The sequence below is a fragment of the Aythya fuligula genome, chromosome Z (assembly GCF_009819795.1).
Source record: "Aythya fuligula isolate bAytFul2 chromosome Z, bAytFul2.pri, whole genome shotgun sequence".
Lineage (NCBI taxonomy): Eukaryota > Metazoa > Chordata > Aves > Anseriformes > Anatidae > Aythya > Aythya fuligula.
In genome coordinates this window covers 33,940,187-34,012,275 of record NC_045593.1, presented here as the reverse complement: position 1 = coordinate 34,012,275, position 72,089 = coordinate 33,940,187, and the positions used below count along the sequence as shown (strand labels likewise).

General features: G+C 37.3%; 1 protein-coding gene across 1 annotated transcript; it reads right to left on the bottom strand.

The window, feature by feature from the left end:
- Positions 1-28,835: 28,835 nt before the first annotated feature.
- On the bottom strand, positions 28,836-50,804 carry LURAP1L (leucine rich adaptor protein 1 like). Its single transcript, XM_032205953.1, has 2 exons — positions 50,571-50,804; positions 28,836-29,427 (listed from the first exon to the last, which is right to left on the bottom strand). Exons 1-2 carry the CDS (start codon positions 50,802-50,804, stop codon positions 29,053-29,055), a joined length of 609 nt encoding a protein of 202 aa, XP_032061844.1. The 3' UTR covers positions 28,836-29,052.
- Positions 50,805-72,089: the final 21,285 nt, after the last annotated feature.

Sequence of the window (72,089 nt, the reverse complement as noted above, 5' to 3'; positions counted from 1 at the left end):
AAGAACAGGCAGTTGGAAATTTAGGTAAATACACAGCAAAGTATGCCTCTGTGCAGTAGTCACAGCAGTTAAGAGAACTGGATGTCATCCTTTGTCGTAGCCTAAAATAAATTAATTATGCCAGTATCAATTATAATTTGCTATGTGAGTGGGGTTTGATTTCACAGGTAGTAGTTTTAGCTTGTAAACATTCTGTAAATATCTCTACATCATAATCTCTTTGTATGCATTCTTAACAATAAAATCAGAGGAATCTTAATAGAAGAGGTGAATACAGACCATATATTAAAGCTGATTCTTTTTTTTTTTTTTTTTTTCTTTCTTCTTTTCATGCTAAAAATCCTTGTATTAGACCAAGATAGTCAAGAGTGCTAATATTGAGCAAGTGTGCTTTGACTTAGTGGATCTGTGGATGAGAAAGCACTCCAGATGATTGGAAAAATTTTCGCAGATAATAGATACATATTTTAATCACAAAAATATCTCTGGTTCACCAGGACATACAGCCTCCACATTTATTTTAATTTCTACAAAGAGAATGCATAAAAAGTGTAAAACATCTGTACTAAGCAGCATTAAAACGAATTGGTTTTGTGAAGATCAAGTTTTCTTCAAAGATATTTATAGAACTGAGAAACTATGAAGTTTATTCAGACCTTGCCTCTACCCAGACATTTGTTTCTGTTTGTCCTTTCACTACTTGCTTACATGGAGGCAAAGCATTTCATCCACCTCAGTGCTCTTTCAGCACAGTAATTGCTGTGTCCTAGATTCTAGTCCTGTTATTTTCAATGAATGGCCCTCTTTTCTTTTAAGAGTGTTAAAAAACAAACAAACAAACAAACAAACAAACAAAAAAAAAAAAAACCACGCTTTTTATAATGGATGACAAACTTTGTCTTTTGCCTAGCTGTGACTTGAATATTCTAATCAACATAAAGTAGAAAAAGGACTCAATCAAACAAATATATTTTATCCCTATGCCACTAGATAGTGAACACTATTCAGACAAATTATATATGTAGCTATAATTTTAACTACAATAATTAAAAGATTATTTAATTGTGAGTACATTTCTTAGGCCCAAAATAGAAAAATACATGAGAAAATATTTACAGAAAATATTTTGCATATGAACGTTAATCAATGAATATTTATTAAATTATGTTACTTGTGGAAATTAGAATCACAGAAGGCTGTATTTTCAAACTACTGTTCACAATATGACATAATAATGCATGAGACTAATCTTCACCTCATGTCTTCACCTGAGTTCACCCTGAAGTCCTTCACTCATCAGCTGTTAGGCAGTGGAGCATGATTCTTGTGCCTTTTTATTCTGAATAGGGGGACAGGCCATCAGCCAGGCAACTTCCCAACTCTTACTTTGTTCGTGCCTCTCCTGGTTCACACTCTCTGAGTCTAAATAAACCAACCTACATGTTCTCACAAGAGAACAATCACTCATCATCTCTCTGAAGCCATGGAGTTTGAAGTCCTTCTCCTTACTTTTTAAGTCAAAGACCATTTATTTTTTCATGAGCTCTAGACAACTCCTTCAGCTCTGGTTTCAGCTCGATACAATTACAAAGCACCCCACTGTGTGCAACCACAGTGCAGGCTAACATTTTTTAAGCAGACAATCCTGAATGACAAAAAAGAGTGTTTCCTCGTGAACTTCTTTATCTCCTCCTAATACTTTCCCCTTTCTTAGACACAGTTGACATCCCTTCACAGATTTAGACTGTTTTGGGCTATCCTGAAAGTTTGCCTCCCTGCTAATTAGGGAAAATAAAGACCTCTGGCAAGAGCTGCATTGTACAACAAACAAACAAAGAAACAAAACAAAACAAAACAAAAAAATCAGGCTTCTCTCAAAGTCACAGTGATGGAGAAGCCAACTGTATCACATACATATAATTTTCATGCTGAAGAAACTTGCTTCTATGTGGAAAAATTCAGATTTTCCTCTCATGTACACTGAGGAATCTGACACTTGATCTACTCAGGAGACAGAGATTTGCCAAAGAACTAGGAAAGAAAAGAGGAAAAAGTAAAAATGGAAAAGTTAGGAACCTTTTATATTCTGATTCATTTCACATATATCTTTACTGTTTTGACTGGTGTTTTGAGAAACCTGGCATCAAAATAGTTCTGTTCTCCTTCTATCTGCAAATCTCTTTGACAAACCAGTCAGACAGACACTGTAAAATTCAGGATGGATAAACTCCTTCAGCAGAGGCATTTCTGGTATTTCAGTGTTTATATAGAGGGTTCTGTTCATGTGATCCATTGGAAAAGAGGACTGAGGCTGTGTACTTTTCAGACCTTCAGTTTCCCACAGTGAGCTGTGAGTACCTAAAAGCAGCATTTTAAGAAAGAAACAACATATTTATCCTAATCACCAGAGTTTTTTCTTGCTGTATAGTAAAATCATGAGGTTGACACACTTCCAAACAGATATACAGAATAATGCTTTGAAGAAGTCCATAAAGAAACATTTGGGTGAAGATTTTCCTTCTTAGCACTTGCTGAGAACAGGGTGTATGTGTGTATTTAAACAAAACTCCTGGTCAAAAAACAATCAAAACAAACAAATGAGAAACATACATCCCAAAAAATCCACCAAACCTAGCCAAACCACAACAAAGAAAGAAAGAAAGAAACAAGACAACAACAACAACAGCAACAACAGCAACAACAACAACAAAGCTGAAGGGAAGGGAAGGGAAGGGAAGGGAAGGGAAGGGAAGGGAAGGGAAGGGAAGGGAAGGGAAGGGAAGGGAAGGGAAGGGAAGGGAAGGGAAGGGAAGGGAAGGGAAGGGAAGGGAAGGGAAGGGAAGGAAATTAGAAGGCTATCAGCTATGACTACTCATCTAGGGAATGAACACAAACACAATATGGTGGTTTACTACTAAAGATTAAGAGAGTCCTTTTGAATATAATTTTCATCACCACAGGTTTGTATTGTTGTCTTTGGGGCTTCTGAGAAGGGAGAAAAGAAAGTAAACTGTCAAGAGGCACAAGCGAGAGTGTTTCAAAGACACTGTTTTTGTACAATTTCATGTGTCAGTGGTAGGCAGATGAGCTTCATAGGGCTGCAAAGGGAAGACACTTAGGTGTGTAAAGTTGTGTCTTAGAGGACTTTTCTTTTAACATGCAGATTAAATAGTAGTCTCCAAATGAAAGGAAATCTTGGATATTTCTTCCTTCAAATTATGACTCAGTAACTAAAGGCCAAACCTACCAGGTACTTAAACACTTAGAGATGTATGTAAGTGGATAGTGACATTTTTTAAAGTGCATAGCTACCTTGGCCTAACTTCATGAAGGTGATTGAAATTATATACTTGATCTTAATCTGGTCCTTAATTCCACTGAAATCTCTTAGAACCACATGCAAAGTTACTTCTCAAACTCTAGTTGCCTGTAGGAGTCTTCAGACACCTAGACCCATTTTAACCATGTAAATAAATCTGCCTAAAAATTACCACCCTTATTTAATATTGAAGTACTAGCCCAGTGCCAATGTACTAATGCAGTAATCTATCTAGATCCCTTGTGCAATGACACCAGCATCTTGTAATGGAGCTTTCAAACATGAAAAACCCATAATAATTTACCACTGGCTATTGAAACAGTGTGTTGAACCCTGAAGAAATCCAGAGAAATAGAAATGTTTGAAAAATATTCCTATTAATGCTAAACAGTTTTCATGAAGCTTAAAGGCTTGGAAGTTGGAAATAAAAATCTCATCATTTTCATGTATAAATCTACTTCTATATGTATGCTAATGACTTCTGAAAGATTTAAATCACTTCTCTAAATAGTAAGTTATATGATCTTTTCCTGATTATATGTATGATTCTGAAGGTAATATCTTAGCCATTTTGTGTAGAAGCTTTCTGGGTGGGTGCGACATTAGCAGTGACACTAACAACAGCTACCTGAAAATAGATGGATTACTGAGGAAACAATTTTAATTTTAGAGCACATGAAAAATAGCTGTTATGCTGGAGTTAACAGATAAAGGATAGCTTGCATTTCATGAGTATTGTATTTATTAAAAGAAACAAATCACAATATGCATCTAAAGTTATCCTTGGCAGGATAAATAGCAATAAGCTGTCTGAAACACATCTAGTAATAATTATACTGTTAGTAGTATAACAGTACTACTATTATACAGTTAGTAGTTAAAGTAGTCATCATTTTTCAGCTGCTTTAGGCAGATGTTTTCTTCTTGCTGTCCTACTATGCATTCCTTTCAGAATTAAGATTATATTCTTCATTACCACCTCTCATTCTTCATAGTAAATTTTGAAATATCTAAACCAACAGGTGAGGACTACTTCACAAGAGAGCTTTAGGTATGCCAGTTTTAGATGAATTCATTATTGATTAACAGTTTCAAAATCTACTGAGTCTCTTGCTTAGTAATCACTAGCAATGTTCAGATGAAAGAAAACCAGAAAAACACTGTACCAGATTCTGCTGCTTCAAAATTACAATGATTTCTATTACTTGACATCCTGCAGAGAATACTGCTAATTGGGAACAGCATCTCCAGTACTAGAGGCAGAGAGATCATAAATCTGCAGTGCAGCAAAGTTGTCCTCACACATGCTGTTACCAAGTTTAGAGGGAGAAAAAATGCAAGTGACATATGAGAAACACCAAACTTCCGTAGTTACAAAAGTAATAGCAATATGACTCCTTGCATAATGATCTGAATTCACAAAAACTATATTTTCCTGAAATATAGTTTTTTCAGAAAAAAAAAAAAAAAAAAAAAAAAAAAGACATTTTTTCCTGGTGACTGAAATTATACCTACAGGAAAGATCCTTGTCCTAAATTGGGATTTTATTTTTATTTTATTTTTTCTATTTATGTATTTATTTATTTAATCACAGCCCAAAGGTAGTCCATAATTTATTTATTTTAAACACGGTTTGACCCAGATACACTGTTAGAGTACAGAGCAATATATTCCTATTCATTCTGTAGGGAGAGTTGTGAGGCCACATCTTCACATAATCTCTGACTTATTTAAATTCTGAGTCTAGGACTCAAGATTTAAGAAACTGCAGAAAATGATAAGAGAGAAGGTTATATAAGAGCTTGGTGAACAGGAGAACAACCCTGATTTGCCCTGAGATGGTTGAATAACACTTGCTTTTAATTTATTTATTTTTTTTTTTTCTGTTTGTTATTACATGATCATGTTATGAAAGTAGTACTTACTACTAGTGCTTGGAAAGGAAGGCAACAGAAGAGACCTGTGGCTGTTATCACCTAGAAAATCTTGTTAGTCTTGTAATTTTTTGTTTCGAGATTTTAACTCAAGGATCTAGCATGAAGGGAATTTCTAACAAGGTAAAATTCTTTGAAGAAGTTGCACTACATTATGCTTCAGTTGTTACAGTTATACAATGGACCTACCCTTGTTCAATATTAGAAACATGTATCTTGCTTGTCATTTCATGGGGTTAGACAAATAAATACAATTTTACAGGTCAAAGATAGCTGACATATGGGAATTCAAATATTCAGCCTATGTGAGGATTATTAAAACATTCAGACTTTTAGAAATGCATTATAAAATTTAAAATACAATAAGGACCCATTCCATGTGCTCTAAAAGCAAATATCATTGTTAAGAGCACACCCATTTATACTTAAAAGTTTTATAGGAAACAACATTATTTAGGTTTTGTATCACTCTAAGTTCACAAGGACTATGGGTTATAATTGATCCATCTACTCAATCTATTTTTAATTATTTGCTACAATAGGTTTAGGTTAATCCCTGAGAATTACAGACACAAACAGATATAAACCAGAGCACAGAAAATAGTTATTGAGAGCTACTCATAGAGTACAAATTTGTTTGTTTGTTTGTTTTGTTTCAGCCTGCAACACAATGGTGCTGGAGTACTGGTGCTCTGTAATTTCTCTCTTGGTTTGATTTCAACAGCTACCAATACAAGGGAGTAAGTGAAGTAGGAAGGAAGCAGGAAGGAAGAAAGAAGGAAAAGGAAAGGAGGGAGAAAGGGCATTCACTTAGGATGTTCTGTGTTTGGTATTCTCTCAAACATTTCTAAGAACTCTTCCTTAGTGTATAAATAGTCCTGTTTTAGTTCAGGGCTGCTGTTTTTTGCAGTGAAGCAGATAAATATACACTGAGCATTCTGGTGGTATATTTCACGGGTTTTTGAATAATAATGATTTTAGATGTGTTCTGCTTCCAGCAAATACAATTGAAAAATGTCAAGTCAAATGTCCATTGAGTCTAAATTGCTTTTGCTACATTGACATTATAAATTAAAATGTGGTCAGATATCTTTTGACTCTGACTTGGACCAATAATGATCCTTTTATCCAGAATTACTACAATTTACAACATAATACTATCCACATTAAAAAACTTTAGTGACACACAAACTCACAGTGAGGATGACAGAACAAGAGGATGCAAATAAAACAGTAAAACAAGTAGCAAGTAGTAAGACTGGATACTATTTACTTTATATTTTAATATTGCCTGATCCTATACCAATGAGTGAGATTCATATGACTACTTCCTATTAAAAAAAAATAAAAATAAAAGAGTAATAATAATCTTATAGCCTTATATTCTTTTATAAGAGTCTAGTAATTCTTTAACTGAAGTTAAGTAAACTGACATTGTAAGTTTCAGGCCACTGTGTCATATTGTGTATATTCTGAAAAGTCCAAACATTGTTTCAAATAAGAAATTCAGAACAAAATTATATTTATAATATTCTTCAAATTCTATTAAGAAAGGATTCTCTTCTTAAATTACTCTCATTTATGTTTTTCTCTCTGTTGAAAAGCACACAGCTTTTGTGATACTAGCAACATCATTTTTCTTTTTTTTTCTCATTTTTGGGTGTGAGGGATAAGATAGGTAGCATTATCCCAATCAAAGATTGTCTTTTAAATCCTGTCTACCATGAAAAAAAGTAGCAAATTGAACCACAGAGGTGAAAGTAAATGCTGACCTTTCTTCCCAAGCATTCCCATGGCGACAGAGCTAACATGCATGAATTACGTAAATATAGAAAGATCTAAATTAATCTTATTATTTTATCAGGATAATTTATTAAAATGAATCTTTGTTCTTAGTTCTAACCTAGCATAAATGAAAGTACAACACATATTTGTAAAAATTATCTAAACTATAACTGCTGCTACTAGTAGAACAAAGAAGAAACTGAGAGATTTTGGCCACTTTATTTTTTCTCTTCTAAAGCTATTTTTGAAAAAGACAACATAGATAGATAACTGATATATGGTAGAGGAAAAAGAGGCATCTTTGCTCCTTGATGGCTATCAAGGGAAAGCTTATATATCAGCAAATAATGTGATTCTCCACTGAGTTAAGATAAACAGCTTCCATAAGATGCACTCTGTAAAACTCATTTTAAGTATTTTGATTAGACTTGGAACAAATTGGCAGCAAAATTTTTGTCATTCCTTGCCAATGTGCTGGCAGGAAACAGAAACATTTGTCACTATGGAAGCCCAAGAATCTGCTAAAATGAAGAATTGTTTATCATATTGCTCTGTATAAAACTTTTTTTTTTTTTTTTTTTTTTCTTTTTTAAATGAAGAGAAAGACAAAGTAAATGTGACATCAAACCAGCTGGGGGGAGAGAAGGAGAATGAGAGAAGGAGTGTGTGTGAGGGTGGACCTTGAAATGTATTAGTACTGCACTAAGTACCTTTATTTAAATGCTATGGTCTAAAGCAACCTTGTTTACAATCATGAATTTCATAAGGCTTAAGGATCTTGGAATGCAACACACCTCATTTACTTAGCTCCTTCACCAGCCAGTAGGACTTCAATTTCTGACAATTATCCTTTATTAATTGGAGGAAAGGTCTTTGTAATACTCCCTGACTTACAGCTGTGATAGTACGCTCATGAGACCACTGTTATCTGGCAGTCCTTCCTTTCTACTCTCTGTGTTCTTGTTTACGGGTAAAGATCTGGTCTACTGACTTGACTAATTGGGCCTTCAACTGCATATTTCAAATCAATTTACAAACAAACTTTCATTAACAAGGTACAAATGAACAGGGAATTAAGCAGTATAGTTTATATTTTTTACATCCTTATTACTGATTTGGAATGCTAAAGAAACACTAAGCACATCTGAGGACACAGAAATCCAGTATTAATTTATTATTTATGATATTAATTCCTTTACATTCTACCATATAATTAAAATTATCTATGGAGTTTTAAAAAATCACACTTCAATGGTGATTCAACAATTCTTACTCATTTGAAAAATTTTACAGTCTTCTTGTTTAAACAGTTGCAGAAATAAAAATCTACTTCAAGTACATTAAAAGGATTAGGAATACTAAATTTTAGAAAATAAATACTTTATATGGGAAGAGATATGCTGAATTTTTTATATGCCTTACAAAAATGTTTATATCTGTTTTTTACTAATGAGTACTTAAATAATTAGATAAGACATCCAGAAACAGAATTAAAAAGAAAAAATAAAAAGAAAAAGAAAAAGTAAAAAAAAAAAAAAAACACTATTTAAACCTGAGATTAATTGTCTAAATGATTTGTATTTATGTAAAATGCCCACAACAGAGGTAGATGAAGAACGTTATTACACAACAGCTTTTTAGTCTACTTAAATACACTCAGGACATATGCTTTGTGCTCTTTACTCTCTCTACTGATAAACAGAAGGCCTCTGACAGGTGATAAAGCGGCTATTGCTGTAACAATGATGGAGGAAAAAATAAGAAACAACAACTTCTGATTTAACGTCAAAAAAGTCTTAACTGTGAATGAAGGACTGATGATAAATCCTCTTGGAGGCCATTCATGGGTCTAAGGTTGTTCAAAAGACTAAGACATAAGAAGCTGTTCGTTAGTGGTAAATAGAGACACAGTTTGGGAGGGACACAAGTTGTAGGATACAAAGCTGCTACTGTGTAAATCAGAGTTCTCAAGTTCAGAGCACATTTTCCATAATCCTACCTCCAAGCATGTATGACCTGAGAGCTAATTCTTAATGTTCTTTCAGTTTCAAGAGAGTAAAACCCATAGAATATTTTAATACCTATAATAATTTCATATGTCTTGACTAGTCTCTTCATCTAAAATGGGGACATGCCTACTAGGTAACATGCAAAAAGTAAATACCTTGTGTCTATGTCATACCTATGGTGTTAGCTTATGGACTTCAGAAACAGCACTGCGCATGATAAAAATGTGTGAGATTTTTGCCCTGTGGCATACTATCTCCTCAGTTCTCTCTCTCTCTCTCTCTCTCTCTCACACACACACACACACACACAAATATATATTATATATACATATATATATATACAGACATATATACATATATATATATATGTCAGTTACAAGCTGTGGAACAGACCGAGCTTTAAAATAGAACCTGAAGCTTTTCAATGCTACACAGGAGCAATTAGTTCCATTAGTTCCAACGCAATGCATAACACTGTTGGTTTTGCACTAAAACTATAATTTCTGTTTGAATTATTGTGTATCACTTGAAAATACAGCTTGCATTGATTTAATAGTTTCAAGCAGCACAGAAACCACTTCACTGTTAATAATATGGTTCTTTACTTTCAGTTTGCATTCACCACCACCAGCTTCCTTCTCTTGATCTCTATACATTCAATCTCTATACTTTTTTTTTTTTTTTTTTTTTTTTTCCCAGTAAAATCCATAAATATTTCCTATATAGATACTTTGAAAATGAGATCAAGGTATGGGCTAGCATCGTGTTGGATTATTTGATGGATTGATACTTAAATCCTCCATGGTAGAAGGGTTTTAAATCTTACCCTATGTAGTCCATTATTCAGACTTCAGACCATCTTCATAGACCTTTTCCAATTTTATATATTACTTTTTAAATGTCTTTCAGACACAGTAACAGCCTTACTGATTCCACAAAGGTTTCCTCCTCCCAGTATTTTCAAGCTTCTCCATTCTCAAATTGTATTAGAGATATGTTTCTCAAGGTTCTTTCTAAATTAAAGGATATTATTATTATTATTATTGTTGTTGTTGTTGTTGTTGTTATTATTATTATTATTATTATTAGTTTTGTTTTGTTTTGTTTTTAAATAAAGCAAACCATCCTTGGATGGTAATTTCCATTTTATCTTTTAAATGGAACTATGGAACTCATCCATTGAATAGAAACTTCATTGACTGTTCTTTAAAATCAGAACATATGACCTAAGACAAAAACCATTTTGGTTTGACTCCTTATCCAGTGAAGATATCATATTATTCCTCAGCACTGGTTAAGTGCAAAAAATAAAGTCTATAAATTACTACAATGTTATTCTGTAGCAAATAAAGTAGCCTACAAATATTTCTACAACACCAAATCCATGTGAACCACAGAAAGGAAGACATGATAATGTTTGTATCAAAGCTTTACCAATTATGTAGAGGTGACTCCAAATTAAGATTGATATAAATGGGAAAACCAAAACATTTTATGTCAGTAAGCATATGCAGTACTCAAACATCTTTTTTTTTTTTCTTCTTCTTTTTTTTTTTTTTTTTTCTCTGCGTCCCAGGAGAAACACAGGAGTTGAAAGAACAAAACATTGGGACTGAAATTTTGCACACTGTGCTGTTATAACTGAAACAACACAGAAATCAGTTTGCACTCCTCTTTCCTTTGAACGTGAAAACAAAACCAAGCAAATCCAATCTTTCCTAATGGGTGGAAAGAGAATACAAAAGAATATGACAGCAGTTGTGCCTGCACTGTGCTGCTGTGTGGGATTGAGTAAGAGCTTCTTACTTCTGCCTATCAAAAGCCTCTCATTTAATGCAACAGTATGTTGCATCCTCCAAGAGGCAGCACCTAGAATAGTGCTGTAACAAGCATGACAGGTTTGCTGAGACCCAGAGAAGAAAAAGGAGATCTGTATGAAAAGTGCCTTTTGAGTTTTGTTATATAGTACCTTCACTGAATTTCACAGAAAGGCTGAGGTTGGAAGGAAACTGAAGATTATCAAGTCCACCCCCCCCTGCCAAGCAGGATCACCTAGAGCACATTGTATAGCAAGCCATCCAGGTGGGTTTTGAATGTCTCCAGAGAAGGAGACTCCATAACCTCTTTGGGCAATCTGTTCCAGTGCTCTGTCACCCTCACAGTAAAGAAGTGCCCTCTCATATTGAGACAAAATCTCCTGTGCTTCAGTGGAGAGGCACCCACTGTCTCTCGTCCTATCATTAGGCACAACTGAAAAGAGTCTGGTTCCATCCTCTCAACACTATCCCTTGGGATATTTATATGCATTGATGAGATCCCCCCTCAGTCTTCTCTTTCCCAAGCTAAACAGGCCCAGCTCTTTCAGCTTGTCCTGGTATGACAGGTGCTCCAGTCCCCTAACCATCTTAGTAGCCCTGCTCTGAACTCGCTCCAGTAGTTCCATGTCCCTCTTGTTCTGAGGAGCCCAGAGCTGGACACAATACTCCATGCTTCTTTTGATGCAGGCCAGAATACTGTTGGTTTTCTGAGCTGTGAGTGCACATTGCCAGCTTTTGCTGAGTTTTTCATCAACCAACAACCCAAGTCCTTCTCTGCAGGGCTGCTCTCACCACCTATTTGTGCTTAGGACTGCCCCAGCCCAGATGCAAGACCTTGTAGTTGGACTTGCTGAACTTCAAGAGATTTACATGGGCCCACCTCTCAAGCTTGTCTAGGTCTCTCTGGGTGGTATTGCTTTCCTTCATTGTGTTGGCTGCATCACACAGCTTGGTGTCATTGGCAATTTTGCTGATGGCACATTCAATCCCACTCTCCATGTCACCAACAGAGATGTCAAATAGTGCTGAGGCCCATATTGACCTCTGAGGAACATTACTGGTCTTCACCTGGATGTTGTGCCTCTGACAGCAACAATTTGAGTGCAGCCATCTAGCCATCTAATTATTCACCAAAGGGTCTATCCATCAAATCAATGTCTCTTTGTTTTGGGAGAAGGATGTCAGACAGGACAGTGTCAAACTGTTTGCAGAAGTCCAGGTAGACAAACCCAGCTAGTCCACATTTAACTGCCTTTATAAATGTCTTTAGTGGAAAGAAGTATTCAGTTTCATGAAGTTCTTTTTGACATGTTACAGGTCATTAGCAATTGTTTTTATCTGTTCCACAGTACTTTCAATCAAATTCCATGGTAGCAGCTAATCAAAGGTTTCATGTCTACAGTATTAAGAGGCACAACTTTTTCCAAGGCTTCTTTTTTTGTTGTTGTTGTTTGCTTTTAAACTTATCCAATAAGTGTACATTTGCAAAGATATATATATATATATATATATATATATATATATTTCTTTAAAGCATTACCTCGTCTTTTTATTTCTTGATGAAAACAATTGATATGTTCTTTGCTGGTTAGGTGAACCTCTGAAACACCTAGGGACATATTTCTCCTTACTACTTGTAATAGAGTCTCAAATAAAATATTATGTCCTCTTCAGAACATAGATACTTATCTGCTCAGTGGTCCTCCACTAACAAGAAAGTGTAATCCAGACCGTACTTAATGAAACTGATGCCTTTCCACATTCCAGGTAAAGATGTATCAACCAGCTGTCTTTCCTTAAGAAATAACAAGTCTTTCCACTGCTATTATTCATCTACAAAGTCTTTACAAGTACTGTTATTAAACTTCTTTTGATGCTTTCTCAGAAAAGCTCAAAGAGTGGTGATTTGCATTGCCCCAGCCTCCTTTTTCAACAACACAGTGATTACAGAGTAAGTACTTTGAAGCAAGCCTTGGAATTAATGTTCCTATGGGCAAATTAAACCTTTTTGCAGACTTACTGTTCTCAGTACATAGGAATATACACTTCATTGAGTAAAATTCCCTATTTATAATAGAAATCATTCTTCTTCATACTTTATTTTTTTACTGTTTCATTCTTTTTTTAAATTTATTTTATTTTTAGCAAAATCTTATTATTTGTTCTCTACAATGATTTAGTTTTCTTATGAGAATTACTTAAGACAAGGACTTTCAGTTCATTAGTATGATGCAGTGGTTAGGGTCCAAGCATGGGAAACTGAGATTTCCTGTTAGTCATAGCTTCAGTCTCTGTGTGCCTCAGTCCTGCATTTACATTAGGACAATAATAATGACAAGTTAATTAAATTTGAAATTCTGAGGTTCTCATGCAAAAATAATAGCTACATATAAATTCTCAAGGCACCGTACGTTTATACAGCTATGCATCTTTATTCCAAAGTCATGTTACTAATTTGAATTTTCATGTTACCAGTTGCCACAGCAAGGATGTTGAGCAAGAAAATAAAATACATGCTAGCACAGATTCAGATTGCTAGAGTTATAGTAAAAATATTAATTAAAATAATAATGTTTTAAGTGGCAGAATAGCCAGTAATAGAGTGAGAGTGGTGGACACAAAAAAGATCCACCTTAAACTTCATCTCATTTAACTTGTTCATCGAGGAAGTAAAAAGTATGATAAATGGAATGTAAATGAGATTTACAGAGCATAAGATTTGATGTGGTGAAAAAGAAGTACACTAAAGCCAGCTGAGAAATGAGAAAGGTTAGAAAGTTATTCAGGAAATAAGAAAATGAAGTCCAATCTGGAAAATATGTAAGCCATTGCATCTAGAGGAAAAATAACTTGAAACTCTGATATTTAACACAAAAGGGGTTCAGCCAAATTCCCTCAGGGTGACACCAGACTGCAAATTATAGGAGCGCTTGCAAAGGAACACAGCAACAAAAAATGCCAGTGTAAATTTAGGTTGTACATGTAGAAACACAATAGTATGGAGTATCTAGATAGCTCTAGTCTGTGTAGCATAAAGAAGACCGCAGATGCTGCTTATGGCTACAAGCACCTTTGTGCCAAAAAATAACAGCAAGCTGGAGGGAGTTCAGAGAAAGAAACAGAAACAAACATGTGGTTATAGGGATTAATTTATGAGGAAAGTTCAAATGAACTAAATACCTTGGTTTGGATAAATAGTTACTAGGGGGGATATGATTACATTCTTCAAACACTTCAGAACTGTTATCATCAAGGAAGAAGATAAATAGGGCACAAATCTGGCTCTACTTCTACTTTCATAATGTCCAAGTACTTGAAAAAAAATGTTCTCTGTTGTCTTCCAAATGACCTCTTTTATCTTCCTTCAAATCCCTTTCAAAAATATATGTGTTGGTATAGAGGTTCAATATAATTTATTAAAAAAAAAAAAAAATGTTTCAGGTCAACTTAAAAGTTTTATCTAGCTTGTAATGTTGCTTTAATTTTATTTATTTTTCTATTTGGTTTAGAAAAGACATCTGAACAAAAGCTAGCTGTTTCACAGAAGAATGCCCTTAGAAACAGGCATGAAGGACTTATACTTTTGTATAAGTCCTTCAGTTTCTCCTGATTACGTGTTTTCCTTTTGCACAAATTACGTGTATATACTTACTGACAGCAGGACTGAAATTCACACACCATTTTCCCAGGTACTGTTTTAACCTCTAAACAATGTTGCTCCACACAGAAGTATCTAGAGACAAAGGAATTGAAATAAGGGGTAGAATGGATATGAACAAGGATTTTCATATCCAAATGGTAAGCTGAATAATGAGCTTCATGTAGAAACTGCTGGAGGAACTTCTGTGTCATTCATTCTAACAATGGTATTTAGGTCTTCATTTAAACCAGGACTTGAAAACTTCAAGTAGATACATTTTTTCATAGATACATTTTTTTTTTTCTTCTGTAAAAACACCTTAAAAATCAACAAACCAACAACCATCAATTTTACTTGTTGAGTTCCATCACTAGACCAGGTCCTTAGACATTAGTGCCACATACACTCATCTTTTTCATATATACAGGGATGTGGATTCTGACTTCCCTGGGCAGCCCATTCCAATACTTGACCCACTTCTCCATGAAGGAATTCTTCCTAATGTTCAATCTAAAACTCACTTGGCACTAATTGAGACTGTTTCCCCATGTCCTGTCACTTGTCACCTGAGAAAACAAACTGACACCCTTCTCAGTGTATCCTTTCAGACATTTGTAGAGAGTGATGGGGTCTCCCCTCAGCCTCCTTTTCTCTAGACTAAACAGCTCCATTTCCCTCAGCCACTCCTCATAAATCTTGTTTTCTAGTCACTTCTCCAGCTTTGTAGTCTGTAGTCTGTAGTCAAAGATTTGTTTGTCTTTGGTTTGGGTATATCATACTGTTAGCAAGAGTTAAAGGAGTAGCCAGAGGCATCCTAGTGGCAGTGAGTCCTTCAAGCTAACTGGAAAGAATGGGTATGTTGGTCTGCTTTATAGTACTCAAGGACCTCTCTGTGTATTTTGTGCACTTGCTATAGAATTCCATACAGTAAGAATTTAAGATGTTGCTACATTTCCACTAAGATGTTGGTAATACATTCTACTAATTAGAAAGTGTAACTGTGATGAACATGTAGTTTCCTGTTGCTGCTTAGTGCTTTGGGAAGGTGGACTACATTCTCAAGTTTCTAAACATGTGTTTAATTGCTAAGTTTTAGATACAGTTTTAAGTTGTTGACCTTTATTTTAGGACAAATAATTCAAGTCAAAGGTAAACTCTTGCTGAAGTGAACAGAAGTAGTTAAGCTGTATCTCATACTGTTGGAAAGAAAATCAATATTCAGCTATTTCTGTTGATAGAGGAACTTGATCAAACATATAAGAGATTTGTATTGAAAAAATAATTAACTCTAAATCTCTTCTTCTTTAAAACAACCAGGATACATACTTTCTGTAGGAAAAAATAAATATGAATCTCACACACAAAAATATCTCTGAAAAGCAGTACAAAAATGTCGGGCACTGGTAAGCTAGATTTTTTTTTTTAGAGAAGGTTGAGATAGTTTTCAATTTATTTATTTATTTATTTATTTATTTTTTGACAAACAAATTGCTTTTTCAGCTATCTACACTGATAATCTTTATGATTTAGTCTGACATTTCTATGAGGTGCTAGCTCAGATACTTATGCGTTTGTCCACAAGAGGCTGGACATCTTAACTGTGTAATTAGTATGGAATGCCTCAGAGACATTTTACTGCATAGCTTTTCAGAACGAAGTGAGTATAAATTTATGCTTTTGTCCCAATGAGATTGTAAACATTACAGCTCTTGTCTGACTAGATCAGAACTGTTAAACATTTAGACAGTTCTGAAGGAATTTATGCCACCCATATTTTTGCCATGAAGATATTATCATATTTTGATAAGAATAACTGTCTCTGTACTGCTCTTTATTCTCAGTGAAAGCCACAGTCAGATCAAATAATCATTCAATATAGATAGATAGATAGATAGATAGATAGATAGGTAGATAGATAGATATTTTTCATAATGTTGGGCTTCAGTGACTAATTAGAATAAAGCTTCAAAAGCTCAAAAACATGCTTATATTCTTATACCCTTGGAATGCAATCTACTGTAATAATTCTTTTTTTCAGCAGCCATTGATTCCTTCTATACTGGTCAATACGTATTTAATTTCACAGCCTGTTATACAGGTTTCTTGGTTCTTGCATTCTATTTGGTAGAATCCGTTAAATTGGATCCAGCCAACTATTTGTCTGAATGTCCTTGAGCTTCACAGTGAAAAAAATGAGCATTCCCTAACCAATCTGGCACCTTCAATGAAAACAAAATAGATGCAGATTCACCTTTCTAAATTAAAAGTTATACAGAAACAAGGATTAAATAGTTGGAGCTTTCCTTGTAACACAGTTTTCCATGTAAAATGAAGCAGTCAATATATAATAGCAATAGATCTGATCTGTGCAATGAGGGTTTAGGTCTTCTCTGTTTTGTAAGAAGACTGGTAGCTCCGAGTCTACCAGCTCCTTCTGATTTTATGCTAATTGTGTGCTTATACTCTCAGATTAAGGTTTGGTCTTCCCAACTAGGTCTATGATTTTTAAAGGTGACATGTGGGAGGTGAAGGTAACATAGCAGCTGAGAAAACAGTAAATTATACTGGTCATACTGTGTAGCTTTTGTAAACTGTATGCCATTTATTGTCACGAAGTAAGTCAGTCTATCAAAGACTGTAGGACTATTTGGATAAATAAATCTAAGCAAGCGTGTAGCTGCTGATAGAAAGAGGTTTGGGTCGTAAGCATTTTTGAAGGATATTGTTCATACTAATCTCTTATTCTCACATTTTCATTTTAAATGTCAACTGTTTCTACATGTTTCTGCTTCCACGTCCTTAGAACAATAAGGTCTACCTACTTTCTGCTTATGGGGACTTTGAGAAAGGATGAAGATAGCTACAACACATTTAACATTTAATCCTCACTTGAAGAAAAAGCAATGGCCTTTTGTTAATTCATACCCGACTCCAGAGTTACTGTGGAATGTTCAATACACCTGAACTTCTTGATCACAAGATACACAAAGTCCTCACAGTGATATTGTTTCTTTTGTAAATCCCACACTAGAAAATTGGAGGTGCTTTATTTATTTATTTATTTATTTATTTATTTATTTATTCATTCTTATTTTATTTAAATCATATTTTGTGTAGACAGACAGGGATGGAATGATGAACTCTAGCAGTCAAAGAGGTATTAGCAAGGGAAAGAGAAGTCTTTATCTGCAGTCTGAGCTAAGTTACTACCACCTGACCCTTAATGGAATGAAGATATCTGTAAGATTATAATAGGGACCTAGTAACAGTACTATTACAGAGCAGTTAGAGAAATCCAAATTTGTCTTGACTTTTCTTGATTTTAATAACACATGCAATGTTTTAAGGCATGAATTATAGTTAGTACATAATTCACAAGAGTACGTATTAGCAACGTGAAGGACTGCTCTTCAATTCGTGAATTGAAACAGCTTTCCATATCTCTTACCTCATCCTTAAAAAAAAGGAAAACACACACACACACACATTGGTAGTTTTTGGTTGGTTGGTTGGTTGGTTGTTTATTTTCCCATGGGGCTAAATTGCAGACATTTGGCTAGCTGACAAGGAAAATACAACTTTTTAAATATCTTAGACAGGTGCCATGACATAAAGCAGTACTGATTTAACAATGGCTGAATGACTAGAATTTTCCCCTACTCCTTGCCTGACGCACATTTTCCAGTTTTTAGAAAGCCTGACTGAAAAGCTGTCCTAGAACATCACTACCCTTAAAACAAGTATTAGTTCTTAACACAGAAGACCAATTCATACTTTATTATTACTACCTTTTTACTGAATCCTAGTATGGTAACAATTTCAATGCCAGTTATCAGAGATTATTGCTACATTATTATCTCTTTAAAGATTAAAAAGAAAAGAACAGAAAGTTGAATAGTCTTCCAGTAACGTTATGATTATGGAGGCATTCAAAAGTGAAAATAATGAACTCCGGATACCAAGTGACTCTTCAGAAGACCATTTGGCAAGCTTCATTTGGAAAGATTCAATGTCTGCACAGAGTCTGCTCTGAGCAGGCTGAAAGGATAACCAGCAAGATTTAGCTCCTGATTCAGCCAGGCATTTAAGAACATGAATAGTCCCATTGAAGTAAACAAGATTACTCACTCACGTACTTGAAGTTAACCACATACTTAAGCATCGTTCTGAAATGGACGCCTACACTTGAAGAATGGTAGTATGAAACTTGTTTACCAGAGACTGGCTACAAATCAGCCTATTAATGTTTCTATGGAGAGTCTGTCAGAGCTTTCCCATGAAAGGTACATTTCTCCACCCCACTGAACCACTAGGATAGCCAGGGTACATAGGTAAAACAGATAAAATAGTCCTTTGCCTTGCTCTTTAAGAAGATTATGCTGGGGCAGAGAGTAACCTCTTTCCACTTGCATGTCAAGAGAGCCTTTTTTTTTTTTTTTTTTTCTGGACTTGATTTTCTTATATTTGAATGTTTATGAGTGAACATATTGATATAGAAAATACTCCTGGGATACAAATCTAAAATGAAATTAAAGAACAAGTGCTAATCAATTTGCAAGATTTGCAAAATGATATTCATGTTGGTTGTTCTTAAACAAGGCCAAAATATCCCATTAGCATTATTCAAGAAGTTTTAAATGATGTCCCTGATCACTGTCAATGATCATCGTTCTCAACTGAAAAAAATTCTTTCACATTTAGCTTCAATCAGAGCCACGAAAGAGGCAAACACATGTCCATCTTTAGCATTATGAAAATGAGATGCTCAGGAACAACAACAAAAACAACAACAACAAATTAATAATTTTAGACAACAAAAAGAAAAGACTGTAAACAGAACTAACACTTGCTGAATTTCCAAAATGAGGCTACCTACTCAAGAAATGACTATGAATTGTTCATCTGAAAAGAAATGTATATTTCACAAATAAAGTATATATACAAACAAATGATAAAATACCTAGAACACATGAAGATTTATACGGTATATCATTTTTTTCCTCTTAGAGTGTGAAAGTCATAAGACATAATAGAAAGTGAGATACCTACTCTGAAGAATGGTATCTTCTCATTAGAAAAATGTGGTTCTTGATAAAGATATGTGACTTCAAGTTCTCTGGGCTTTATTCCAAATTGTACTTTGAACTTCCCTCATTATCATGGAAAAATGATAAACCTTTGTACCTTATTGCTCCATATCAAAGAGGCAGACAATACTTTATTATTATTTTTATTACTATTTTATATTTTATTATTTTATTTTTAAATTTCTTCATGGTAAAGCCTAGGTTTTCACATCTGCTTACCCGTTTTAGTGATGTTTAGATACAACAAAGCCCCAGTTTATTTTGAGTACCTAAAAACTGCTGAAACTTAAACTGTTATAGAATATAGACTCTTACTGAATTAAAGAATTTCCAAATCTATAAATTTTGTCTTCTCATCACTACTTTTTGGCTAGTATTAAAGCTGTGTTTACTGTACTGCTTAACATAAACTGGTATCTGTCAAAACATATACACTTCTGAGAAGAGAAGGTGGATTTAGTAGCAGCCAGTTTTGTTTCTGCCAGTGTTCCTTCCATGAGTGTTAAAGGGGGCATGGTAGGGTTTCTTTCATGCTCTTCCTAATGTAGAAAAGGAAAGAGCATTCGGAAAAGGCAAGCAAGTTGTCACAATTTAAAGGATTCTTGAAGTTATTCCCCATATACATAGAAACAACCAATGAAAAGGAACACTGACTTGTGATTGTGTGCCTCAGTGCACTATAATGTATAAAACCATGAGGTCAACAATGATGGAAATGAGATTGGAAATGGAAATGAAGAGAAGCTATTATATATATTATATTATATTATATTATATTATATTATATTATATTATATTATATTATATTATATTATATTATATTATATTATATTATATATAAGAGAAGCTCTTGCTATTTCCTGTCTTTAATGTCTGATCCTGCTTTGTGCTCTTGGTTCTCAAACACTGTCTGGAACCTACACTGAAACAGCATTTTTTGTCATTGGCTGTGTCCTAATCCTTTTCCCACTTTCTCCAACTTCTAATCTTTCTTGCTACAGTTGTCTTCAATACCGTATGCATGCCAACAGCCTCTGAAGTTTTGCATCAAATAATCTGGCACTGATGGAAATGTGTGTTCCTTTTCCAGGCCTGGTTGTGAGAAAACTCAGCAAAGCAAGCCATGAGTTTATATCTGAGAACATGGCTTCTATCCAATAATGTATCAAATTTGTCAGAAGTGTCTAACTGAAGCCCTTTATTATCACATAGTGGTGAAACGATTTGCCTGAAGGGGAGGGAAACAGAGCATTAAGAAATTGAATGAATTGCACATTGTTCATGAGAGACTGTAATGGTACAGTCTTCTGTGTCCTGTACATTCCAGTAACCACCCCAGGCCCTATCTGATTAATATTCGGATGTATACAAGCATAAGAATCAACTTCGGGTTGGTAGTACAAATCAGCCGTTTCTAGCATGCTTCATGGAATGTGTTTCTCAGGCTAGATCATATGCCTGCTAGTCTTAAAACATGGCAATATATCATTTTTACATTGTCATTTGTTCATCAGCCTGATGACATGGCAAAACTGGCAATTCGTGCTTTAAATATTCCTGTCACAATACTAAGACTAACATCCATTTATAAATGTGGAGGACATTATACATGGATTTATTTATTTATTTGTTTTATTGTCATAATAGCCATGGTAAAGCTTACAGTTTATTTGTTTTCTAAAAGAACAGAGATGTTGCCTAGTAAGTCCAGTACAAATTTTGAACTCCTTCTTGAGGAAAAAACAATAATTTTTTGTCTTTCTAAATAAATCTTACATCTTTATGAATTAACAACTTGCTAGAACCTTGTTGGCTGAAATGATTAAAGGAAGAGGAAAAAAGCTCTGTAATTTATTGTACGTGAAGGCGGAAAAAGAGAGCCACAAAAATCAAAGGGGTTCACATTATGTGATACTGTAAGAGAACCTTAGCGTAAGAATGATTTTCTCAGTAAATCTGTTTGAAGTCTGATTTCCTAATAGGGAAAATAAAATATCTACTGAATTACTCTATATATGCATATTTAAAGGTACAGGAATGTCAGCATTTCAACAGACAGTCCAGCCCCATTCATGGTGTTATGGATCAGCATTATTCAGTGAACGTGTTTCTAACCTGAAACTTTTTGAGGAGCTGCCCTTGTTCTGGCTCTGATAGCCAAACACTTGAAAATACAGACAGAAAAAGGGAAGTGATTATATCTTCCAAGCCATAGGCTGGCAAAAACAGCTAAACCATTCAGAAGGAAGCTGACCCCAACCAACCTGAACAAAAAATACCACCAACCACCAGCAAACTTTTGCTTAGAAGTCTCTGGAAATGCCATATTAAATTCTCTGTCCTGTGCAAGGTGTATCTCTAGAAATCCTTCAAGGCTCTACTTAGCCTCCAGGACCTATACTAGTACATAGTTCACCATTGGTCCTCTGTTTATTCAAATTATTCACTACATATTTACTCCCTTGTTTGTATGTCCCAGTTCACAAAATAAATACATTTCCTAAAAAGTTTATGTACTCTCAAAGAAAATATTAAGAAAATGTGTTGTCCTTTAGCAAATTCAAGGGTATGTTAAAAATTAGAATTCATTTCAGAAGAAAAAGTACAGCGGTAATATTGTATTAACATTTTGGGGGGAATCTTCCTCTTTTACTTTTGCTTTTGTATAAAGGATCAATAACTGTTACAACCAGAAGCTCACCCTTCAGCTTTCTGCAGTTGCCATAGTAATTTAAGCTACACTATGATGAGTGGAATAAGACTAAAATCTGGAAGTTTACTATAAAATATGCATATATATATATATAAACAATTGCTATCTAACAGCCTTTCTCAACTCTCCCTTTCCTGGTAATGATGCTACCTGAAGCAGTAAACGGTATAATGTGAAGTTTAAAATGAGTTGGTAACTCCCTATACAGCACTGTGACTCACTTTGGAAAACAGTGCTGATATCAGCATGTCAAATACCAAAAAGAAAGTGACCCAGCAGTGACTTTGGGTAGCTTCACAGACTGAAGCAAATATTGACATTACTTCAGGCAATGGGGAGGTGGGGTGGCACAATGAAAGCCATATTTATCCTAAAGATTATGTCACTGTTGCGAACACAGCCTCTCTGTGAAAAAAGCAAGGAACATTTTAATTGCCTTTCTCCTCCCCCATCTTCAAAATATTGTTAAGATTACTTGGCTGTGCAAACTGTTTGATAGCCACTTGTAAGGAAACATAGGGGCACTGTATTCCTGAAGAAAAGAGATGGTCTTCTGAGCAATCAAAATACTAAAGATTCACAAAAAGTGAAGAGGTGCTCCACAGTTGTTTTTTTTTTTTCCTATAATCTGGGAAGCAAATAAATTTGCTGAAAGAATTTTATTGCAAGAAATAAATACTGGGAGAATGCTCTCAGGTTCACATGAAAAGACAGACACAGAAAATAACAGCACCAGCTACAAATGAGACGTGGCTCTCATATAATGCATAAGGGAAAAATAAATACAACATTTACCTTTTAAATATTTTTTATTATATATGTATTTCTGTACTACTTTAAGACATGTGTAGCACTTTGCCTTCAAATATTTTAGCGGCGTGACTTAAGGCTGGGATAAACTATCCATGGAGTCTGACTACCAAATGCTAATCAAAACATTTTTATTTAATTGGTTTAACAAACACTTTTTTGAAGTAGAATTTAGAAAATGGTTGTCCATGGTAAATGCACAACAGACATTTATATTTGCTTTCTGTGTATAAAACCTTTAGGCTGACCTTTGTAAGCTATCATCAAGCAGATGGTCTGGTCAGATCTGTCTTTACCTATGAGATCGCTATCATCTGGATGTACAGAGGACTTAGTTGTTCTCCACAGAGTGGAGAACAATTCTCAATTCTCTCTCCTATTTTTATGTTTTTTTGTTTTTTTTTTTTTTTTTTTTTTTACCTAAGTAGGCAGCACAACTGCATTATTAGAAGTAGCACTTTACACTGTATTGCTTAATTCTATTTTGCCTGATAAATCATACACTGTTGTTTATACACTCATTTGGTGAGTGTATAAAATAATGGGAACATTTTTGGCACTAAAATTTGAACAAAGGATTTACTAAGTCATTGACTACAAATACTCTCACATGCAACTTTTTTTTTTTTTTTTTTTTTTTTTTTTCCTGTAATGTTGGTTCTATGCATTTGACTTGGAATTCAAATTAAAAAAGATTTGAGAGTCAAAATCTAGATTATTTGTCTTTAAAATGAAGTTAGTAGCAATAGTGACATTGTCCCAAAGCCACACTATTCTAACAATAAAACTTTCCTTACTAAAATCATAACAAGGTTTCAGTGTTCTTGCTGTTTTCTTTAATATGATAACGATCATATGCAAGGGTCTTAATGGACTAAAACAATTGTTAGCTTTAAACCTTGGACCCAGGAAATGTGTGCTTTACAGTCTGCAAGTACATGCAGAATTTCAGACCTCTGGCTTCAGTCTGCTGCTTTCTATCCATATGGATGTCACCCAAAAATAGAATTAAAATAAAACAACAAAACACAAAACAAAAACACAAAAGAACAGCAACAAGACATTGTTCAAGGATACCAATGTAGTTTCTGCGTCCAACTAGGGAGAAAGAGGGAAATTAAATTATGTTATTTTTTCTCAGACATTTGTATTATGAAGTTCTGTAGGAGTAACTAAGACATACATTTCCAAATATCTTACTTTCAGGACTGAGTCAAGAAAGCCAACCAAGACTACAGAGGACTGTCAGTCCTGAAGACAAGGTGTCTATTGGAAAAGCATGATTTTAAAAAGACTTCACAGATATTGTCTTATTAATATTACATACCAATGTAGAAAATTGCATGGGGGAAATTTTTATTTTCTATATTTACGGGGCAAATTTAATCTCTGCCTGGTACAAAGGTTAAGTGCAGACAGCATTAATCTCTCGTTAATTCATGTAAGGGAAAAGCATCTACATGTATTTGTTTCAGGGTAGAATGTTCTTATACTGTTTCTATAGTAAATTCGTTGCTATTCTGGAAAAGACAAACTTTCTGTAAAAGAGCACAGTTAAAGTAAAACAAAGCCTCTTTTACTGTGACTCACTGTAAGGTGATAGATGTTTTCTACTGATAAAGTGTTTACAGGGTTTAAGTTAATTCTTGATATCAAAGACACATCTCTTAGGCTTGTTTTAGAAATGTTGGCAACATGAAAAATACTAGCACAGGCTTTTTAGACAGATTAGACTGCTTAACATTGCTAAACAAAAACCTCACAGAATCTCAGTGGGTTATATGGGGCTATATGAGATGCAGCTGTATGGTGCAGCTATATGGTGTAACCAGACATTACTTCAGACTGCACTTCACCTACCTTTGCCAAATAGTTCCCTTCTTCAAAGGGAAATGAATAGAAGAATTTTGTAACTTTAAACTTTCAAACATTTCACCAGTACTTCCAGCCTTTAAAAGGATGCCTTTTATGACTTCCTGTAAAGGTCACATCTCATTTTAACAGAACACAACAGATTTCTGCCTTCTTTATCACCCTCTTCCAATTTCTATGATCATGATAACATCCCTTCCAAAGGCAGAGGTGCTGTTCTGTCTTCAGTTTCTGAGTACATCGTTTCTGGCCTACTGGTAGATTCAGGAGTTTCTGATCAGTTCTACATCCTTTTCCATAATTTGTGGAGACAAAAACAGTCATGCAAACTTGAGATCAATACTAAACCTGACAGTTAGCAGAGCGTTTTCAAAGAATTTTAATTGCTCTTTTGAAAGTGCAACAAAACTTCACATTTAGGCCCATATTGGCAGAATCTTTAAAGCACCCGTTTTCAGATGTGAAGGTTTAAACTTCTTTTTCTTCCCCTGACAAGTTTGTTTGTGAAGCAGAGAACATCCATTTACTAGTTGGTTCCTCTTATTAGCTAGAAACAGTTCTTTAAAAACAGAACGAATACTAAATTTATCTTTTGGATAAATTTTTGCCTCTGAATTGCATGGCTTACATAGTGGAATCTCTGTCAAAGATAAAACTAAAGCAGCATGGAAATAAGAATGGAATGGGTATTGCTTGTAGCCTGTGATTTCACAAATTGTCTCAAAATTGCCCATCATGCATGGAAACAAGCTAAATGACAGAAGAAACTAAGCTATACAAAAGTAAGAAATAACAGACAATGACAGAAACAACAAATGAACACTATTAGCTGTTTCATCACTTTTTTTTTTTTAATCTGTTTTTCCACATTTGAAACAGACATACATTCATAAAGTGCTTTCAGATGCACTGCTGTATAGAGCTAAATATTTTTATATTTATACAAATGTATAAATTTGCATTGGTAATCAAGAAAATAAAAACCTCAGCTCTGCTAGAAAAGGGCATCTGAATCCCTTTATATCAGACAAAGATTTTACAAGGCCAAAGTTGACCACGTCAAGAGGAATCTGGAAAAGCTATGTAAACTGTTTAAAAGAAAAAAACTAATTAAACAATTGAATTATTTATGTATCATCATACATTTTCAATTGCCTAAATTGTGAGGCTTTAACTGAATTGCAAATTCTTGGACTTAGTACGAGATAATCAGATTTCAGTCTGCCTTAAATGGGAAGTCAGACTAAATGATTGCTGACTATGAACTCCTACTAAATTAAGGACCCTAAGTCAAACCTAAATCTTTGAGATTTTTATGTTTAAAAATAATCAAAATAACAAGGTATTCTTTTTCCTGCTTATGAGAAACATAACACTTGGAAATTGTTTCTGAGAGTCTCCTGGCATCTCTGTTTTGTCATCTGTACTCTTTCTCTATTTCCAGTCAAGATACATACTAAAAAGAAGCTAAGCACATAATAATTTTATTTCACTGTTTCTAGTATTTTTTTTTTCCTGATGGCTGATTCCCATGTAAATGAACTTTTAAATCATAGCATGATAAATCTATCACTGATGTAATTACTTTTTATCCAGTATTACAGCTGTGAGTGGGTGGGTGACAGTTATAGGTTGTGTTTTCCTTGAAGTTATTTTAGCATTACTCTGGGGGAAATTTGAGAAGGTATGTGAAGAATATTTTTTTACTTTCCTTCGTAGTTGAAAGATTTTATGTGCATCTTGGCCTAGTGCCCAAAATCTCAGATGGAGAAGAAAAGACTATACATATTGCACATTCATTACGTTCAGAGGGAGTATACAACCTGATGTTTAACTTCCATGCCAAACAAAGAAGGTAGGAAAACTTTCTCAAAAGGCTCACAGCTTTAAACTACGGTGTTCTTAGATTTATATAACGTGAAGTAATAAAACCCATTTTGCATTTACAGATGATATTCCACTTTATAACACACTGAGAAATAAATTTTCCAAGATTTTTCTTCAGACTTCTGTTTTTCCAAACAATGTCCAGCTATCATAATCCAGGGAATGAATAAAAAACAAATGTACAAACCCCACATTTCAAAAATTAAGCCCACATAGCATTGTCATTTCAGGGCTTATCCGTTTTTCTGTTTTTCCTTGGGATATCTGTAATACCCTGGTTGATCTCAAAAGTTTACTTCTGAGGTACCTGCAAAACCCTGTTTGATCAGTTGCTTCTCTCTCTTTGAGAAGCCTCATTCTTGGTAACCACAAATTTCTTCACTCTATTTGAACAAATCATAATGTCTGAAGTAAAAAATGCATATGTTGCTTTTTAATTTTGATGCACACAAACACCTATTGTATCGAGAAAAAATGGAGGTACCCCCAAAGCACAGATCATCACTTCCAATTTCTTGACCTTTTACCTTTTCTCCATATTTGCTGTTAATAAAACCTGGACAAAACACATTCATGGAATCATGGTTTGGAAGAGCAGCACCTTTCTGGACAACTACTGTTTCTCAAAATCAACACAGACAACAAACTTTGACTGAGACATGTATTGACTTTACTGCTTCAGTATGCGTGAAACATATTTTAAATAGGCAGCCTGTATTATACCTTGCAAACATTAGTTTATACCATATTTTTCATGCTTTATGGCAATAGGAATACAGATAGACATAAAAAGACTCTTCCAGCTAATGTGTAAGTATCGGCACCTATTCCACTGTATATAAGCTGGAAATACAAATTCATTAATCTGTTCATGACAGACCAGTTAATTATATATTCTTTTTTTTTTCCTTTACTGTATGTGGACGTAATCTTTCGATTCTAAACCAATTAAAATGAAAATTTGCTCTCTAATCTACACAAAAGCATGTGCCAGGGGAATCTTAAAGCTAGAGACTTTCTACACAGAAGTTTGTTCCTGTTTCTCTTCTCAGACCTTTTCAATGTAAAAGCTCTCAACCATACTAATAGGCACAAAAAGGTTAGAATAAACTCTTATTTGTAAAACAGGAAACAAAAAAGCAGTGGGAAACACTTCTTCTTACTAATAATAGTTTGTAAAAACAAAGTAAACCTGCTAGGGGTTGGAGTGTGCATGCAAAACCTGAACAGGACTTGCCTTTTAGCAGGTTGCATCCTGTAAAATGTTTTACTAGATCCCTCAAAATTTCAAGGTTAAAAAAAAGTCATTTTAAAAATTACGTAATTAAAAAAATACTATTTTAAAAATAAATTCTGTCGAGTATTGTTGGCTCAGTATCCAAACTTTCAGAATTAGGTATTCTGAACATGGGGTGCCTCCTTCACTCTTTTTACGTGTATACAATGTGTCACCAAAACAGCAGGTTCAATAAAAATAAAAGGTGCAAAGCACAAAAATGAAATATTCTCTCATGCAGAGCTTCCAGTATTGGAGTGCATTTCAAGACATTAATGAAGCCTAGAACTTAAAATTGTAACTAGACAAGAATCATGAGAAAATTCATGATGAAAGGACTCCTCTCTCAATCCCCCTCCCCTCGAATTGTTTAGGATACTTCAAGTGAAGGCAGATTAACTAGATCAAATATCATTGCTTATAAAACAAAATTATTTTGTAGAGGTATTTTCAAGATTCAGATTTAAGGCTCAGTAAGAACACCATCTTTGGAAAAGCCAAACCCAATAGTCAAGAAAATTTATCACAACATAAATTTATCAGAAGATATTTTATTGCCAATGAGTACAAAATTGATGCTCTCATTCCCTGATGTCTCATTTTAAAGATAAAGCTTTTCCTTCACCACTTTGAAAGATCTGTAAATACAGCACTAAAAAAAAAAAAAAAAAAAAAAAAAGCAACAATAAATTAAGAGAAAGAAAAGTTGAGCAGGACAGAAGCAGATAACCCACCAAGAAGGAAATGTGTTAGAAGCAATAGAAAAGTTCTGAAGTGGAATCAAAATATCATAGTATGATTTACTTCCAACAGAAATTTGGGGTTTTGCACATGAAATAAAATAGCAGCAAAGAAAAAGGATAAATACAAGTGCATATATGTCCCATTGGAACTTGCTTTTATTAACCAAAACAGTAGTACTCATCAGAATCAATTTTGGGATGTTTATGCAGAGGCTGTGAGTCCTCCATAATAGAAGAATCGCTGAACTGGTCCATATCTGAAGGGGTTTGGCGACCAGGGACATCATCAACTAAAGTGTCCAAATAACTCCCCACTGATATTCCATCCAATCCATCACTACAGTCTTGTAAACTGTTACAGCTGCCATGGAGAGATGTGTCCTGACTTTCCAATAAGCTGCACAGGCTGCCACTCAGACTGCTACCTCTACTGGCAATGGACTTCTCTTCAATCATCCATTTGATTGATTCAATACTTTCATTGATGATAAGTAGCTGGCGCATAAGCTTGACATCAGTGGCTCGGAGATTAACCTACAAGGCAAAAGCAATTAAAAGGATTAGCAATTTGCTCTAAAATCAGACTCTAAATAGCAAGCTGGAGGCCATAGAAGGATTTTTTAAAACTCGCCTTCAATATCTAGCACAAATCTGTTTAAATAATCATACATAAATATACGTTAAGTATTACTATACTTTCTATGAAGTTCAAGTGGGAACCTAATCATGCTACATAAGCAGCACCTTAACAGGAATGTTAGTCATCAACAAGACTTACCACGTACCACTGGTAACGTACCACTATGTTGTTAGTGGATGAAACATAGCTATGACATGACAACTCCTGGGGATAACTTTTCATTATTTAGAGAAACAAGACACACACCCGTGTTCATTTACAATTAATTTCAGCCATTTAGCAGATCCAAGCAGCTAAGCATTCACCTCACATTCTCTTTGTTATAGATATGATAGTAATCTAAAATTTTCGGATGTGTGTTATTTGCAAAAAGGCTTGTTGATCTTAAACATTTACTCACACTACATCTGAGTTTATGTTGTAAGCTGCAGTACAAATTCCCAAGAGTTGAAACAGATATGTATAATTATTGAAACTGTAAATTTCAAATTATTTAAACTAGTATCAGATGAAGGTTTTGACTTTGTGGTCAACCACATATTATAGACTAACATAAAGACTGACAATCGGCAAAAAATAACTGAACAAAAAATACTTTCCAAACACCAACTCCTATTTTGCAATGTAATTCTCATGGTTGATGTACACACATAGAAGTGTTAACAGTAAAGCATAGTGGCATATTGCAGTGCTGCATCTCACAGCACTTTATATTCACCTTACTAGAAAAACTTAACAAGACACTTCTACTAAAATTTCTACAATGAAATTACATATAAAGGTTATGCCTTAGTGTTTAATTCATTGCTTCTTTCTTTTCATCTGAACCATGATGAGCATTGGCAAGACATTCTGTGGAATCTCCTATTTGTTACATGAAACAAGTGAGAATACTGAGAAGGTAATCTAACAAATTCAAGATGATTCAGTGTTTGCCAATATGGTCAAGTGTAGAGAAGCAGCAGCTACTCCCAACCACAGTGTGAATTTGTGAAACAGCTGTTTAGTCATGCAACTGTGTCTGAGCTAAATCCTGATGAGAAGACAATGCTAGTTTGCAACCTCATCAGCTCTGCAGCCCCTTCCAGTAGCACCTCGTTAATACTAAATGTTCGACATCACAATAGATACACTTGCAATCTCCACATCCACACAGATCTGGGCCTACATAAACTTTTGCCACAGTGCCAACACCAGGCATGCATGTTTAAAACTACCGGGAAGAAAAAAGTGATTTGAAAAGAATTCATAGGATACTATGTCTAGCATGTAATTTGTGTCATATTTTATTGCATGTTCTTACATCCTTCAATTGTACAAATCAAGCATATTACATGCAGGTATGCCACCAATTTAATATACATATTTAGAATATACTTCCCCTTTGTATATAATTTGTCTGTGCTTCTCTACAAAAGTCTGTGCCACAATCTCTGACTGTACTAAATACATTATATTAAATACATTAAATGCATTAAATACTCTTCTTCCATAGATCACTTACATGTTAACTTTCAGACAGTTCAAGACAAAGCAGTATATTTGAACAGCTTTAGTCCACTGAGAAACAAGAAGACAAATAAAATCTGTTATGCCAGACAATAGACATTTTATACTATTCGCCAATTCCATGATTATTATACAGAAATATAGCATCTGTATTGTTCATCCACAGAGGACTAGAATGAGATTGATATTCTCAGGAAGCAAAAGCTATTTCTTCTTTTGCCAAGCAAGACATTTGGACATGATTCTTTCCATACTCAAATGCCAAATTCTTTTCAATATCCAAAATTACACTGACTCGTTATGCTTTTCAAAAAATATTTTAATGTATTTTTTATTCTGTTAGATACAACAGAGAATTGTACTGGCTCTGGCTAGGTTGCTTCATTGCAGCCTCTGCAGGTGATGTGTTCAAGCTCTGCAAACAAATCAGCATCGATGTCAAACCAGTGTTTTAGCTACAGCAGAGCAGTACTTGCACAGCATCAAGGCCTGCTCTACTTCTCACTATGCCCCAAAGGCAGGAAGACTGGGGATGAGCAAGAGGTTTGCAGCTGACACAGCTGGGACAGCTAACCAGAACTGACCAAATGGATATTCCATTATTCCATAATGTCATGTCCAGCACTAGAAGACTCATTTGGTCTTTCCAAAGTACCTGTGACTTGGAAACTGGGCATCAGTTTGCTGGATAGTGAGTACTTCATTTTTAGTTCCTTTGCAGAATTTTTTTTCCTTCTTCTCTTTGCTTTACTTTTGAAACTGTGTTTTTCTCAACCCATGAGTTTTCCTTACTTTTCCTCTTCTGATTCTCTCCTTCTCACTGGAGGGTGTTAAGACAAGAGAGTGAGCAGCTAATGGGTGTTTAGTTACCAGCCAGAGTCAACCCAACACAAAGATTTTTCAAACTTTGCAAGTACCAGATTGTCTAGGTAACTGTCACGTAAGTATTCCCAGTCTCTAAAACAACTGCTGCATTATACTCAGTCCAGTTTCACAGGATTAATATACATGATCTGTTACCATAGAAAACAGCTTTACCATATAGTTTTAACAATAACGCCCATCTATCACTGTTTCAGATGTGAGATTTTGAAAACAGAATGACTATTTTGTAGCCCTCCTAATCAAGCCAGCTTTTCTTCTCCAACTCATAAATCACTATAAACCATTCGCTTAGCAACCAGGCTGTCGTGACAGCAGCAAATTAGCTGACTTCCCAATTGCAACTATAGACTTCACCAATTTCCTTTATATATGCAAGTTTGGAGACAGCAATTTCCCAAAAGGTTGATCATGGCAAAGTTTAATGGAACTAGCACCAATACACCACTGATGAAACAATCGCTTTTAGATAAAAATGAAAGCTCATGTATTTCAGTTTCAGTTCAGAGGGTATGATTTTTTTGCTCTTCAAGTATCTATGGCTTCAGAATTTCTGTGGAATGGCCTTATTAGAGTAATTCTTTGCATTCTTACTGACGAGTCCTCCTTGTCCAAGTTACTATTTAGTCCCAAGTCTCCCATGTCAAGTGTGTACTTTTCCTAAAGCAAACATTAAAAAGTAGTCCACCAAGATTGATCTTTAATGACATTTATCTCATCAACTGATAACATAAAAATGTTACTATGACATTTCTTGCCTCTTCTGTATTTCAGCCCAGTCACAACCACATTAGTTTGTACTTACACAGCTGCAACTCATGTAACTGTTGGAGCAAACCAATCAGTTCCAAGAGGTCTCAATTAAAGGGACTAAACACAATACAATCTCATTACATTTGACAGCTCCATGCACAGTAACAGGCACAGTTCAGGAATAATCTAAACAGAGTGAATTGTATCTAATATATGTATTTCGCAATGGTTCCTACAGCTGCTCTTTAATGTAGAGCACACCACCACCAAAGGGAAGGTGTGTGTGCGTGTGAGAATCAGCCCAATGTTATGACATACAGCAAGAAAAAAATTGTGGTAAGACAGAGAAAAACAAATTTTGTTTACAACCTAGGTTACATATCCTGTTGTTTGGTTTGCATAATCACAATAGTATAGATGCCTAGGAATGCTTAACATTAAACAGCCAGTCGTGGCATGTGAAAATAATGAAATTAAAGTGACAGTGAGCATCTTTCATGTAACACAGTGTGGTAGCATTAGTGGACAGAACAATTTAGCATTCAGACACAACCAGTTATTCAGTCTGACCTAAACACCCACTTAGACCTCTTTTCCCATACTCACACTGGTTGTTCTAACAAGAACAACATTGCTGCTCTTACTCATCTAGCCTTGGTTATGGGCTTCCATGATCAACACTGTCACTTGCATGACACTGTTACACAAAAAATTTGTAAGTACACACACAGACATCTGTGTACGCACACACACACACAGAGATATACACAAAGACATTTACACATATTCCTGTTGTTTCTGTATGTATAGTGTTTCTCAAACAGGATTGGACTAGGTTACTGGTTTTAGAATAAAACTTAGTGGTTACAGCTGTTAACAAAGACAATTAATGCTTCTTGGCAGTTGTCCAAAATAGTGCATTAGCCGTCCTAGTCTGGTCATTTTACTTTTGGATCAAAGACTACTGGCAAAATGGACTTGTGTTTTCCTTCTGTATATTCTGTAGACGTAGCTTCCAGTCAGCTCCATATACAGTGGGCCCCCTCCCCCTCTAAAAACAAGAAAGTAAAAACAAGAAAGCTAAAAAATTCAATTCAATATATCCTTTTAATCTGTCAAAGCCATCTACAACACTAGTTCCTTTCTGCAGTCCGTTTTCTTTTAAGTTCCTAGAAACACATACTTTTTTTTTCTTTCCTTTTTCTCTTTCTCCCCCCCCTTTTTCTTTCTTTTAAAAACAGCAAATCTGTAGTGATATTAATGGCAATTATTAAGTGTGGTCTAAGAAAAAAGATAGTCCTAAGTTTATTTAAAAGACTTTGATTTAATTTTCTCCTCAACACCTTTACGCTGTGTGTTGTAACGAGCCCAAAAGAAAAAGGAAAGGAAATAAGCATGCTTGTACAACAAAGTATTTCCTTCAATACCAATCTTTCAGTCATAGCACAGTGAAGTAAGTCACTCAAAGACATGAAATCTTAAACCTAAATGGATTCAGGTAGTTATTTAAGTCACCTTGCTCTGCACAGGATCCCTAGGGCTCAAACACTCATCAAGGATTCAGGAGCATGGGATCTGTGGTTCTGAAGCAGTTTGCCTTTGTACAGTTATTCACAGTACAGTTATACATAATAACTGGAAGTTGCATGGGAACAGTAGCAAAACATGGTACCCCAGTGCAAGCAGTTTGGTGGTAGAACAATTCCTGCATAAAGAATTAGCACATGAAGAGGTTAGATGAAATGGGTACTGCAGTCAATTCTATCTGTTGTTGGTACTGTCACATCCATCTGTATTGCCTTTTTTACAAAATGACTTTCAAGCCCACACAATCTTTCCATGACAAACAGGCCTGTGTGACCACTACAGTTTAGGAGCATTACTGATTCTACATTGCTGCTGACTTCCTCTTCCTAGGGTGTGTCAGAGACAGCTTTCCACCCTCCTGCATCGTAAACAGTCATAAACAGTTTTATGGTTACCCATCTATGCCTAGCTCCTCCCCTTTCTCTTTTAAATGGCAGATTACCTTAGTTTTCCGTGGAATAATGAACTCCATGAATTCATTTGAGATTCAACACAAATTAAATAAATCTAGGAGTCAGTGTCCAAATAAGAATTTATTTTGAATTCTGAGAAATCTGCTTCTCCTCAGAATCCAAGCTTATTCTTGTTTCTCCTGGAATTGCTTTTTCTATTACACATACTGAGCAACTATTTTCAAAATAACTAAGAAAAGTAATTCCCAAAGATAGAGATAAGACATGAAGCATAAAATAAACATTTGTTGGAAATGTTTAATTATTTGAGCAGATTTAGTCTAAAGAAGATCAGAATTCATTCAGCAAATATAAAAGGATATAAAATTCATCAATAAAACATTGTCTGTGAGAGATGATTCTGTGAGAACATGCATAACGAGCTAGAAATATTCACAATATGTGAATACATGCATTACTTAATTGGACTCACCGAGCTAACATACTTACAAAAGGAATGAATGTGGTCACACATACTGACTTTGTTTATTAGGCAACCACCACAAAACAACCACACAGCACATGCACTTGAAGGTTAGCGGGCTCAGAATGATATTACAATAGCTTCTCAACAACAGTGAGAGAAGGAAGTGTTTTTTCTTCCATTCATTTAACATGTCTAAAAATCACAAATGATAGATAAGGGTAAAATTTCTGCTCCTTAAACATACAGGTTAATTAACAGGTTGTGCATGAGCTCTGTCCCACTTTAAGCAGTTCTTACGCATCTGCTTGACTTTAAACCTCTTGCCTGCTACCAAGCTGTCCTACTGTTTGCATGAAGTTCTTAAAATAATAAGCCACTCTGGGCAATGGTATTTCAGGATCAAGATAAAAAAGCAGTATCTAGTCTGACTTCTGAATCTGAATGCAAACTTCATCATCACCTGTCAAAACGCCGAGCAGATTCCATGTGATAGAGCAGAAGCACACAGGTTAACAATCCCTAGCTAGAAGGGATCAGCTACTCACTGGTGGAACTGCAACTGCTTGTGGGATGTTTCCACATCCACTCCACCACAAAATCAACTTGTTTAGATTAAATTCATACACTACAATAATTGAAGCTAACTCAACCTATCTGACGCTGTATGTGAGCTCTCTTATTTCCTTGGTTTCTTAATATGCATAAATAATAAACATAGTAACCACAGTTTGGCACAGATTAGATTGTCAATAGGTTGAGGTAGATACTACAGTGCTCATCAGGGCCGTATGTGTCAGACTGATTTACCTCACACTACCCTATGTAAAACACACACGCTCTTTAAATTTCATTTAGTAGTGTTACAGGTAGATCAAAAGCTTTTTGCACTTCTGTTTTCTTTGTTTTCTTTCAGCATAGACTTGAGTCACAATGAATTGCTGAAAGGTTTTCCCACTTCTTTCGTTTTGTTTTTTTACACTTGCAGTAGTCTTCAAACAATAAGAGGCACATAAAAAAAGCTCTCTCTACAAATCTCAATTTACCAGATAAATTCTTGATTTATAGTTGCAGTTTGCTGATCTAGTTTATTTCTGCAAATTAAGCAAATTACACTGACCTTTTTTCAGCTGCACTTCTGTAATGAGTCATAATAAAAACATTTTGGCAGGCTACAGAAGCACTTCTGACAACGTACTTTTTCCACTATTTTGTAAAAGACATTATTATCTTTGTGTTTCTCTTGAAAACTCACAAATTTTAAAAGGCACAGTAGATTTTTAGGCAGCATTCCCTACAATGAAGTCCAGAGAATGAGCAGTTATTAAATTTACAGTTTCTGTCTGCACCCTTGACCTTGCTAGTTTAAAAAGAGGCTCTAGTCTAGTCACGATCTCTCTACAGCCTGCTGAGATTCCAAAGCAATACCACACCAAGTGCTTACGACACTTATTTCTAAAGGTCCTTATATAAAATTTGGTAGCAACATAACATAGCTTTGTGAACAGAGTCTCTTAACTAAGAGGGAAAAAGGAGGACTGTGTGATTTGACATCAGCCAGAGAGGAGTCTCCTTCTGCAGACTGGACTCTATATCTCACACTAGAGGAAGAAAAGCACCTGGAACCAACCACTCACTCGCTCACTACCTGCAACAAGGAAGTGGTTAGGCCAGATCTGAGAGACCACCAAAATGATCAGGATTCAGAGCAGAACATGGTGAGGGAAAAAGTTAGCTCAGTAAGAACTAAGAGTAAGTAACTCAATGAACCGGTTTCAAAAATATTTCTTGCAAATACACACACAAAAAAAACAACATTATGCCAGTATGGTTATTTATCTTCTCGTAAACTACACCATTAATTATTTACATTTCTCTTACAACACCCTATTTGAATATATTAGCTTTGTACATACTAATTGATCCCCTTCAGACTTGACTGGAAAATACATGCCATCGAGTTGTGCAATTGCTTAATTGCATTACCTCTGTAATAAAAAAGTGGATCTCAATGCCTTTTTCCTCCTCCCTGGAATGTGCATCATCCTTTTCTTGCTAGTATCACTAGGTAGCCTGTCATTTGCATTAATACAAAGTAATGTATCTCCATGATTTGTATGAATCATTAATTCAGTAGGGTGCAAAAATATTTGTTTAGTTTTTAATGATACACTGTTTGAGATATTCTGTACGCTCCAGTGCAATACTAAATTCACATGGGAAAAATCATCTTGCCTTTGTTTTTTTTGGTTGTCTTTTTATTCTACTGTGAAAACAAAGCTGGACTTAATATCTACTAAGTAGATATGATGACTATTATCGGAGAGAAATACGCCACACGTCTGAGAGCAAGCAGCAAGAAAAATTAAATTAGTGAAGCCCATACTTCACCCCCTCCTCTTCTTCCTCCTCTCCCCCCAATAAAATAAATGCTAAATCAGAACTTTAAATATTGAAGCACCACAGAGCGAAACATCCAGCCTCAGAAGGATGAGAGAATATAAAAGGAAGCTCCTGATTGTTTTAAAGCTCAGTTGAGGAAACATGAACAGGGAGGCACTGTAACAATTTAAGAACAGTAAAAAGCATCAAACACAGGATGAAGTTTTTACTGCATGTTTCTAAATATCAAAAGCTGCTGTCATAAAAATAACATCTGACCTTGGAAACGTATCTATGATGACAGAGGTGAAAGTGTCCAGTAAAGTCCACACTACGGGCCCAAATGTGTTGACAGACAAAGTAATGACACTACAAATATTCAGGTCAACACAAAGTTGCTGCAAACAGTGTCAGAAAGTGTTACAGCAGATGGACTATCGTAGCACCATTGTAATGTGCTCTGAGCATCTGTCACAACACAGCAACTGTTGTGAACTTTGCTTTCATTAAGTTACCTATGCTTACCTTGATCAAAACATGCTCCTAAAAATGCAGTGCTAATACCGGAAAGAAGTATTTATTCTTTTCTGAATTAGGTTAGGTTAATGAGGACTCTAGCCCTCTACTTATCCTTTTAAAAATTAATTAGTTTTAATACTGGCACTGTGTAAATATGCTCAAAAGCATTGAAGTACAAGAACAGTGATAGAATATCATGGGTTTTGGTAACAGATACATCTGAAACTTTAAAATATTGCTTGTACCTAGACAAGAGTGATCCTCAACTTGTTAGTCTTTTCAAAGAGAGAAGAAAAAAAAAAGGAAAGAATCAGTACATGCTTTATTCAAGTCAGAACTGAGACATGACAATACTACTATTACTTAGGACAAAACTAAACTTTCTTGAAATTCAAGTCTGGTTTTGCAGTATCACTGGAAAGACACATGAGATTCAAAAAAATTCAAATATTTGCCTTCCCAGAGTTCAAAGTAGGATTCTGTTTGTTATAATTCTGTGGCCCTGGTGAATGGATAGGTTCTGTTAAAAGCATAGTTTTAATCTAACAGTCAAATCTCTACTGTTGGCACACTCCCATCCTATTTACTGAAGGTTTATCTGAATAAAAAGGAACTTCAAGACAGCCTTGAAATAGTAAGTGATCACATATCATCTTAGAACTGGTTTATCAGAGTTGAGAAGTGATATGCTGATCATTTATTTTTTCCTATGGAAATGTTATGAACACGTATCTGTGCCAAATCTTTTTAAAAAGTATTTAATAAAAAATACCTAACATCTTATCAAACAAGCCTCTTTTTTTTTCCTTTTGATTCCTTTCCTTACGTTTAGTCTGTAGACCATTAAAAGTTGAGTGTCTTTCGGATTCAGTCTAATTTTTTTTTAAATAAAAAATGTCACCCAAATCTCTCCACCAGTGCAATCACCATCCTGCTAAAGTACTGTTCATTCACACGATTTATGCTCACCTGAATGTATTAGCAAATTTGTGATCTCGCAGATAAAGGGAAGCCAAATTGTCTATTTTGAGTTTTGAAACTAAAAATACACTTTCAAACTTCCAGATACATATATATAGTTAATTCCTTTTATCTCTTTCTAACCCACTAAGAAGGGATCAAACAGTTTGCAGCCAATCTGCATCTGGGCTATCATGGTTAAAAAACTAGAGGCAAACAAGAACTGAGTACCATTTTCAGCAAGTCATAATGGCTTGCTAACTTGCTTGGCTAACACAATTAACCAAGCAGGCTGCTGCTTTTAAGCCTTTTCATAGGTAGGCTCCTACAGAGCACACTGAAGTAATCCATTCTGGAAGTTGCAAGGCATGATTATGCAACTTATGAGAAAACATGTATTAAAAAATCAAATAATCAGAAATCCTAGATTCTAGCCAAAGAGTTCTCATAAGGTAGCAGGAGTAAACAATTATGAACTATAAACTTCCAAAAATGTCAAAAACAGGTACTCTAGATACCTGTATTTCCACATTATTTTATCCCTGCTGACTAATAATCATCAACCACAGGACGTGGTGCAGACCTCAGCTTCTCCTAGACCACTCTGGCTTGACTCATACTCAATTTTAATACCTTAACATGTTCTTAGCAAATACTTCTACATACCATACAACTGCAGCACTGTGTCTTAATCCTAGTTCAGCACTGAATATTAATCTGTAGTACTACAAGATACCTCATACTACCAGAGGTATGAGTAGGATGGGAAAGAATCAAGGTAATTGATTACATTTTTCCATTTCTCTTACTACTATGGAAATACTGACTAGTTAGGGAGCAGAAACAGAATGCAAGATTTGCTCCTGGCTAGGAAAAGACAAATATGTCACTTGAAAATAATCACAGAATGGTTTGTGCTGGAAGGGACCTTAAAGACCACCCAGTTCCAACACCCTGCCATGTGCAGGGACATCTCCCACTAGATCAGGTTGCCCAAAGCCCCATCCAACCTGGCCTTGAACACCTGAACCCCTTCAGAGATGGGACATCCACAGCTTCTCAGAGCAACCTGTTACAGTGCCTCACCACCAGTGAAGAATTTCTTCTGAATATTTCATCTAAACCTACCCTTTTAGTATATAACCATTACCCCTTTTTATATGAGTATATTCCCTGATAAAGACTCCCTCTCCAATAAAGAGACCCTCTCCAAATTCCATTATCAGAATCGCTTCAGAAGTGAGAGAACTAGACAAGGAAATCTGGGCCACAACAATGTTGGACTGAGCAAGACAACTATGGTTAGATTTTAAAAGGGCTGGATAGGGCTCTTTTAGTGTAATTTTGTCATTGAACTTCAACAGAACAGGAGGGAAATGACCAAGCAAAAAGAAAAGATTACACATTGTTGGGATTAAACTTCTTTTTCTTCTGAAATGGCAGGACTGTTGCTTTGCACTGATGAATGTATAACAAGCTATACGAGTTGACTTGTCACTGTGAGCTGCCTCATCTGCCTATGGAGAAAACAGCAGCTACCTCTCCTCTATTGTTCCAGTCACAGCCAACTAATGCTAGGCACTAACAAAGGAGTAAGGCAATTCCACTTGATGTTGAAGACAACTACTATTGCTTTGGCATACTAGTAATGCTTTCTTCTCTTGCAGTCTTTCTTCTCTACTCTTGAAGGATTTTAGTTTTCTCCTACAAACCCTGTAACACTATGAACCAGCCATAAGCCATCACTTGAGATTGACGTATTCTGAAATATGCAAAAGTCCTCCTAAGAGATATTAATTAGACCTCTTAATGGTTACAGTAGTTGAAGTGTCCCTGTGAAGGCAAAATGAACTTGCAGTCAAAGGCCAGGAAGAGTCCTCTTACCACTTTGGTTTCATGTCCACTCCTCCTCAAACCATATAGTTTCGAGAAGCCTAAACCAAACAATAGTCTGAGTCTACAATTACTGAAGGCACAACTTCTCAAAGTCAGCATATTTATGTGCAGAATCACCCAAACTCTCTTAGCTAGAAGACCCTTCTGCCCACAGAAAGGATTCTTCAGTATCAAACTACAAAAAAAAAAAAAAAAAAGTGCTACCACTATTTCATTTCACATGTGCTTTATTCTAAACACACGTTGTCTGGCTTTGACCACCAGAGTAAACAGTCTATATTAGCAGCCAAATGTAGAGAACAAATTCTCGCTCATGGTGGGCCAGGAGCAGCCACCCTCCTCTAGGCACCATTTCAAGCGTAAGTGTTAGTCTCTTCCCAGATACCATTTACTTCACTAGTTTTTGAAAAGGTAGCAAACTGATGCAGATCCTAATTCTGCTTATATAGAAATGCTTCACAGTTTTCTCCTTGCTATCAGGACTGTCATTTATAATTATGGTAAGAATCAAGGTCAGAATCTGAAGCTTTATAAATAAAAAAATATTATTTTCTGCAAACACTATTGAGAGAACAGTGCCCAGTGTTTGCTATGCCTTATAAGCATGCACCCTAGTCACAAAATCTAGTTCAATCATTTCAAATTGAACATTAATTTAAACCAGCAGAAATTTGGTAGGAGAACAGGAGAAAAAAAAAAAAAAAAAGATACAGACAGAAAAATGTAAAGCAGGGTTTTATTTGTTTATCTTGTGGTAAAAACAAGAAGTCTGGAAATACTCAACCTATTTATTAAATTATAACTCTTGGATGTGCACCTCCTTCTGCACCTACAGTGAGGCCAAAACAGCAATGCAGCAGAACAACTCTTCTTCTGGAAGCATTTTAGCCATAAATACAGCTGGTATCCAAATACATTGAACAAAATTAAGCCAGTAAAACATTTATAAAATCTGCAATTCCCAGTAGTTCAGCAAAACAGCAATTCAACATTGCCTTACAGGCACTAAATGTTTTCACTTCACCTGGCATTGCACCCAGCAGGGCTGTACAATATTGCAGGGAGTTTGGTTTACAGCACAGCAAATGAAACATGCAGATAACTTCCCCTGGAAGCTCAGTGTTTGTGCTTCCTGTTACCTAACAAATGTGTCATATCATTTGTTTGACAAAGCATTAAGAATTGTCCGGTTGGTGTGAATGGGGGAGAAGGATTAGACTGATGAGAAAAGGGTTGCATAGCTGTGTATGTATTTCTCTTCTCCATATTTATGGAAGCTCTGGGAAGAGGGTCCATAGCCTGACAAAACAGAGTAGCTAACACTAACATCTGACATGCATATGTTGCTTAAACTCTCTAGTGTCCTTTGCTTACAGAAGGAGAAAAATCTCCTTTGGAGCAACATTGGGGGAACCCTCAGCTGTGTTTTATTCCACACACTCATCAGCCCCAGGCTGGAAGCCAGTGGGACTCACTGCTGGAACAGTATACAGGGTATTTCTGAAGTAATGGACCATCTGTATCTGCTTCTACATTTGATAAAACCTGGGTGTGAGTTTTATACCTTTCAAAGCTCTACAAATGAGAAGGTCTATAGACATACCAGAGTTCATTCCAGCCAGCTATAATGAACACTTCACCTCTACAACCAAAGGTTCTGTGGAGTTTGCGAACTACTCAGGTACTTGACTGAAGTTTTTCAGAACATAAAGACATCACAGGATGTGCCTAAAAGGCCCACTGCTCACTTTGGACATAACCCAGTTCTCACTAGAGACAGACATGGAGAGACAACCACTGATGCCTGAGCTTCACACAGCAGCTGCCAAAGACAGAACATGTTAAGAACTATGAAAAAGTAGTAAGATTGTTTCAACAAGTTAAGTTAAAATCTTCTCCAAATCACATCTTCCAGTAATGGTTACCTTATGAAAGTGAGTCCAGACATATTGGAGGAGCAGTGATGTCTTAATTTGATAGAAACATAGCTGTGAATTCATCACCTACTGAATTAAGTATTCTAGTCACACACCTTTGGACTACAAAAAGAAAAGAGAAAAAAAAAAAACAATGCAATGTAGATTATGGTGCACCTATTTAAATGACAACATACAAAAAAATACTGTCTCTGAGATAGGAGGCTCTAGCAGATTGTTATAGTCACAAAATAAGAGTGTAAGTGGCTCAAGGGATGCCAGTGCCATTTATATAACCATATGGCTCTGTGCACTGTGGTGCAGAGAATGATCAAGCCCAGAAACCTACCTACCCTCAGAGCAAGGCTTACTACTTGATAATCTGCAATATGGCGAGTGCAGGTGCAAGTTTTTCCTGCTGGATCTGGTTTGTAGCCGTTCAGCTGGTAACAGAAGAGCCCCTCACACTCATACTCTTATACTGCAAAGTACAGATGTGCAAGAATGTTTTATCTTCTACATTAAAGAAACGATTATTTTAACTGTTAATCTCCTTGGCTCTCATTGCAGACGTATATTTCAGAACAAATATTTCAACATCTTCCTGAAATTCCACAGCAGTCACTCCCACATAATTCTCTCTCCAGTCCTTCTCTAGTCCTTGAATAACTTACCCTGTCTACCACTGAAAAGTTAATTATTATTAAGTGACTGAAAAGGTAAAGATTCACAGGTTTAAAATTCTTAGTACTAGGATTCCCTTCTGGCATTAACTGAGGTTATCCAATGACAAGGATGATATTTCCAAACTGTGCTTGAAAAACAACAGGCCACAGGACAGCAAGACTGAACAGCTTAAACTAACGAAATACACCCAGGAACTCCCTAGCAAGAAAGCCAAACACAAGGGAAGTCTTACAGAAGTTATTTTTCCTTATGCACCCAGTAAACTTATCGGCCCAAACTGGGTAATCCTGTTCCTCACAATTTCTCTGTTGATGGATGCCATCACACTTCAGTCCAAATTCAAGATTCTCCTCCCTCCTTCTTCAGTTGTTTTTTACAGTTGTAATTAACAGTTTCTTCAGCATTGTAGATATGTTTAATAGCTTTCTGACAAGCCTGCAAGTAGCCACTTTTGCTGCAGTTCTTTTAGAGCAGGGCTTAGTCAAACTACTCGAGTCATCAGAGCTTGAAAAGTCACCCATTTCCTGTATATCTCCAGGACAGAAGGTCTGTATTCACAAAAATCATGCTAAAATTTCATTTATTGCCTGTTACCTTTGTTTCAATTAGAATTTTAAAATATGTACACATAAAATTACAGACTGTGTAGAACACAGATCCTCTGACCTGAAATGACCTGGGCATTGCTATGCAAGTAGTAGCAGAAATCTTGCAGTAAGAAACTTAGTGATGCACTGATGCCTTCTAAGGCTCCAGCTGCCCTACTAAATACTGGCCCCAGCTTTACATCACTGAGGATAACTGGGTGATCAAAGCCAAAATTCAACAGAAAGAACAACTGATGTGATGGCAAAAAGTAATCCACCAGTGGTAAAAGCTTATAGCTAGCAGCCCCACTTACAAGTGTGAGGACTGGAAAGAATAGACTACAACTCTGCTTTTGTAACAAAAAATTTTCCCTTTTATTACAAGATCTTCTACAGTTCAAGTCTTTATCTTCACAAATAATAATCCACAAACCATCTTTTAAAGCTGCTTGTATGTAAGACTCCCAAGTGTCATGGTTACAAATGCAGGTACAAATCCAAGACAGAAATTGCCCTTGATTTCGCAAAGTTCCAATTACTTTTCAGCAATTGTTGGCCTGTCTTCTGTGGTCAATGTATGTATTTACTATTATGCATTTCAAGTTTTTTGAGTTTACACACAAAAGGTTCTTTTTAACTATGGTTAGCCCTAAGTATCCACACAAACTCATGCTGTTCTGTTGATTTTGTTAGAAAGTTTGCAATCTGTTTGCTGTAAGCTATTGTAAATCACTTAAACTGTAGAGCTCTGTACAGAAGGGGTTTAATTTTCAGCAAAACACCACATCTTTTCATTATGAACTGTCATCAATCAGCTTTTAAAAAACAACTTCAAAGCCAAAATTCTTCCTCCATCCTTGAAACAAAATAATCAGGAAAGAAACAGCATGAAATGGTAACGTGCATTATTTCAAATCAGGACTGTCAAAAGTCTTATCTGTAATTTGGCACACTAACTCTATCTTGAGTGCAATCAAGCATCCATGAGAACTGCTGTGACAATCTCTTGTATTGCATGTGTTTTTGCATGTGTTTCACACTGATGATGCTAGGTCAGGTATCTACAGTGTTTCACAGACTCCTGGTCAAGCAGTAATTAATTATGTAAGTATACATGTACTTTCTGAGGACTTAAACCTTTCATTAGGTAGCACAGCTGAACAGGAATGGCCATAAGCACTGACTGGGTGCAACACAGTGATGTTCCAGAATTCAAATCATGCAGGTACTGCATGAGATTTGCCAGCCAATAGATACTTAAATACGCACGAAGTTAAATAAAGTTGTTTACCTTGTCCTGTTGAAGACGGTCTTTAAAAGTCAGAAAACTTGGCGAAGTTATGGTAACATAATTAGATTTTAATTTTTTCTTGATAGATTTGGTCGTTATTCCAAAGGATTAATCTACAAATTCCTTTTAATCCAAGCATCCTAATATCACTGTACAATCTAAATGCCACATAAAAATTACAAACTCCTTCAACGACATCATGACAATTGGAGGGTATAAATGAGAGAACTTGTTAGCAAGATCCAACATTATAAGCTTTTTCACTGAACTTCTGGAAGACCTCTGGAAATAAGTTAATCTCTATTTCTGTATTCGTTATTTTTTAGTTCTAAGAAGAGCCTCTCTTCAGGGTTTCATTGAGCAACTGCTCACTAAGAAACCAAGGTTAATCAAACCCTCCTACACAGGCTTGAGGCTTAGCCACTAGTAATTTTATATTTAAGATTTTATCTTCAATCAAGTTTTTAAGCAAAAATTCCAATTAATCTAACAGAAAACCAGCATCTGATACAGAGCTTTGCACTGCTGACTAGACACACTGAATCATATCTTGGCTTCAACTAAGTCAATTGATGTTATCATTGGAAACAGTAAATGTAGACGTCTGTACCTACAGCAAGTGTTGAATGAGATGTTTCAAGGTACATTTGTTGACTTTTTAAAAATGCCTTTCAAAGAAGCTAATAAAGGCAGACCCCCCCCTAGTTATTGTTCTAACAAATCTAAGCAAATCTGAAGTTGCTCAAAATCTTAAGAACTGGTAAGAGAGAGTTACAGAAAGTCTACCCTTCAATCTGCATCTTCATTTGCATGCTAAGTATATGCAAAAAAATGTTAAAAAAAAAAAAGGAGAAGGAGGAAGAGGAAGGACTAGTATCATAATGATCATATTTGCCTCAGTTCCAATCAGTACAAGTACCATTACTTCTTCTTCATTTTGTCAGGGCTTCATGTTCATTACCCTTAAAATAGTCATAATAAAACAGAACTATTAGAGCAACAGGACAAAAAAAAATCAATTAGTGAGACTGCACAGGCACATTCCTCTTTCTCAACTAGCTTTAGCCTAAATCTGTCATACTCAATTTCTTGGCAATGGGATTGTTTCCACTTATTTATTCCCCCCCCAAAAAAACAACAACAACAACAAAAAAACTGCTGCACCCAGAATACCCAGTTTGGCCTTCAGGCTCATTAATGATGTTTGATCCCCAACAGTGTTCACTGGAAGGAAGTTCATCTAAAAGTTCCAGCTCTGCCATTTCCCTCTTAATTCCAAGACACTGTTTACCTTTTTTTGGACCCAAGTACTCTTATGCAAAGCATGTTATTATTTTATTCTGTGTAGTGCAGACAGAGAAATGCAATAAAAAGTTGATTTAAGAAAAATATGAACTGAAAGAAAAAAACTCAACATATTTTTTTTTCAGGTATTAATAAAAATCTCCCTTTGAGTAAACACAGAGCTTGTGAAGGAGAAATGAGGCTTCTGAACTAGCAGCATCAGCAGTTAGTGTTCAGCCCTCAGGTTCAGCAGTTACAAGCCATGTTGATTACTTAAAGCAGCGTGCAGCTGTACTGAGTGGTGACCTCACAAGCATCACACACCAGAACAGGGTCACAGCTGTGAGGGGTATAGAGTATTCATCAAATTCTAGGTTGACCAGAGAACAGCATTTTGACCCAAGTTAGCAATTACACCTTGCTTCTCTTGTTATGCAATGGCCTTATGCCTCAAAGGTTTTCAGCACTACCAGGGCAGTCTCAATCACAGACTTGGCTGGGAAAAGTGAAGGTAAAAAAAGGGACGGTGCCCTGGCTCAGCAGGTTCGTAGTTAAAAACAAAACAAAACAAAAACCTCCATGGTGTTCTGCACATGATTCCAGTGACTACCAACAAAATTGGGCTCCGGAGAAAAAGAACAATCCACTCAAGACAGCAAACAGATCAGGGGACGCAAGCCTCAAGGCCTCCATCAGCGGATGTACAGTTTACTCCCACACACCTGCCTATCTGTCAGGAGCTTAAACTCATGGTCAAAAACACCACTCCTAAATCAAATATGGGCATGATTATACGCTCATGTCTTTAACATTCTCCTGCAGGAGATGACATATGGGAGGTAATCGTGTCCACCCATTTTATTCATGCTCTTCCAGGCCCAAGGACATGGCAATGTGATGACAGACGTCTCAGAGCTTCCACCACCTCTCTCTTTCTCAGAAACATCCAAATCAACAGATATCACTACTTCACTCTGAAGCATGATAAACATACAGGGTGGTTGAAAGAGCAGAAACATAAATTTCATTGGTGTCTGGAGGAAAAAGTGAGCACTGAAAGAAGAGAAGATGGTCCTCCATTTTAAAATGAGGAAAAATTATACCTACCTCCATTCCTGCACAATGGAATTTACTTCGGGCACTGGAAGGATTACATACTACCTGAGATCCGGCTTAATGTACGTTTCCAAGCATTACAACTGGGTTCAGGTATGCTTTCCTTGTTCTTTACTGTCAGGGGCCAAACAGGCTGTCAGTGGAACACAGAGGTTCCCCCTCTCATAATGGCTCGTAACTTAGTTAACAGTAAAATACATCCTTAGCACAGTCAAAAGCTTTGGAATCACCACGATTTCAGCGCAATGAAAGGTCAAAATGTACTCATATTATCCATAATATAGCTTTGTTTCTCAGATTTAGTTGAAAGTTGTCAACACAGGCATAGCCATTGTAACAAACAATACCTGTGGGAAAGGACAGAAGTTGAGCTGCATAAACACACAATTTGTATGAAGTTTAAAAATAATTAAAAAAAAAAAAGCCACGTCTGCTCAAAATGTCATCATTAACAAAACCAATAAGATAACATACTGAGATAGTGAGAAGGTACTGGTCAATATTAAAGATTAAGATGTCTGCACACCAGTCAGTCTCAAGTTCTTCATGTGTGACTAGGTGAGCCTGAATAACCTTGCTTTGCCAATACGTACGAAAAGGTTGTCTCAAGCCTGAAGCAAGTAAACTAAAAAAAAAAACCCACAGGTGTACATCTGAACTTCTGTGAGCAGGCTGCAGAAGCTGGTATCAGAGAGCAACTACGAAAACATAGCATGATAGATGTTGCTTGGTTTTCTAAACTTCTTATTTTTTCAATTTTTTACATCTGTTTACTATTATAGCAGATACTAACTACTTTTCTCCCCAGTCGAGGCCTCTTAGATATTCATCAGAACCAAAGAATAATATGCTACAAATAGATGTGAAATAGTGAGATAACAGATTGTGTTTTGGTTCTGTTTTAGGAATGACGTTCAGAAGAAGAAGAGACATAGAAACTCTCCTTCTTATCTACTGTTGTTCTTAAATTGTACAGATCTGTACACTGTCACAAGAAAACTGCAGAAGTGAAAGGGACAGATTAAGAACCTGAAGAAACCTTACGGACAGAGGAGAATTCTTATGTTACTGTCGACAACCACAAGAAGATAGCTAACTTCCAACCTCTGGAAGATAGAAAACAGATGACACCAGAAGAAGAAAGTAGACGGAGTAACTATATTTCCTCTTGTACAACAAACACTCATTATAAAAGTAGCTGAACGGGCAGGCACAGAATAAAAGTCAAACAAGGAGGTGTGCAATAGAACTCCCCTGGCTTAACATAAGCGATGAGTTTAGATGTGAAAAACTAAGTCATTAAGACATTAAAGTGAGAAAGGAGGGATCAAGGAAGCTGAGACTCAAACTTGTTCTTTCCAAGAGCTGAGGGGGGGGGAGGGGGGAGAGAGAGGGAAATTAGGAAGCAGAAAAAAAGAATATAGACAAACTGAAGACTGTGATGTGAAACTTCACATGTAAAGTAGATGAAGAGACCAACCAGCAAGGAAAACATGATGAGGGCAAGTCACTTGATTTTTATCCCTTAATAGGCATAACTGTCATGACATGTCTACACAGTCATGCCAAAAACTCCATCTACCTTATTTGCTACCTTTGCAGTTCAACGCCCCTAAGAGTTCTATATTATAATCTATGCACAGGTCACCCTACAACCCTTGTACAAGTTTAGAACTTTGAAAACTAATACAAAGGATGCTAACAATGGGGAACAATGTTAAAAACTAAAATTCTCAGTGATCATTACACTAAAATGCATGGTAGTTTAGGTTAGCGAGCATCTCTTATAGCATACAAAGCCATAAGGCAAGAATTGTGATAAAAAAGTGACTTTTCAAGATTAAGGTCATAATCTTGGCTATAAACTGCTGGGATGCCTATTCCTGATTTCCCTTTCCTCCTAGCCTGTTTATTCTTTCAGAACTCTCCCACCCACCCACTGACCTTTTGCTTATATATACGTGAGGTTGCACCAGGACAGCCACAATGGTATAGCATTGTACTTGTTTACATAGGATGAGATTGCTTTGTTCTCTCTGAATGGCAGAGTTCCAAGGCAGTTGCATAAAGCCACCTCCACAAGCTGCCAGCAAAATCCTCATCCCAACAAGAAAATAGTATGGAGTTTGACCAAGCAAGTTATGCACAAGAACTGTGGAAACAGTCACTGCCAAAAAAAAAAAAAAAAAAAAAAAAAAAAAAAAAAAAAAAAGTTCTTCTGTAATTGCGCACAATTACAGTCTAATAAAATCTGAGGCCAAATAGGCATTGTCAGAATCGAACCTACCAAGCGTTCAATATTTTTGGTTGGTTGCTCATTTGCTTGCAAAGAGCACCGTGGTTCTTTTAGTTTTGCCTTGAAGGTGGCAATTTTATGGCACCACTGAGAAACAAAATTTCTCGACGACAGCAGCACACAACGCCGGGCAAGCACCTGCTTTACAACAGTAAGCAGGTCAGAAGTCCCGAAGTTAAGTCGAGTCACAGAAATCCTCTCAGCCACGTTATAAAGAGGAGCCTGGCGAAGAACCACCGCGCAGTTACGCGGTGTCCGCCCGCAGCTAGGTAACCCCCTGCAGACCCAGGTCCCAGGACACCAGGCCGAGCTTCCAGGGCAGACACCCGCCGCCTGTCTCCAGCCACACGCCGCCGACAGGCAGCAGGTGCGGCGCGGGGAGGCGGCGGCTCCGCACCGTGCCCATCGCTGCGCCCGCGCCCCGCCGGGCTGCGGCTCCGAGGGGCGACCCTGTCCCCTCCGGACGGCCCCGCGGGGAGCGCCCCCGGGCACTCACCATCTCCTGCCGCAGGAGGTGAAGTTTCGTCTCCAGCCGTGCGAGGGCGGCGGCGCGGCGGCGGCGGGGGCCGGGGGCCGCAGCGGGGCCGCGGGCGGGCTCGGTGGCGGCGGTGGCGGCGGTGGCGCGGCCCGGGTGCTCCTCCCCGCGCAGCGGCCGCGCCAGGCTCTCGGGCACTTTGCGGCCCAGCTTCTGCTCCACGTCGCGGAGGTCGGGGGGGCCGCCGGGCTCCATGGCTGCCAGCCTCAGAGGGGCCCGCGGCGCCGGGCGGGGCGGCACCGGCGCTACCCGCGGCCGCCCGGCCGCTGCAGGGGCGCGGAGGAGCGGGGACCCGCGGCAGCGCCGCGGCCGGCGCCCGGGTGGCCCGCGGCGGACATGGGGGTTCCCGGAACGCCGCCCCCCGCCCTGCCCTGCCCTGACACCGGGTGGGGGGACACAAAAACTAGCGAGGGGGGGGCAGCTCCCCCGGGGTCAGGCGGCGGGAGCGCCCCGACCCCGCTGCGGGACCGGGACCGGGACCGGGACCGGGACCGCGATGCGCGCTGTCGGCGGCCGACCCGGGCAGCGCGACCCGAGTCATCGCGCGCCCCGGCCCGCTGCAACTTTAAAGGCCGCTGGCAGGTGGAAGAGGCGCGCCCCGGCCCTCCTACCGTAATGTCGGGACTAGAGGCGCAGCCCCGCGGCCAACAGCGCGCACCCCGGGCCGCAGCTGCCGGGCAGGGCTAAGGAGCGGCGTGAGGCTTCGGGGAAGGGGAGGGGAAAAGCGGAAAGGAAAAAAAAAATAAGGAAAAAAAGAAAGAAAAAAAAAAAAGAAAAAAAAAGAAAAAGGAAAAGAGAGGACAGAAACGGGAAAAGTAGAGGAAAAGGGGAAAGAAAAAGAAGAAAAAAGAAAAGATAAAGAGAGGAAAAGGGAGAGAAAGTAAAAAAGGGAAGAAAAGAAGAGAAAAAAATAAAAAGGAAAATAGGAAAGAAGAAAAAAAAGGGAAAGGGAAGGAAAGGAAAGGAAAATGGGAAAGAGGAAACAAAAAAGAAAAACAACCCCTAGAGCGCTGTGACCTTAGATCACTTTCTAACAGGGCTAGATGTATCTACAGGGTGAATGTTATTTCCAGTTGTCAAACAGGTTTCATTGCAGACAGGCTGATTTTCCCAATTCCTCTGTCACCCCATTATTAGTTTTGTACCCCCACCCTCCCTTTAAAAAAAAAAAATGTTTGTTAGCTTCATGGGTCACTGTAACTGTGATAACAAGGTATGCGCTGGCCATGCTGATTCCAGTGGGGGGGGGTGAGAAATTTTGGCCAGCCACTCTAATCACATCACATTTCCAGCAACTCAAATCACAAAAAGTAAGCCTAGGAAAACAAAATATTGTTACAACAAGCTGGATGTGCCCTGTCCAATAATTTCATCAGTACTTTACGAGTTGTTAATCAGAGAGCTTTGAAAGGGTTTAATACAGCCAAACAAAAGTCCTGCTAGCACGACTGAGAATTTCATAGGTGGATTGATTTAAGACCAAGACACTTATCCTGTCAATATACTCAAATTATCTGGAAGTCCTCTGCCAGAGACATACACAGAGCCTTTTATCTTGTATTTGATGGGTCTATTTATTTCTGAAAAAAATAAAAAGGAAAAAAAAAAAAAAAAAGAAAGAAAAAAAGATTCTTATCAGAAAAGAAAGGCAGAAACAACCACACACACAAAATCAGAATCGTCCTTATGGGTTCCCTCCACCCCCAGTATGTGTTATAAAGTTCTGTTTTAATTTCTGTATAATTGGAGAACAGTTTCTGTATATCATTAAATCAATACTGATTTTTGCTGTTTTGTAAATTAGCAAGGATTGTGCTGAAGTTCTTCCTGTGTGAACTATGAACATCTTGTTAAGTGAAAGTTTAAGTTTATATTACTGTTGCTACACTACTGAACTATAAAAGGAGGCTTTGTTGTACAAGGAGCAGGTTATATATTTATATACATATATATATACTTTATGTATATACATATACACTTTATATATTAGTATATATAAAGTATGATTAAAATATATTTGAACTTTGTTTTTCAAATGAAAATATGAGAAGAAACAACCAACGTTTCATGTTTTGTTTTGTTTTGTTTTGTTTTTTTTTAAAAAAGTGGTCCAATTCATAAAAATTTCCACAAGCCCTACTGTAAACAATCTGAAAATAATGAAAACATTTTTTCTCATTGCTCCAGATGAGCAACATTCAGAATTATATGATGTACCTTATGAATTCAGGATTTTATGCTTTACTTATGGTGTGATTCTCATCTCTTTGCATTAGTATACCAGCATGCCAGTCAGTGGGTTTACTCTTGAATTACAAGGGTAAAAAGATGTATCTATGTTAAACCCACCCTCTCAGATCTCCAGCATTACAAGATTTGATAGACTGATCTGTGTTTAAAAGAAATAGTTTTCTCTTTTAGTAAACAAAAGCAGTATTTAAGCTGTATTTTCATTCTGTAAGATGAAAATCCTCTATCTTTATTTTAATAATATTGTTCTCTTCTGCCCTGTGCTGTCCAATCTTTAGGTGAGATTCAGAGTTGTTTTGAATCCTTTGTTGTTTGAATATGGCCATATAGAGCGATCTTTGCTAGCATTTTCAGTGTTATACTCCTTGTTATATCCTTCTACTGATCACTTCTTCTTGGTAGTTCACTCCCTGAAAGTGTCAATGCCTGAGTAGCCCAGCAAATGAGGCTATCTGACCCCTTGATAGGTACACAGTCAGTTTTCATGCTATTTCTTCTGCATCTTCTACCAGATGTAAGAGCCAAGGTGTAAGTTTCATCACATGACTGTACTGAGCACTGGCCTAGGCTTCCCTTAGGTCAAACCACAATTTTACATTTCCTAAAATAAGAAGTTGGAGAAATAAGCACTTTGAATGTAAACTGGTGATCCTAAAAGATCGCACTGTTTAGTTTTCATTGACACTTAAATCTATGAGATCTGAAATGTGATACTGTGTTTGTCCTGAAGGGTGAAAATATTTTAAAGAAAAACCTAGTGCCATCCTGCAACACACCTACATTTTCCAAAGGTCACATTGTCAGCTTGGCTTTATGAACTTCAGTCACATGGTTAACCTGGTTACTTCTTTTCACCCTGTAAGGTAAGATCCTTATTTTAACAGTATTTCTTTGTAGATTTAGCTCCTGAATGATTGCTGGGGCTAATCACACAGGAGTTGCATGGACAAAGGTCACTAAACAGAACAAAAAAAGGACACATTGAGGAGGAAGAATTTTCAGTTTATGCTTGCCGTCCAGGAGAGATACTGCTTATCAAGGAGTGCTAGAATACAAAGTGGGAAGGAACAGCAAAACAAAAGCAAATTGGTTTAAGGGCAAGTTATACTTAAGGGATGAGACAGAATCTCAAGTTATTTATATCATCATTTTTAATAATAATATATATTTGTAATATATTTCTTTTAATTCTATAGTAAATAAGCTATTTAAGATGTCTCTGAGGTCAAAGGTAGTTGGAATATGATCCTGCAATGCAGGAATTTTGTTGAAGCCAGTTCCAAAAGGGGCATGTATAGTCAGGCATGTATAGTCCCTCGTGCTGTCCAAGACGAATTTGATTTAACAAAGTTATAAGTATTAGCTCAATCCAGAGTTTGCTCAAGGCTTCCGTTGAACAGTGCAAGCAATCAGTTGGATCTGGACCTTGGGCCACATAAAGCTTAGCTATACTCAGCTGAATGTTCAGATTTGTCATTATTGGTTCCTCTCTATAAGAACTATACTGGCAGGATGTCTTGACAATAGTCAGCAGGTACCTAGGTCCAGATGGATTTTCTACTTCCTTAATTTGTTGATAGCATCAGATAGATTTCTATAATACAGCATGAAGTTTGGTTGACATTTAACCTGAAGTTACGTCATATCAGACTGTGGATGAATAAGGATTAAAAAAAAAAACAATAATAGTAAGATTTCTGGCAGGCAAACAACCAGTTTTTTGTAAGGGTTATTTTTTGTGATGTTAAAACAAACAAACAAACAAACAAACAAAAAACTCAGTAATAAAGTACACTTTCTTATAAGCATTAGAAAAAGACAATACCATGCATAATGAGGAAAAAATGGTCTTTAGAGTTTATGCCAAAGAGCTGGGCATTCTGATGAATAACCATAATAGATGAGTTTTTAGTAATCTAGGTCCTGAATTAATCCCACAGTTTTACTGAAGTAAATAAGCCTTACATAAATAATTGCTGTAGGACCTTCAGTTGGAAGTAAAGGCTACAGAAGTGGGGCCTTTGTCTTCTCTTGAAAGGTTGCAAGAGCATTAAGAGTTCCAGATAGATGAGAATGCAGGGTGTGGTAGTCAGGAGTCCTGCCTTACCTGCTTTTAAGTAGTTGCCTCACTAATGCCTGATATTCTTTGTCAGAAGCTTCTAGGAAACAATCATTACTTGTTTATTCAAGCCAACACCCAAAGGTAGGTGAGGCGGTATAAGCTGGATGTTCATTGGTTGTGCTGTGGTGTCACATTGTGTGACTCTTATTCAAGCAGGATAATGCTGAACTTCCCAAGTAGGTTCCTTTAAGAGGAATGAAGATACTCTAGAACTTAAGAAATACGGCAGATGAGTAAGGCCAGATGGACTAAGAGAAGCCTAACAACCACCAAGGTGACTGTGTTGCTTGACCCACTAACAAAATAAAACCTGGTGCTTGCTTACAGAGCAGGAGAAGTTTGTGGCATAACAATATCCTTACTTTTATCTAGGGAAATGTGGGAGGAAGTATGTGGTTAGTTCACCCCAAAACAGGGTTTCCCCAAATGTATGACCATACCAAGTTCTGAGGAAAAGAATTTTGAATGTCTGAAATAGCTAAAAGGCATCTTGCACTGGCAAATGTTTTAGCAGCAGCAGGAGTACTGCTGCAATGCATTGTTCTGTGCCCAAAGCCCTCTGAACAGAGCAACATTGTCACTGGAGTAGAGGAGAGAGCAGGGCATTTTATTTCTGTGAATTGTCTCAGTGATGCTTTCTAAAAGTGATTACTTTCCTAAGCTCCTTGCCATGGGCTAGAAAAATCGAGTAAAAAAAAATAAAAATATTTAGGAACACAGTTCAATACTTTGTTGGCTTTGTTTGAAGGGAGGAGGTGGGACTGCTGCCCTTGCTGTTTCACAGCGTTTTACAAGAACCCAGATGAATCAGAACTGAAGGCATACAGAGAAGGCCCAGTTTTTCCATTTGTTCACAGCAACTTGTACTAATGCATCCTGCTGATTTCAGAGGCATTAATCACAGCATGTAAACACAGAAGCATATCTGATGCATTGTTATTCCTTCTCTGCTACTTTGCCCATGTACATACATGGTTTCATTAGCTATTACAGCCACCAGGCAAAGATAATAAAATGAGTTATATAACCCAGTCTTTGCTCCAAAAACAGATTGAAAATGAACTTAATCTATGGTTCATGCTCAATATGAGGGGGTAGGTTTTATGGCAAACATCTATCTCAGAATTACCATAGTTACCATGCACTGATATATATAAAGTTCTAAGTAACACTGAAGACTGTAGAGTAGCATGTGCCTATTAGAGTAACCTCCAAGTACAGGGGTTTAACTTTTTTTTTTATTATTTTATTATTTTTTTTTTCCCAATTGCAAAAATCATAATATTTTCTTGCAGAAATATAGGTCATGGTACAATAGTTTTTAAACTTACTGACAGTTCATAGATCCCTCAATGTTTGTAAGCCACTGACTGAAAATCAACTCCAATGAGCAGTATTCCCAATGAGCTGGGGAGCTTTCTAATGCACCAATAGGAGAGTCCTTTAGCTGCTGTGCAATCCATAATTTGGGTGAGTTTTACAAATAAAATGAACAAGACAACTCTAGGCAATGTGATAGTCCATATTGAAGATGGTCTCTCTGTTGTTTTTTTTTTTGTTGTTGTTTGTTTCCCCCCTCTCCCCCCCCCCCCGGAAAATAATTAGTAAGAATTAAAACAAAATAAACATTCTGTCATCCTGTTTCCCCTACAGTTGGGCCAAAACTCTTGTATCAGACCCAAGTGTTGGGTTACATTATGTCTACAGCATAGAGCAAACTAAACTTCTGGGAGCAGAAGGATCTGACACATAAGAAAGAAGCAGAATAACAGCATCCTATGAATCATGCTTATCCTTTGCTGTTTTGTCATGTTCCAGGAAGAAATGTGAGAATTGCCTGGGGGAATTCCTAAATTTTTGACTGTCTTCCCTAATATCACAGATGCATCATAATGCAAAACTTGAGTATGAGGATTGCTTTTGCTGTGAAATTGCCTGTTAGTGTTTTATTCTAAAGCCATTTCCAGACAACGTCACATTGTAGCCATTTTCATTTTTACTGGTGAATAAGTTGACATGAACAGAAGTACCACTTGTTTTATTCTTGTATTATATTAAAAATCCCTGCCTGTGCATTGAGCTGAGAAAACAACATTCAGTGTCTACAGTGAAAAATACCTAAAAAACTAGTTAGGGAAGATCTGTGGGGACAAATTTTAGTTTCTGTCATACCGACATAGAAACATTACCTCTTTTGTGCTGGACAGGAAAAAAATCAAGAGAAACTGTGAGATGCATCAACATATCACAGACAATCTAAAAGCACCGAATTGGCATTCAGTAAAAGAAGACTTCTAGTTTTAGTGCACAGGCCTTCTGAACACTAAGAGAATCGCTTCAGATCTGTTTATAACACACCCCTATATGTAGAGTGAAATAAATAGGGTCTCAAAACAGAAAAAGAAAAAGAAAAAGAAAATAAAATAAAATAAAAGAAAAGAAAAGAAAAGAAAAGAAAAGAAAAGAAAAGAAAAGAAAAGAAAAGAAAAGAAAAGAATAAAAGCAAAGAAAATAGAAAGAAAAAAAAAGGAAAAGGAAGGGAAGGGAAGGGAAGGGAAGGGAAGGGAAGGGAAGGGAAGGGAAGGGAAGGGAAGGGAAGGGAAGGGAAGGGAAGGGAAGGGAAGGGAAGGGAAGGGAAGGGAAGGGAAGGGAAGTAAACTCTAAGGATATAAATACAGCTTCCATGAAAAAGCAGAGTTTCAAAGAAGCTTTATTCTAATTATGATAGTTTTTATGATTTTATCTATCTCTGTCCACAAAGGGAAAGAGTTTCCATGCTTTGTGAGGTCCAGAAGTCCACAGTCTTTCCTCAAACAATCCTCATATATTCTCATGAAAGCATCCAGTGTATCTCACACAAGTGCCAAAAATACAGAATCACAGAATCACAGAATCACAGAATTTCTAGGTTGGAAGAGACCTCAAGATCATCGAGTCCAACCTCTGACCTAACGCTAGCAGTCCCCACTAAACCATATCCCTAAGCTCTACATCTAAACGTCTTTTGAAGACTTCCAGGGATGGTGACTCCACCACTTCCCTGGGCAGCCTGTTCCAATGCCTCACAACCCTTTCAGTGAAGAAGTTCTTCCTAACATCTAACGTAAATCTCCCCTGGAAAACAGCAAACAGCAACAGTTTTTGTTCAGTTTTTGTAACAGGAGTACAACTTCCAGTCCTTCTAGCAAGTTATAGTGAAACAATAAAATTCAGCAGGTTTCTGAGAAGTTTTCTTATCAGCATACAAAAGAAGAGGAACAGTTGAGTTGACATGCAACTCAGTAGATCACTTTCAGAAACTGTACACAAAAGTGTACAATTTTGCTTATTGCTTACTCTAAAAATCAAAATGAACAAACCAGAAAATGTTTTGGAAGAACTTTTACTGAGCACTTAAGAATATGCTACCCTTCCACATCTCAGTTTTCTTCTTGTCAATGAAGTGCTGGCAACTTTACATGCCTGTATGCTGCCTTACACATTTGAGTCTTGACTACATGTAGTCCTGTGCTTTCACATGCTATGAAGAACATGCATGCTTTGCTTTCACTTCTCTCTCTACATTATCAGCTTTCTACATTACCACATCAGACAGTGCAATTGCATTTCTTTCTATTATGTACGTGTATATAAAAACATTTCTCTGTAAAAAGACTTGGGAAAGTGGTGTAATGAGATAAACATACATTTACAAATGAATCCTTCAAGCTTGTCTTGCTCACCATCTCCAAGATTAGTATATATGGCAAAATAGTAGACCATTGTAATGTATGTATGTAATGAATGTATGTAATGCTTCCATGTTTTTGATTGTAAACATTCAAACCAACTGTACTGTATAACTGAACTCAGTGACTTTGCATCTTTCTTCAAGTCTTTAGAGAAAATATACATCTTCTAGGACAACTGCAATTAAAGGCTAGTCACTATATAACATGAGTTTTAACTTGTGATTTAGCCCTGCTACCTCTTTATTTGCTAACAAAGAACCTCTTCCTGCCTACAAGATATATCCATTCCTATAGTGGTTTCAAAAATCAAGCACCTTGGAAGTTAGGAAGCGTTGCAAGAACACATATAACTGTGCAGGTCAGTTCAAAATATCTTTATGTATACACTCTTCATTATATTTAATTATATGATTACAGGATTTATCTTCACCCACATCTCACCTCTTCCCATTCAATTCAATTAACTTCTTGACTCAACTTCATTTCTCTCACCTGACTCAGTTCCTCCCCTCTTCTCAGGTTTCTCATCTCAGTCGTTCTCTTCTTCTGACCAGGGACATCAAGGGCAACAAGAATGGTTTCTATAGGTATATAGATATAGATATATAGATAAAAGGAAGAGCAAGGAAAGTGTGGGCTTTCTCCAGAAGGAAATAGGACACCTAGTTACTTGGGATGTGGAGAAGGCAGTCTTTACTGTCAAGTGCTCTAGCCACACTACCAAGATGCAGAAGGCAAAGGCAGAGGCTGAGAAAATGAAGAACCACGCACTGTAGAAGATCAGGTTCAAGACCATGTAAGGAGGTGCTCAAATCCATGAGACCTGATGAGATGCATCTGAGGGTCCTAAAGGAACTGGTGGATGAAGTTTTTAAGCCACCGTCCATCATACTTTGAGAAGTCGTGACACTCTAGTGACGGTCCAACTGACTGGAAGAGGGGAAATGTAAACTCCATTTTTAAAAAGAGAAAAAAAAAGAAGACCTAGGGAACTACAGGCCAGTCAGTCTCACCTCTCTGCCCAGTAAGAATATGGAGCAGATCATCCTGCTCCATACAGCAATTCTGCTAAGGCACATGTGGAACAAGCAAGTGATTGGTGACAACCAGTATGGTTTTACTACGGGAAAATGGAGTTACAGCATTGGTGAAGAGCAGCTGACGTCATCCACCTTGTGCAAACCATTTGACACTGTCCTAGATGATATCCTTGTCTCTAAATTAGAGAGACATGGATTTGATGGATGGACTATTCAGTGGATAAAGAATTGGCTAGATGGTCACACTCAAAGTATCATTGTGGTCAATGGCTCAATGTCCAAGTGGAGATCAGTGATGAGTGGTGTTCCTCAGGGGTCATTATGGGGACTGTCACAGTTTAACATCTTTGTCAACTACATGGACAAACAATCAACATGCCAAAGGGAAGGGCTGTCATCCAGAGGGACCTAGACAGGCTTGAGAGATGGGCCTGTATGAACCTCATGAAGTTCAACAAGGCCAAGTGCAAGGTCCTGCATCTGTGCTGTGGCAATCCTAAATGCAAATGCAGGCTGGGTGGAGAATGGATTGCGAGCAGCTCTGTGAAGAAGGACTTGGGGGTGCTGGTTGATGAGAAGCTCAAGATGAGCCAACAATGTGAGCCTTCAGTCCAAAAAGCCAGCTGTATCCTGGGCAGCATCAAAAACAGTGTGGCCAGCAGGCCCAGGTTAGTGATTCTCCCCCTCTTCTCCTCTTGCATGAGACCTCACCAAGAGTACTGTGTTAAATCCTGTGATGCCCAGCACAGGAAAGACATGGGCCTTTTACAGTGATTCCAGGCCTTGAGGATGATCAGAGGGCTGGAACACCTCTCATATGAAGACAGGCTGAGAAACTTGGGGTTGTTCAGCCTGGAGAGACAAAAGGGAGGTCTTACAGGAGCCTGTCAGTACCTAAAGGGGACCTACAAGAAAGCTGGAGAGGGAGTCTTTATCAGGGAGTGTACTGATAGGACAAGGAGTAATGGTTTTAAATAAAAGAGGGGAGATTTATATTACTTTCCTGCTTTCACATCTGGCACCTGAGTTATCCTTTGGACTTGCTGAAAATAAACACCATGGTCTGTACTGACAGTCAGTGGCCAACGTAATATTGCATATGCTTTCTCATTGACCATGGTTGTATGAGAACAGAACAAGTCCCTCACCCTGCTTCCTGAAGGAGTATGTTCCTTGAGGAAGCATAAATCACTGAGAGTTTTGTGAGTTGAGAGTAAAGCAATCCAGAGAGCACAGGTGAGTTACTGCTGCCAGGTTTACAAGATTTGGAGGTATATTATAAATATCTTGACTAGACAGCAAAGATGTGCTAGAAGAGAAGCAACAGTTTCCAAGGGGAAAAATTAAACATTAAAAAAAGTGTTTGTCTTTTTCCCTCCCCCTACTCTAGCCCCCAATTTATTTTTCCTGGTGAAAACTGTTGGACTGTTTCTTATAACTCTTGATTGAGTTTTAACTTCTATTCTATTTCTACCCTGTCAAACTAGAAGGAAACAAAACACAACTTCCCTTATCTTATTTCAATAGTTGCCATGAAAATCTACCCTTTTACTAGATGTCAAGCAACTACAAAATTGCCTGAGGCTGCTGCAGGTGAAGCATGCTCAGCAAGCCAAGAGGGTATGTCAGTGCTGTGACCAACGTGCCCTAGCAAGCCTGTAAGACCCCTCCTATCACCCCTTGCAGGTTGCTTCCTCTTACAGATATGCCAGGTCTTAGCATTTTTATTAGAAATTTGTCAGACATCTGGTGAACTCATTGTTTTAGTACTGTGAAACTGTTAGAGTTCCTAGTACATTTATAGAAACTAAAAAAAATGCTGTTTATCTGAATTATCATTAAAATATGCATTCATCACACAATCTTCACAAACTTCATTTACATCAACAAAAGGAATTCCCAACACCAAAATCAACATAATATCATCACAACAAGAGTAGACAATTTAGACACTCCAACTCCTGCCTCTTCACCAAATTACAACACATTTTCCACACTAAAGTCATGTTATAACTTTAGAATTCATGGTTTGATCCTGGAATAGATCATATATACATATTTATTTATTTATTTATTTGTAGGTATTTGTTGAGATAGATGGAGTTAGAGAAGAAAATTTGTATTTTAAGAAATGGTTATAACTGCTGCAAAGCATAGAACAAGATTGCAGATAACATGAAGCTACTTAGGGCTTCCAGAACTGCTAAAAGGACCTCATATGCTCACTAGACTATTCCTGGGAGGACAGTCATTCTTATACTTTTGAGAAAAAGCAAAGAAGCAAACTAGAGATAGGTTCAAGCAGGGGCCAGTTAGGTCCAGCTCATTGGGTAATGAATAGAAATTCAGTTTTCCACCTGAAAGACCTGGATGGAAGCATCTTTTCATACTACATTGAAATTAAGTCTCTTCATTTGGAAAATGGCAGCAAAATAGTTAAATACTGCCTGGAGCAAGAGGTGAAAAGAGAAAGCATGGGAAATGAGATCATTAATTTAAAGAACAGCTACAATAATAGCACATACAGTCACGCCAATCCAACCAATAAATGGAGAGTATGTAAGATTTCCTTTAGTAGACTGATTCATAAAGAACACATGACTTGCAAAGACATTCAAATTACTTTTGGTTCAGCTTGGCTGGACAGAGAAAACTTTGTGGCTTTATTAGCCAGTTGTGATATTTTACTACTCTGTGGCACCATGAAGAATTTCAGCATCCTGAAACTTTTGTATGATATGAAACTGAGTAATTTGGTGGTGCATATTTGCAGTTTCAGTGAAAACAAAGGAAACAAACTGCTCATTCCTATATTTGTTGTTCCAACAGTATAAGTGAAAGGCATTCCACACATTAGTCATGTTAATAAGTGGAAGACAGGGTTATTCTTGCTCCATAATGATATATTTATCACCAGCATTATGCTCATTTCTAGACTTCAAAATAAAAAGATTCAGGATAGTCCTATTCCCTACAGTAGGAGCTGGTCAGGTATTCAAAGGAAAAATGACTCCCAGAAAAAGAATCACAGTAATAAAGGACAAAACTTCATCACCAGAGGTTATGCGGTCTCAGGAGAAGCTAAGGCATATTATTCTCAGCTTCCACTAATTCAGTCTCAAGGGAGGGAACTCATCAGTTCTTTTTATATGAACATACTATTGGTATCTAAGCAGTAAAACTTCTAGTGAAGAGAAACCATTAGAATGCAACTTGTCACTGAGACACCCATTGAGACACCTTGTCTAAATACATCTGCCATTGTTTCCAATCATCCAAATATCCGTGCAAAGTCATCATTTAGGTATTGTCACCCTGATTCTCATTGCTTCACTCCCTCCCCCAGGAAACTGCTCATCATTTGCAAAACAACTTCCGTCTGTCACTCAGGCCTTTGCCGATTTTATGTCCTCAGAACCTTGTACTGCTTTTTGCTCTGGCTCCTAGGTGATACCTGAAAAGTTTGAGGATTTGTTATGATCCATGTTTAATTTCATTTAAAAAGAGTGTTAATATGTTCTTGGATATCAGCAAGAAACTGAGGATTTTTCCCCCTTATATCAGAAGTCTAAGTGAATGAAGTTGTTTAATTTTTGAGATACTATATTGGATTTTTATTTTTATTTTTATTAAATTTTATGTGTTCTGATATTAAACAAGTTCACTTCAGGAATTACATATATTCATGTTGGTCAGTAAGCTAAAATAGTCTCTATGATTTGGGGGATTTTATAATGCGTATTAATCATAGTGGTTTGCTGCTAAGAACAACTTTCATTCCTCAGGAATTTCAAGATGATAGAAGTATTGTCTTCTGAGCTAGGAAAGCAGTACTCTTGCTGCAAGCACATTACTCACTCTGCTACCAGCTCTGAGATTCCTAAAGAAATAGAGTCTCCAAGGTAGAAGATAGCAATCCAAACGCAGACCTGTCTCAAACCTTCTGGGCCCTCCTAGCGAAGGTATCACATTCATTATTCAAATTATAATGCTTCTCATCCTCCCCAGGCAGACAGTGGAAGAGCATGGGAGGTCAGGAAATGCATGCAAAAGAAGTCATGAATGCACAGTCCTACTTTATCTTGCTGTTGAAAGATTCACTTTTGACATTTTATTAAAGATAGTCTTTATACAAACTCCCCCTTTTTCCTTTGCATACCACTTGATGTCAGCTAGTCTTTACTTATTGGATAAAGGAAACAGATGTTTATTCACTGCAGTAGCAGCTATGCAGACAGGCTCGAGATCTTGCACAAACACAGTAAGCTCTGTGTTTAGCCTTGCAGTGACAGAAAACATAGTATCACAAGATAGATGTCAATGAAAATGGTGCTGAAGGCTGGTCCTATTTATTATGGGAAATGAACAGTGTTATCAAATCTGCCAGCTGTAGGAGACTCATTTATAACAGACAGCTTGGGTATCTTTGAAAGGAATGAAATAAAGAGAACCCATTCAATTATTTCCAGGAATAACTCCTCACCCTCCCACAAGACAATTATTTTAAGTACTGGAAGGAGAGGAAATAGCTCATTATTTTAAGTGGCTTGAATTGCTTTCTATCCCTCCCATTTCTACAGGGAGAACATGCAACAAACACAATGGGATCAATAGTCTTCCTGTTGTCAGCTTTGAACAGTAACTTCACTAATATTTTATGGGCAGTAATCAAGGGGAAAAATAATTTCTAGTCTGACTTGTTTTCTGCCTAGATAGGTAAAGCGTATCCAAACTGTAACACTTTCCTGACTTGTTTACACACAATTTTCAGTTAATGGCTTTCAGGTTATGCATTTGTTAAGTATAAACAAACTAACACCATATACCAGTGTCCTCTTGGGTTAACCAAAATATCTTTATCAATGGAATACTCTGCTTTGAAAAGAAGATCAGTTCCAGATGTAGTAAGCACTTGAAGCACTCCTCCAACCTCATTTCAGCCTCAGCAGAGTGGCCCTGTATTGAAAAAGCAAATTCAACCAGGATGATATGTTGGGTTAGAAACTGGCTGGATAGCCGGGCCCAAAGAGTCGTGGTGAATGGAGTCAAATCCAGTTGGAGGCCGGTCACTAGTGGCGTTCCCCAGGGCTCGGTGCTGGGGCCGGTCCTCTTTAATATCTTCATTGATGATCTGGACGAGGGCATTGAGTGCACCCTCAGTAAGTTCACAGATGACACCAAGTTAAGTGCGTGTGTCAATCTGCTCGAGGGTAGGAAGGCTCTGCAGGAGGATCTGGATAGGCTGCACCAATGGGCTGAGGTCAACTGTAAGAAGTTCAGTAAGGCCAAGTGCCGGGTCCTGCAGCTGGGGCGCAACAACCCCAAGCAGAGCTACAGGCTGGGAGAGGAATGGTTGGAAAGCTGCCAGGCAGAGAAGGACCTGGGAGCGATGGTGGATAGTCGGCTGAATATGAGCCAGCAGTGTGCTCAGGTGGCCAAGAAGGCCAACAGCATCCTGGCTTGTATAAGAAGCAGTGTGGCCAGCAGGGCTACAGAAGTGATCGTCCCCCTGTACTCAGCTCTGGTGAGGCCGCACCTCGAGTACTGTGTTCAGTTTTGGGCCCCTCGCTACAAGAAGGACATCGAGGTGCTTGAGCGAGTCCAGAGAAGGGCGATGAAGCTGGTGAGGGGTCTGGAGAACAAGTCCTACGAGGAGCGGCTGAGGGAGCTGGGCTTGTTCAGCCTGGAGAAAAGGAGGCTCAGGGGCAACCTTATTGCTCTCTACAGGTACCTTAAAGGAGGCTGTAGCGAGGTGGGGGTTGGTCTGTTCTCCCACGTGCCTGGTGACAGGATGAGGGGGAGTGGTCTAAAGTTGCGCCAGGGGAGTTTTAGGTTGGATGTTAGGAAGAACTTCCTTACCGAAAGGATTGTTAGACGTTGGAACAGGCTGCCCAGGGAAGTGGTGGAGTCACCATCCCTGGAGGTCTTTAACAGACGTTTAGATGTAGAGCTTAGGGATATGGTTTAGTGAGGACTGTTAGCGTTAGATCAGAGGTTGGACTCGATGATCTTGAGGTCTCTTCCAACCTAGAAATTCTGTGATTTTGTGATTCTGTAGATTTGTCACAATGCAGGATGATATGTAGATCTGTCACAATAGCTTTATCAACATAATTTTGCCTGTTGGTCTGAAACCGAGTCCTTGACTGAACCTTAGCTCTGACTGTCAGTCTTAAATGAGCCATACCCACATCACTTGCCATTTTGTACGGAGGCCTAACTGTCTCATTTGCTCTGAACCCCAGACACACCTGTGATGTAGATCTAGCACTTTTTTTTTTTTTTCCTTCCCCCTCCAGCTACTAAAACAAATTCTACTAATCCAATTTATCCAAATTCTGGTTACCAAAACAGCTGAGTTCTGGCTGGTCTGAGCCCTAATGCCATGATTAACCTCTGACTCCTGACAATACCTATGGATTTTATTATTCGGTTTATTTTTCTTTAATATAGATCTGATCTAATATTATAGACAGACAACCCTAATCCAGACTGGGAAACCTGTTTCAGACATTATAGTATGCACTTTCCTGCAAAGCATCTCTTAGAGGCATTCACATACTCACCAACTTCAGCCAGGACCACAATGACCTATACTTAAATTTCTCTTGATGGCCTTGGTCACATAACCTTCACTATTACCTTCACTAGGCCCACAGGCCTAGTCTTGAAAACTTCTCTTTAAAAAATTAATCCTTCCTGCTCATCTCCCCTGCCAGAATGAATGTTAATTCCCATACTATCATTGTTAGCCCTTCAGCTGCCTGCAAGTTTAGGTGAGACTGAGACAAAACCCTTCCAAACCAGTTATAATACCTTACACCTTTACTTAAGTCCAAGTTTCCAATTACAGCTGTAGCTATAGGTGTATGGTTTAGGTAAGTAATCTTAATTTCCTGAAATGCCTTATCAGTGTCCACCTGAAACCCTGAACAGGTCCCTGACCATGTTAGATTTAACCTATCAGCAGTAATCTGGAATTGCACATACATGCACTGTGATATTACCTCTACCACTTAGTCTTAGCTGATGGTGCCTGCATGCCCTAGATGTGGAATTATATAGTTAACAGAACCCCCTCTGTGAGTATTAAATTTATCAGGGCAGCTTCTACAAAGCCTAAATGTAACTCCAGTTGATCACCTCCTGATGGCTTGGATCAGTTAATTCAAAATCTGTCTCAGGCACATATAAAGATTAGTTGTCCCTAATACCAGGAGTTGCCTAGCACAAACTGTAGCCCAGATCACCTCTTCTGGAGTTTCCTGATCCTAATTAAGGTCTGCTTGCCTCAGGAGAAGAGTCAGATTGCAGCTGACCAGGTGACTAAGTCCAAAGTTCAGGTGTAAGTTTGATTTCAGGCTAAGGTTAATTGCAGCCACCTGATTGTTACCACAACAGATCTAAATTTTGTCAGGTAGCTCTGGGTGGGTCTGTCAAGTCTTAAATATGGTCAGACATCTCAGTTATCTGTCAAAGCAATTCTCAAGCTTACATTTCCTATCTCTGTGGACCCTAATTGCAGTTGTTGGGAATCTCCTATCTCCAGCTTCTGAACTTTCCCCTAACTGGTCTGTTCTCTCTCAAGCTTTTATGTTTGGTAATCTAAATCTAGCAAGGCAATGTCTAAAAGCACGTTTTAAATGGAAGAACGTTATACCTAACCACGGCTGAGGAATGTAACAGGTGAAATTCTAATACTAGAGTAGATTTAGGAATTTAAATTCTCTTTCTGTGTTGAATAGAATTTAGCCTCTGTGCTTTATGAAGAGACATCCAGAAGTAGGATCTCTGTTAATAAATGAAAGAATGTACTCTTCTCTCAGTGTATCTGCTAGATAGGTTTAAGTGAAAATTTAACACCATCAGCATCTGGTTATAGGCAACATACCTCTCCTAGACTGCATACCCGGGACAGCAACACAATTTTATTTGAGTCCATTTGCTTCTCTGTGGTGGAAACACGGTGTAAGTCGATTGAGAAACCAGGTGTGCCTAGAATTGCCTGAGTACAGGGGCTGAAGTTGAACTGCTCTTTAAAAGTAGGAAGCAAACACGCTCGGGAAAGGGCTGGGGTGGCTGGTGTGGGGAAGGAAGGCTGTGGTATTGCTGCTGCCAAAGCTGAGCACCTCACTCCCAGAGCACAGCCCTGCCTGTGATGCTGCGGCGTGCGGCCTGGGAGGGCACTGCTCTGAAATATTGCCATCTCGTGGAAGGCCGGGGACAAGGCACCGATCCTGCTCCCGAGGGCAGGATCCTAAAAGGCAGCCCTGGGAGAAAAGAAAAAAAAAAAAAAAAAAAAGGTTCTGGCTGGTAAGTCCAGCTCCTCGGGAAGACCTGCGAAAATCCAGTGCTGTGTTGTTTTTCTTCCGAGATTTTACAAGAGGCTGTTGCCTGGATAAGGGGATGATTAGAAGAGGCTGCTTCAGCTTGGATCTGGAGATTTTGAAAAAGTTATCAGGAGGCACAACACATTGTTTTGCACAAAACTCACACATGTCAAACAATAAATGTGTTTCTTTGTTATCCTAAAAAGAAGGCTGTTTTAGAGCTATAGAGGAAAAGTTACTTGAAAAGGAAGAGCCATACAGAAGGGAAACTACAGCTGCTTAAATATAGACGACTATTTCCACTATGGAATAGTCATTACTTTTTTTTAAAACATTTTACCAGAACTTGTTTAAAATAAAAGTAATTTAAAAGTTAGTTCTCTTTACTGCCTTCTCAGTTCTCTCTGTTTCCTCTTCTTCCCCTCCCCCCTCCACCCCCCTTTTTCATTTGTCAGCTAAACAATGTTACCTTCCTTTGGATAGAATTTTTAAGGCCAAACTTTGCATGAAAACATTTTTTGCAGAATGGAAAGTTTTCCCTCAAATAAGTGAAGTTCATCCATGTGCAAAGGGCCAGCTTTCAGCAATATGTGACCCCAACTAACATAAGTCCTTTGAAAACAGATAGTGAATGGACGTTTATGCATTAAGATGAGTTTCTCCTTGAATGAACCGGCAATAGTTACTTTCTTCCTTTGCCCCTGCTTATTGAGGTCTCCTGAACAGTCCAGCTCTCCAATACAGTCATTACCACTATCTGTTCTCATGTTTCCATCACAAAGACTGACAACATATTTGAAAAGCAAACTCTGCTCTTATCTGTGGTCTGCCATGTTAGCCTCAGCATTACTGGACTGTAAATGAATAGGGCTGAGAGGAGAGGCAAAAAAGGAAGGGATCTTTTCAGAGCAAAGGAGGATGAACCACAGTGAACAGTCAGTTTAGGAAGCAGCTGTGTCCTAACATGACAAGAAAATTTTAGAACTGAGGTCTGTGCTTGAGGGGATGCAAAATGCGGCCCCTGCTCCATGAGGTGTAAAATGCAACTCCTGAAGATGATACAGGGCATAACCCTGAGATGCCAAACCTCACAGTGTTCATGACAGATAGCTACTATTTGTTGATTATGAAGAACAATATTTGAACTTTACTTTCCATGCCAGTATCCTTCACTGTTCCTCGTTTTACTACATCTCGTCTTTTGTAGCTAAGAGGACAGACTCTATATTCCCTGCCACTTTGTTAATATCGAAAGGGCAAGAACCATAATTGACATTTATGGCCATTTGCCTCTAGTTCAGAAAGATTTTCTAAGGTCATTTTTGTGCAGAGACAGCACTTGCTGTCTGTGATAAAGCTAAAATGTGAAGTACTTTATTCTCTGACCCTAAATCTCCATTCCTAGAAAAGACATTTTAAAGAGCCTATTAAAAGCAATTGTAACAATCCTCAGATTGATGTCAAAACATGTGGAAAACTTATTCAGAAAGGAAACTCCATCGGTGAAATACAATTTCATTCTCTGTTCTGTAGTTCATGGCCTAATTTTAGCCTGTTTCCAAATTAATTTTGATTAATAATTACCATACAGTTTTTCATGCTGTCTGTTGGGATGTATGGACTAACAGATCTCCTGTTCTGTGAGACTGCAATCTTTTTCACTCACCATTTCAGAGGGGAAAAGACACAATGGTAGCAAGAACAGCATGGTCTTGAGGGGCCTCCATGCTAAGGTGAAAATTTAAGTGATGGGCAATAATTAAATGGTGGTGTTCAGATGGAAAAAAAAAAAAAAAAAGTATTTGGCCACCTTTATGCCAGCTTGGTTGTCATCAGCATCACTTTTCTGAATTCCTACATCACTTTTCTAAATTCCTACTTGAAGAAGAGGTACTTTTCTTTTGCTTGCTCTGCTGATGCAGCAGTTGGTTTATCTTCCAAAACTGACAGAAGAAAAACATTAGCAGTGTTAAAGGGACAAACTCAAATAATAAATTGGCAATATAAAATAATATCGATGTTTGGTAGGCCTACATTTTCTTTTTGGTTGTATATGTAAGAATAAAAAAAATAATAATAATATTACAGTCACTTTTATGCTTCTGAAAAAAAAAAAAAAAATCGTCAATTTAACTTTCCCCAGTAGGTCAGTTTTACTTGCTCTCATGACAAATTAATTAGAGGTATGAGATAGCTGGGCATGTGTTATTTCTTGTAAGTATTTGATTTTAAAACAGTAAGCCTGGAACAATTTAAATAATGTCCCCCCAAAAAAAGAAGGTAAACTTCTCTTAGTAGGAAGTTGAAAGTAGGAAGCTGAGGGATACAAGCTAAAATAACTTTCTCCTAGGATTTAAAATGACTTTTTTAGTTAACAACTAGGAAAGTTTTCTATCTCAAGTTTGAAAACAACTTGAACTTTTTTTTGTTGAAATGCCACCTTGTGGTAGGTAGCAAACCCTGTTTATAGCAGAAGACCGCTGTGTTCTCCCCGCTTGGACACACCACAAGTGGTCTTGGAGGTGTGGTGTAAAAATGTGGTTCCTAAAGATACATAAAATGGAAATTTGACCACATTACAAACATGAGACTTTTGTTTAAAGATCATATTAAGTGCAATTGCATAGCAGTGGATGATATTTTTTTTCCATAAAAAAATAATAAAAATAAAATAAAACGTTCCCTGTCATCCAAAGTGCAGTTGAAATCAGCATCTTCACTTTTGATTCCTGCATGATGTAATCTTTCAATCACTGAGTACTATTTCCTTCTATTTTATTATTTGCATTTAACTATGCTGCTCATACAGAGATTCATTCCCATTTATTGTTTTGTAGAAGGTGTTACAGACAGGCTAAATTCCACTTGAAGCCCTTAGGTGCCATGATGTTGTTTGGAGCTACTTGTTTCAGGTATATTATTATCTGGCAGTCTAGAGAGGATTTTTATTTTTTTTTCTTTCCCTGCAAACTTCAAGCTTAATAGCCTGAGACCATTTCAGTTACAACACAACTCACAACTTTCACCTCCTAAACAAACATTTTCTTCTCCTGCCTTCCTCTCCCTTGAGTTTTCTTTCTTTGGGAAAAAATTTCTTCAGCACAAGGCTTTTTATCAATATCAGTAATATCAGTAGTTTACTGTCAAACTTTCTAAAATGAAGCAAAATAAAGCTTAACACCAGTAGTAAGCAGGAAGTTTGTATGGACAGATTAAAATATTATTAGGCTATCATCCTATCACCAGTTCAGCCTCAAATTAAATGTGTTTAATTTTGCAGCATTGCTTTTGCCTTACCTGTGTAGCTTCCTTGTTCTTCCAAACTACCTTGGTTCCCTGTTCTTGAACAGGAGCACTGATTTCAGCAAGATATAGGCCTTATTCCTTGATGTGACTGATCTTCCTAGTTGTAAAATCCAAACTAAGCCAAGGGTCTTAAAGTCAGTTTGTACGTGCATACAACCATAGCTTACTGCAGTAAATTACTATTTAGATCCCCTCCATTGTCTGCAGTATTTGAGGGATAACAGGGAAAAAGAGACACACATTTTCAGTGGTTTACCTCTGGACATCAAGGATGGGATTTACAGGATGACATAAAATGTTGCATGCCATGTTCTATGTTTGAAAATACCCACAGAAATAAAAGCAAGGTTTATTTTAGTCGGAATTCTGATATTTTAATTCCCATTAATGAACACCAAGAAACAGTTGTTGTGAATGCTGTTTCCCTTTACCATCTTCATAAAACAGCACATGAATAAAGCATCTGCCAAGGCCAGGGTTTTCATTCTAAATTGGAGATTGAATGAGATTTGAAGTTAAAATTCAATTTTGGGAGAGGGGATCTACACATTTTGCTACAAATTAATATTCTGAAAATAAACATTTCAGTTTTCATCAGGCTTCCTTGCCAGATTATTCTTTTGTTAGTGAAATCTTTACTTGGGAGGTACTTTTTTTGGAGAAAAAATGTTGGGATGACAAACTGAGTATACTTCAGCAAT

Bases quoted from the DNA above. Each gene is read 5' to 3' on its own strand.
- LURAP1L (XM_032205953.1), bottom strand. From the start codon at position 50,804: ATGGAGCCCGGCGGCCCCCCCGACCTCCGCGACGTGGAGCAGAAGCTG. The intron at 29,428-50,570 runs GTGAGTGCCCGG...TTTGCCTTGTAG, and splicing joins ACCTCCTGCGGCAGGAGATG to GTTAATCTCCGAGCCACTGA.